Consider the following 72,089-nt stretch of genomic DNA (forward strand, 5'->3'; position numbering starts at 1 on the left):
CCTGACTTTTCTTTAGTATTTTTGTTAGGATCTAAAAAGTATAAGATAGAAGAAAGCACCTAAAAAGGAAAAGGTGGAAAGAGCCATGTGAAAAGAATACAATCTTCCCATTAAAAAAACTGAGAAACATTGAAGTACCTGAAATTAGTAATGATGTGGTTATTCATTAGGTACTTTCACTAACGCAATTAGAAATAAAAGCAAAGCACTTGATGTACTGCAAGCAGAGCAAAGCTATCAGAGCATGAAAGTTGCCTGAACTGCTTGAAATACGCAAACAGGTAACTGTGGGTCAGCTTTCTGACGTCTGATGCGTGTGAGAAAGATTCTCTATCAGGGTAAGTACTATCTGGGGTACATTATTTGAAGTTTATTGTGAGAAAGAGGACTAAGTGTACAGCAGAATTTATTTTTTTAATTACTTTATATTATCTTTTCTCAAAAAGACAATATTTAGAGATAATAATTGTTGCTGTTATTTTAATAAGAGGTTTTCTTTCATAAGGTAAAAAGGTAGTGGGTTATGTTAATCTAGCTGCTCTTAGTTTCACATTAGAAGATGACCACGGAGTGGGCACACAAGACCCAAATGTTCACCTAAGCCAAAAATCCTTGTCATTACCATGGATCTAAGCAGACAGAGGGGTCAATTTTGCTCAGGAGGTTAATGAGTGCTGTGGAGGAGAGCAAGGGCGTGAGTATGGGCTCATTAGATTGAGCCAGGTATAGAAGAAGAAAAAGGAACCAGCTACACCCTGCCAGCAATAAGTCAGTGAATACCAGCTATGTGAAGAATGGTTTGCCATCAGCTTCTAGACTAAGTCATGCCGAGAACAAGGGATGACTTGGAATCCATAGCTCATATGGAAAACTTTCTGCTCATCTATTGCTTCAGGAGACCTTCTCTCTAGGATCTCAGTAACTTGGTTGGACTTGCAGTTCAATTCCTTCTGCCATTTGAGAGAGAGTGGAGGGGGAGAATGATGGAAATAGCCAACGTATACCAGTTATCTATTGCTGTGTAACAGATCACCCCAAAACTTGATGACTTAAAACAACAATCCCTTGTTTGGCTCATAATTTTGTGGGTCGCCTGAGTGGTTCACTGGGCTAGGATTAGAGGGAGGCAAGTGAAATGCCTAGGGCACAACATTTAAGGAGGCACCCACTCCATAGGGTTGTGCAATTGTCAACTCTGTACTTGCATGATCCTAAGAGTGAGTGCCTCCTTAAAATTTGTGCTCTAGGCACTTCACTTGCCTCACCCTAGTGCCTGCCCTTGATGATTCTTCTGATCTGAGCGAGCTGGGGTGATCTCTGCTGGGTTCTTTCATGCTGTGGTATAGTGGTCAATTTGTGAGTCGGCTAACAGCTAGGTGATCTAAAATAGCTTCACTCACATGCCTGGCATTTGGTAGCCTATTGACAGGGGCAATAGGGGTGACTGGGCCCCATATTTCTCTTCATTTGGCAGGCTAGCACAAGCTTTTTCACCTGCTGTCCTTTTACAGATTCCTATAAGAAGTGAAGGAGAGCAAGTCCCAATGTGTGAGCGATTTTCAAGTCTCTGCTTGCATTACATCTGCTACTTGTTCCAATGGCCAAAACAAGTCACACAACCAACCCCAGAGTGCGTGTGGAAGGAGATTATACAAGGGCATGGAACAGGGAGATATGAACAAATTGAGACCATTACTATACCACAATGTCCAACAGTAAATTACAGAAATGAAAAAGAATGGCTGTGGTGAATGCATCAACTGAATAAATAACCAATTTGTAATCAGGAGAGCACCAGGGAAGGATTCTCTCCAGACTGCATCTCCAGACTGCCAGTCAGGAAGGAACTTCCTCATTGAAGAAGTGAGATTGCATTGATGCAGCCTATGCATTCCTCAGAGTTTCAAACATAGGCTTTCCAAGAACCTGTCCCATGTGTGACTTGTTCCCTAAATGTCTATGTGGTGAGAACCCAGAGCAGGACGTCTCCAACACTCCCACAGGGCACACACCACAAGAGAAATTGGGGATTCTATCCACAGAAATTCCTCCTCTGGGAGAGGTTGAGAATCCTTGTTTTAGAGGAAAAGCAACCTTAATTCCTACCCCTAAATACATAAACACCATTTTGCCATTGGATGTAAGCACTACTTCTGTTTGAAACTCAACTGCTCTCCAAATCTGCCTCTAGTTACATAAAAAAAAAGTTACCATTTTCCTAATTGGTTATGGATAGAATTTGGCAAATAAACCAATAAAAATATCTGGACATTTACTACTCCTTTTAACCTAATCTCCTATTTAGCTAACCCACTCCAGTTCTATCTGGAATTGGGAGCCTGACATAGCCAACCACATTGCCCCAAATTTGTCTTGTAGCAACTCTATGGCCATTTTGACAATGAGAAAAGATCCTTTGCTCTTGTCTTGGGAACTCTGAAGAGTTCTGAAGAGCATGTTCCTTGCCTGCTAGGAGCTTCCAAACACCAACAACACTGATGTGTGTAAACAGGAGGACAAGGGAACAATGGTTGGATGATTGTGGAATCAGTCACTTTACATGGTATACAAGCCTATCCCAAAACAAGCCAGTTGGAGCAACTGTCAAAGACAGTTCTTCTCCAAAGTGCCAGCAGTCTCAGTCACTCATTCTTTCCCTGGAAATCATTCCAGACAAAAAGGATCTGAGATGCTCATTTTCACTTGGTGGAACCAGAGAGCACATTATTCACTGGTGAGATGAGCTGACTGTATTTTAACAATTTACAGTTATTCCCCAGGCAGATCATCAAAATGCAGCTGTTTGGGGGTAATTATGGGAAATGTATTCAAATACACGTGAGATGGGTCATCTTCAGATGAAAGACCAGGGAACTGAGTTGGGGCTTATTTGTGAATATGCACAGGAGCGTTGTTTGAAGAAAACTCCCAAACTGTTGGCTTAACGAGGAATCTCAAGCAGTAATGGGAGCACTGGGGAAAAGAATGTCTCAGACCTTACATCACACACAGCTTGCCCAGGAGGTAGATCAATTCCATCAAGAGCCAGCTCATTCTCTAAAACATTAGGTATTTTCCTGCTGTTATTTAGGAGCAACTTTTCCCTTTCACCATATCTTGACTGTAAATGAGAAAGATAAATAAGCTCTTTTGAAACTGAAGGCAATTCATTCTAGCATCCAACATTTCCAAAAGCGTTTCCATGACCTTCCCTATGATCCCTAACAACATTGCTCACCCTAGGACAAAACATTCATTTAAGGAGCAAGGTTCTACATCTGCTTTTTGTATGCTCACACTGATTTAATGGGCTTTGATGGAGTTACCTCTAAATTTTTGAAATGCAATTGGTTTTGGTCTCAATTGGGTGTGGAGGAAGGTGACACCACTAAGACGTTAGATTTTATCAGGATAATGATCCTCTAGCCTGCTCTTTGGGAAGAAGAAAAGTCATTGGATTGTAGCACGATTACACAAGGGCAGTTAATGTTGGGTTTGAACACTAAGCAGAGGAGTTTGGGCCGAGCTTACCCTCCCACAGACACTCTCTACTCCATTTATACTGATTATCTCATTGTCATCCTAACGTCTAGGTTTCTCATTACTATATTTCCTATGCTGTTTCTCTACCTGGAAATACTTTCCTCTGTTTCCTTTGCCTATCAAAATCTTAATAGGTTTTTGAAGCCTAGATCAAATCCAATATCTTCTGAAAAGTCTTCCTTGTCTGCCCCCAGACTAAGGACATCTCTCCCTTTTCATAATCAATAACACCTACACTAGCACTTGGTTGTGTACCTCTTGTATTGTTCTGTGCCCATTTCATAAGTATTAGCCCTTTCTCCCTAAATGGATTCTAAGATCCTCAAAGGCAGGAACTACATATGTTATGTTGCTCATGAAATACTATCTTTCAATACACACACAGTGTCTATAAGATCATCTCGTACGAAGCAAACAATAAATGTTTGTTAATTATCTATGTGTCAGTGGGAAGTCAATAAAGTGTCTTGAGTATGTCTTTTAATGAAAGCAAAGTCCTCAGAATTGTTCTGAGGCAAACTTAAAGAAACAAAACATATCAGATTGTTTCCATGGCTGATAAATAATATTCCAAAACAATTAGCTAAATTAATTCACCCTACATGGAGAATTTGTGGAGAGGTGGCTACTCTGAGGGAGAGTGACGACTTCTGTTTTTACCTGTACGTGTAGTATTTTGGTTGAATAATTAGTTAAGTGACTGGGGTTTATGAACTATTATTTTCTACTTTCAGTCAGTGGTTAAAATGTCAGATATAACCTCAGTGGTGAGACAGCCATAGAGCCAAGCTAGCCCAGTGAGAATGAGCAGTGTCACCACAGCAAGGACGGCAGCATGGGGAGATCAAAAGAACCCTGAACCGGGGAATCAGGAAAGCCAAGTTTGAGTTTAGTCTCAAATCGAGCTGGGTGATTGATGGATTGGGCCCTTTACCTCTTTGAGTCTGAGTTTCCTCATCTATAAAAAGATGACAAATATCCCAAAAAGACTGTAAGAAGATAAGAGTCACCACATCTTAAAACTGGCTGAGACAAGGTCTGAGCAGACAAACAAACAAACAGCAGGACATTTTCTTTGCCAATTCTGGGCTGCACCACAGTTACAGCACACTAGGTGTAGCTGATAAGCATCGAGAACTGTCTGCTGCTGTAGAGTTCATCCATCTGACAAGGCCAGGCGTACTGTGCCTTACGAACCCAAGCTGTGTTGAAAGCCAAGCCCGTGTTTATCACTATCTCAGTTCACCCGCATGTCATCCAAGTCTCTCATGGAAGAGGATGTTCTTTTCAAGCAAGAAATTTTACTGAATGCCATAAATATAAGCTGTCACCCCACTTCAAAGTTTTCAGGTTTGGTGTTGCTTACAACACTTCTCTTTTAGGGAGAAATTCAAATGCTCTCCAATTGCATAGGCTGTGTTTTCTCACTGTGTTGGGGGAACAGAGAGATGAAGGTTAATTACTTTGGTCAGACAAAGAGTATTGAGGCCAAATGAAGACACTACCGACAACCTACAGAAAATGTTAATGGAATGAACGGGTTAAGTCAGCATTTTAAAAATTCATACTGTTATTCATTTAACAAATGTTTTCATGAGTAGATACTCTGTCAGGAGTTGTGCTACGTGCTGCTTCAGGAGAGGACAAAGTAAGGTTCTCCTTCTCCATCCAGAATCCTGTCTCCCATTCTGACGGCCTCTCCTGGATGCCATGGTTAAGATGCTGGAGAGATTAGGGCTGTAGTTTGACCTCCTTGGAACTTTAAGTCAAAACCTCACAACTCATACCAGGGTAACCCATCCTAGAGGGGAAACCCTCACACTGCAGTCTTCATCAGATTTCTCAGTCATCAGAGACAAGGTGCACAAATAGTAAAAAGAGACACATTAAAAAGGACGTGAGAAAAGCAAGCAAAAATGATACTAAGAACGTAAATAGGGGGAACAAAAAATAGCCATGAAAATCACATTAGTCAGCCTCAAAAATGTCAGATGAGTCAAATTTTCCATGAACTTTCATAGACTATATGATACTTCTTTCCGCAGCCAAAGCTGGTGTCCTTGGACCTCCAAGGCTCTAATTCATTGTGGGAAGGCCCAGGGGTAACCATTAGGGAGCTGGAAACCCCTTAATTGAGTCAATGTTAGTCTCTAAGAACAGGAGAAGGAATCTTCTGCAGAGACTCAGTAATCATTTGTTTAATGGTCCCGTTGTAGGCACTGGGGGATCTAAAATGAGATCATGGGTGCCCCACAGCTGGAAAGAATATTAAAAACTGGTTATCCAGAGGTGAGTGACACTTGGAAATCCAGGTAGAAAACCAATATCCAGGATATATGTTGGCAGATAGCTGGGCCCCAACCACTGTGTTAGGGGTTTATGACAGGATTCCTGTCCCAAGAGCACATAGACAGAGTAGAACTAGAGGTACTAGATAGTTAAACAAGACAAAATGAGTAATCAGGAAATAAGGCTGCAGGGCAGTTACAGCTGGAACACAAAGTCGGGTCTCGCCTAAAACAAGGTTAACCTAATGCCCTTTCCCAGAGTATCAGACTAGGAGGCTGTTAATCCTTCCTGACCAAGGCTGGGATTGGTCCTTGAGAACAGATGGAGCCGAAGCCTACAGGAGGAAAGCAAGTAGCCTCAGCTCTGGGAAGAGGAGAATATAGAGTCTCCGAAGCAGAGAGCATTTGATACTCAGAGTCCTGCCATCTGAGAGGAAGCTAATAAAAATAATCCAACCAAGGTTTTATTGGCTAACTGTGTCATCCTTTTCCAGAGCACATTTATATTTTAATCCAAGATAAGAAGTAAGTAGAGTGCCTATGTAAATATATTTCTGGATGGAGTTGGTGGTAGGGAGTGCAGAGTGCAGGAAGAAACCTAGTGGACCTAAATGTCACGTGGTCTAGGTGTCCCAGAGGTACAAACTGCCTATTTTATATAAAGGAGGCATCTGAAGTTTTTGCCTGGATTGCATCTTGAGACTATATGCTGGGAAGATGGACCTTTTTAGAGTTGAATTCACTTGCCCACCCCTACATCCGAGAGAAAAAGAAGGCATGGAGCAGAGGGTAAGGTCCACCCACAGAATTGAAAGCAACCACCTGAAGTCCATCTGGACTTGGGTTTTCCATTTGAGGAGTCAGAAACAGTTGACCAGAAACTATTACATAAGAAGTTGTAAATTTTACAACTTGGCTCCACGTTTGCTATTTGTGCTTGTTCTCTTGTAGTGATTAGCCTTCAAACCTGTCGAGCAAACTTTTTCTATAAATTATCAGATAGTAAATATCTCAAGCCTTAAAGGCCATCTGTAGTCTCTTGTCACAACTACTCACCTCTGCCATTATAGTGCAAAAGTTGTCACAGCCAATACGTAAACCAGTGGGCGTGGCCGTGTTCCAATAAAACTTTATTTACAGAATGCCCGGATTTGGACAGGGGACTATAGTTTGCCAGCCACAGCTCTAGACCCTCAAATGGCGGAGGGTGAGGGGCCAGAAGAATCAGCAGAGGTGAGGGGCCAGTGCGATTGCCATCAACTCTGCAACCAGGTTTAGGGGGAAGAAGTCCAAGCTGGGCAGCTATGGAAGAAAGGGAAATAAGCAGAGACTTCAGGTCCTGCTGCTACAAGGGAAGAAAGGATTTCAGAAAGTAGGTCTGGCTCTTAGAAGAGACACTGAGTTTGAGCAGTGGAAATCCTTGCGTGGTGCTCTCTGGTGGTGCCTCTGAAATCACGGCACACAACTACTTCCTCTATTTGTCCACATGGCCAATTCTGGAATGGACAAAATGTAGGTGAAAGAAAAGTGAAGGAGGAAAGTAAACTCAAGGGAGCTTGGGAATAAAGAAGGCTGACTTTTTCTTATTCAAACAGCTTAGGCAAGAAAAGACTGAGAGTGCCTAGGACCCTGGCATAGGGCCGTGAGGGCTATGGGAAGATTTGAAAATGCAGGTCATAGTTATAGCAGTTAAAGGAGTAACTAGCAGTCATTAAAAGAACTCTTCTTGAGGTCTGAATTGGACCGTTGAATTTTTCTTGAACTGCTTTGAGTGTACACACGTTACACTTTGTCCTCCAGGGCTCTCCGGGACTAATAAGTGTGCAAACCAACTCTGAACTACATGTATAATGCAAAATAGATTTATTCGGGTGAAGTAACTTGTATATATGCTTCGAGGTAGTCTATTGGGACATTTTTCTCAACTGTGCCCTGCAAATAACAACTGGATCCTAGACACATATAGCCAAATTTTGTAGAATCCAACAATAGTCCCCATGGGAATAAAAACTATTTCTCGCTGTGTCTTGTGACATCTTAGCAGACACTCAAAGGTGAAAGGCACTTAAAAGACAAAAGATTTGTTATCCCAACCCCAAACTTAGTCTGCTCCAGGTCAAAACGATCTGATCTTGCTTCTTCTGAACTCTCTCCAGAAAGAGAAAGGCACACCCAGGAGGACTGTTCCAACTTAGTCACAACCATGGGGTAAGCCAACTAAGTAACTTAGGAGGAGGGGGAAGGGAGGTTTACAAAAACACACCCTCGAGCATGTGTGTTCACTCTGGAGCCAAAATGAATCCGAAGAAGAATGAACTCTTCATTTTCCAGTTAGCTCTCATTAGGTTTTCTCTCTTTTGCTGTGTGAGCAGAAGACAGTCTCCCTGGTGAATAAGAAAGGCTTTAAACAGAATCTAGACAGAGCTCATGAATCAGACATGATGGAAAATCGGTGACTCCAATTCATTAACCCAGGACCGTGACCCCTCAATGGCAGAGAACTAGAAATTCTACTCTGTTGGTTTATGGGGCCATCTGAATAAGCTGCGACGATTTAGAAACACTGAGCCTTTTCAAATACACTCAGCTCAATCATGTGTCTGTAGATTTGGCCTAAGTCTAAAGAGACTCCATCTATATTGCAAATTTGTTTGCACAATTAGAGACATGCTTGTATATGTTATGAACCATATTTCAAATATGGCTCTCCTTATACCAAGACCATATCTACAAAAATAGTCAACTGTTTTGATTGAATTGACCAGGAACAATTTAGATGTGTTCTACCTGCTAGCTGAGATTCAATTAATAGTACTGTTTCCACATTTAAATGACCTAAATAAAAAAGTATTCAATGATAATAGCAACAATTTACCATAGGGTCCTGCATCTTAGACCAAAACACAAGTCCGTCCTTTCTTCTCCTTCTTCCTCTTTTTCTCCCTGCCAAGAAACTAACAAACTTGAGTGGCTAGGCAGTTTTCAAGCATTAGTGCTGATAATTAACAACTTTGATATCAATTACAAACCAGTGTTTTTAATCAAAAAGTGGTCTAGTTTATTAGTGGAAATTATGTTAATAGTTGTGTCGGATTGGCTTAGAGTCAGAATTGGGCATGGTCCATAACACGTAGGTAGAAAAAACAGGCAAATGTCAATGTCTTGGTTGATACATGTCTTGACTCCTCATATCATGTCTGGTGTCCTGGTTTCCCCGAGGAGGAGCTTCAACCCTTTATTGACCTGTATCTATCTTCTGGATTGACTGGTCAGGAATAATTTGCTCATCATTATCTATTTGATAACCATTCTCAGGGCTGTTCTGGTGACTGAGTCTATGGCAGTCTCCACTTGGCTTTGACCCTTTTACTGACTTTGGGGTCTCAGCCTAAGTTTTCGATCGCGGCTTAGTAACTCTGACCCCTGACTGGGCGGGACCCTGGACTGATTTCTCCTGGAAACTTCATTGGGTGTCCTATTTTCTAACCTTGTTCCTGCTATCTTCATTTGGGGAAAAGATTGATCTTCTGATGTTTAGCATGAGAAAAATGTTTGATTCTATGGTCTTGACAAGAAAAATTCCTTCTGCTATGGTCTGGAGTTCTCAGCTATAAATTGGGGATAGTAATGCCTATTTTGCTTGGCTGTGATGAAGATTAATGAGACCATTGCATAGACTGAGGCTGAATGCATGTTTCAATTCAAACAATGTTTACTGACAGCCTGCCACGTGCCAGACACTGAGAGTTACAAAGATGTAGAGAAGGACTCTTGGGTTAATGGGTGAAGCATCCACGTATACCATGTGATAAGCAGAGTGCTGTGAGAGCCCAGAGAAGAAAGGACAGCTAACTGCCTGGGAAAGTTTGAGGTGGGCTATGAGGAATATAATTTTGGCAGGTAGAGAGGAAGGAAGTCGGGTGGGGTTAACTGGGGAGTATATTCCAAACACAAGAAACAATTCAAAGCAAGACAGGGCTGGATTCAAAGCTTTAATGGCACTAAGCACTTGAAAGACATATAGTGCCTCCTTCCATATGCCATTCAAAATAAACATTCTTTATAAGGAAGTATAACTAAGTTCTGAATTTTCCTAAGAAATAATAAACACTTCTATAGTTCTTACTGTGTCCCAGGCACTGTTGTAAGCATTTTACATTTGTTAATGCATTTAATCTTCATAATAATCCTATGAGACAGATATCATTATTATCCTTCATTTTACAGGTGAAAAAACTGGGGCTCATAGAGGTTAAGCAACTTGCCCAAGGTGACACCGCTGGTAAGTAACAGAGTCAGGATTTTGACCCCAGTTTATGTTCTTAATTGCTATGCTATACAGATTCTTCAAGATGATATGTCTCTCTCTGTCTCTGTCTCTGTCTCTCTTCCTTCCTCCCTCCTTCCTTCCTTATTTTCTTTCTTCTGAGAAATGAAATATCAGCAAATTGGCCCTTGTATCCCCTTTGCTTTTCCTAAACATTACTTTAGACTTTATGTAAGTGTATGAGTGCTTCTCAAACTGGGATATGTGCCATTATATACAGAGGGTACATGAAGTTAGAGGATAAGCAAGGCTCATCTTCTTGGAGCACCAATTTTATTCAGACACATATGGTTATATGGAGCTAAAATTTACTGAGCACTTAATACGAGTCAGGCATTTAGTCCTCAAAATAACCACATGAGGTGGATGATATTATTATCCTCACTTTAGTGATGAGGAAACTGAGGCTTATAGAGACTAAGTAACTTGTCCAAGGTAATAGTTAATAATCAGTGGAGACAGCCCAACTTGAAGGTTAACTTAAAGCCTGGTCTCACCGATGCCAAGTACTCATAACCACTATGCTCCACTTGTTTAAAACACAGAGATTTAGGGGTTGAGAGTGCACCTGCCGATGCAGAGGACACGGGTTCGTGCCCCGGTCCGGGAAGATCCCACGTGCCGTGGAGCAGCTGGGCCCGTGAGCCATGGCCGCTGAGCCTGCGCGTCCGGAGCCTGTGCTCCGCAACGGGAGTGGCCACGACAGTGAGAGGCCCGCGTACTGCAAAAAACAAACAAACACAGAGATTTAGTAGAAAATAAAATTCAAATGCATAACACTTTGAAGAAATATCAAACTTGTAGCCAGCTACTTTAGGCTACAAACCCAGATCCCACTGATAGGGTAAAAATTCACTGTCTTTAGCCACTATGGCTACTGCTGTAGGGGAAAATGAGAAGCCCTCCTAAAAGTGAACATACCCAGAATTGGAAGAGACTGGTGGATTCAACGGGCCCCATTCATATTGACTAACGGAGATTGTCTTGTGAACATCTAATTCTGCTTCCCTGTACCATTGGGGGTCTCAACATAAACAGATGACACACTCAAAAACAGGAGAATTCGAGAAATGTTGAATAAGGCGCTATTTTTCCCCCAGCTTCACTGAGATATAGTTGACACATAAAAGGGGCTATTTATATAAAAGTGGACGGGTTATAGGGGTCACATCATGGATAGTGCAGTAACTCAGAGCTAGTAGCAGCGAAGCTATTACCAGCCCTAAACCTGAAGGCACAAGGTAAAGGATGGCTGCTGGAAGGCAGAGGAGAAGGTGGTGTGGAGAAGGCTGCCTTGAGAGGAGCAGTGACCTTGGTTGAGGGACACAACCATCCCTAGGAAACCTCACAGTGAGAGAGCCAAGGGAATCAATACTCTGATCTCCCTCTCCTCCTTCCCTCTGACCTCCTGTGGGAGTTTCCTATTAGCCAAACTCAGCCAGATGCCAGAGGGCAAGAGAAATCCTTGATGTAATCATACAGTTCAGATTTCAGAGGGCAGAGAGCAAGGAAGAAAAGGGCGAAGAGGGGATTTAGAAAGGGCAAATAGAAGACATCCCACACAGTTCCCCTGTGACAGCGCTGTGGCAATGGCGACCTACAAGAATGTCCTGGGCTTCCCTGGTGGCGCAGTGGTTGAGAGTCCGCCTGCCGATGCAGGGGACATGGATTCGTGCCCTGGTCCGGGAGGATGCAACATGCCGCAGAGCGGCTGGGCCCGTGAGCCATGGCTGCTGAGCCTGCGCGTCCGGAGCCTGTGCTCCGCAATGGGAGAGGCCACGACAGTGAGAGGCCCGCGTACCGCAAAAAAAGAGAATGTCCTGTTACCTCTTTCTGCTGATACCATGCAGTCTCAGTAGAAGTTACCTCCAAGAGATCATTGTAGAGCTTAGATACTAAAATTCACAGTGTATTAATTAAGAAATTGCTAGCTATTCTAATACATAAACTCCAAATTCTCAATGCCATAACACAGTAAAAGTAGTTCCCAGTCCAGTGTGAGTGTTCCTAATTGTGGAGGGCTCGCGTGGACATTGAAGACCCAGATCCTTCCATCTCATCCTTCTGCCCTCCCCAGGGCCCTGCGAGTTCTCTCCATTCAGCTGGTAGATAGGGAGATGGACTAAAGTCACTGCTTTTTAACTACTTTGGCTTAAAAATGACACAAAGCAATTCCTCCAAAATTCAATTAAATGTGAGATGTCCTCCTCTAGCTGTGAGATGGGGCTGGGAAATGCAGTCCCCAGTCACATGGTCCCTCTAGATGTGACAGAGGCTGGAAATGCAGTTCTTGGCTGGATAGCCACTATCCAACAGCAACTCTACAGCATGGAATGGGAGCAGGAAGCTTTGGGAATCATTTAGACATCTTTGCCACAGATAGCTCCACAGACTGATATAAACTTAAGTTCTTCATATAGACTCACAGATATCCTATCAACCATTTGATCAAGCAGTTATTTCAGGCTGTTCTGTGGTAGATGCTATGTGGGAGGAAAAGGGAGTATCAGGCATGGTAACTACCCTTAAACGACTTAAAGTATTTGCAGAAGCATCCAGGTAAAAAAGCTAAAATTGAATAAATTATTCAACTGTTTGCCCATTCCATGTGCTTGATACTGTGGAAGCATAAAACATATGAATGATTGATTCAAGTTATTCCTGTTTTTCATCTAGATATTTGCAGTCTCTCCACACAGACTCAAATAATTGTATCACTCTGATTAAAACTGGTCCATCAGTTTTGTTAAACTACCAGTAAACTGTTTGGTTATTCAGAAAATACAGTCACACATTTTGTCTGTAGCTGGAGCAATAGACTTGCGTCCCCTAGTCACTATAGACGAGCCCCCTCATCCCGCCTCAGTATCCTCAGGCCATTCATTTAATCCCAAGGAATAGTTATTAAGGTGCCTAATTTTATTATCTCATGGAAAGAAAAGCATTCCAATTAGTTACATGTAATTTTACCCCAAGGTTCCAACCTCTTATTCAGTTTCTATTGATTGAGGCTTTTTTCTTATTTCCTTCCACACATCCTTTAAGGGTACCTTCTTTATTTTATTCTTTGAGATTGAATTCTGTTAAAAAGGGCAGTGACACACAGGTCAGGTTTGCTTTGTAAAAGCCAAAAGCCGCCTGGCAAAACAATTAGCAAGGGGACTGTGAGAAAGGCTGGAATCCGCAGATATAGACAAACATCTGCATTCCTGACATGCCAATCTCATGTTTTGCTGGGGGAAAAAAGTTACACTTCTAATGATGTGAATATGTGAAAATATTCTTTCTCCTTTAGATCAAGAAAAAGCTGTAATAGGTTTTAAAATAAATAAAGCAGCAGCTACTGCCTGGCCTGCCAATGAAGACATGGAGAAGTCTACATAAAGAGCCTGGATAATTGAAATCCACAGTTATTTTAAAACCTTAAAAAATTAGCCTGCCAAATTTTCAACCTCCTCCTCTAGCCAGCCAAGAGCTGCTCACCAGAAGCAAGACCAGCTCCTTTAAATTGCACCTCCTTTTCCTGGCCTTTCAGGCTATGGATTTATGCTAGAAGGAGAGCTTGGAGCTGACTACAAGTCCTAGATCATGGGGAGACTACCATTGCTACAGCCATATAGTACTGATCAGATAGAATCAAAATAAAACATCTTAGAGAATTCACTGGACATGGCTTTGTGACGGGCCACACTCCCTCTAGTACAGCCTTAAGCTACTGTGTGGTAGGGAAGAAGGGATTCACACCAGTCCAGCAGCCAATCTTGTGCTTATGTAGAACAGGTGGCCACTTAGGGAATGTTCTTTCAGTGTTCCAGGAAGGTCCTTATGCCCAAACTAACTAGTCTTCCCTATTTCTGTGCTGAAATTCTCTTAACAAAGCCAAGATCTCCCTTTCACAGGTAGAAGTAAAATGAAAATACTAACCCCATGAGAGAGCCGGGAGCACCGACGTCCACCAGATCTCTGAATGACGAGATTAAGAGAAAAAGAAGACCTGGGAGCTCAGAGACCATGCTTTTCAGATTTCCCCTTCAAACTCATCAATTTGTCTGAGGAAGGAAGTGTAAAAAGAAGATTCAATTCAGGTAGTGAGAAAGGCAACCTAGACAAGCAAGGCCCTAAGATCCTGAAGGGTTGCCAGAGCCAACTCCGATGCTTTCAAGTTTCAATTCTGGAAAATTCTCAACCATTAAAATCATGCCTCCTTGTTTGGGATTAACAGATACTACTGTATATAAAATAGATAAATAACAAGGACCTATTGTATAGCACAGGGAACTATATTCAACATCTTGTAATAACCTATAATGGAAAAAAATCTGGAAAAGTATATATATATATATATATATATATGAATCACTTTGCTGTACACCTGAAATTAACACAATTGTCAGTCGACTACACTTCAATTAAAAAATAATAAAATAAAATTATGCCTCTTCATTATCCCTATTTTCTCTTCCTGGAACTCCTATTTGATAAATGTTGTAACTTCTCATTCTATCCTTCATATCTCTTTCATATTTTCTCTCTCTTTAGCTCTCTATCCTGCATTCTAGGTAATTTCCTCATTGAGAGATCTCATTGAATGAAATCTCTCATTCAATTCAGTAATTCCCCCTTCAGTGATATCTAGTCTATTGCTGTATGTATCTACTGAGGTTTGGTGCTCAATAATATATTTTACAAATTAACTTTATTGAGGTATAAAGTACATGCAATAAAATGCACCCATTTAAATGTGTGGTTTGATGACGGATGTATATATTCATGTTAACAGTCACTCCAAACAAGATATAGAACATTTCCATCACACCAGAAAGTTCCCTCATGTTCCTTTGCAGTCCACTTCCCTCAAGTCTAAAGCAACCACTTGGGACTTCCCTGGTGGCACAGTGGTTAAGAATCCGTCTGCCAATTCAGGGGACACGGGTTCAATCCCTGGTCCGGGAAGAGCCCACATGCCACGGAGCACCTAAGCCCATGAGCCACAACTACTGAGCCTACAAGCCACAACTACTGAGCTCACGTGCCCCAACTACTGAGCCCACATGCCTCGAGCCCATGCTCCACAACAAGAGAGGCCACCGCAATGAGGAGCCCGCGCACCACAACGAACAGCAGCCCCTGCTCACCACAACTAGAGAAAGCCTGCGCACAGCAACGAAGACTCAACGCAGCCACAAAATTAATTAATTAATTTTTAAAAAGATAATTGGAGAATATTAAAAAAAATAAAGCAACTACTAACGTTATTTATATATCATAGGTTACTTTTGGCTGATCTAAAATATGATATATATGGAAGCATACAATCTGTATTCTTTTGTGTCTGGTTTCTTTTGTTCAGTTTACTGCTTTTGAAATTCACACGTTACTGGAAGTATCAGAAATGTATTCCTTTTTATTACCAAGTAGTATTCCATTTATGGCTATGCCACAGTTTATCTATTCACTAGTTTATGGACACTTAGATTGCTTCCAACTTTTAGCTATTACAGACAAAGCTTCTATGAGCATTTGTATGCAGGTCTTTGTGTGGACATATGTTTTCATTTCTGTTGTGTAAATACCTCCAAATGGAATTGCTGAATCACGACTAGGTGTATGCTTAACTTCATAAAAAACCGCCAAACTATTTTTAAAAGTGGCTGTGCTGCTTTAATATGCACCTGTAATGTAAGAGAGTTCTGGTTGCTCTAAAACCTCACCTACGTGTGTTTTTGTCGACTGACAAAATTTTTTTTTTAATTTTAATTTTATCCATTCTAGTGGCTGGGATTTGGTATCTCACTGTTATTTTAATTAGCATTTCCCTAGTAACTAATTATTTTAGATACCTTTTCATGTACTTATTGGCCAATTAGCCATTCATATGTATTCTTTGATGAAGTATCTGTTCAAGTCATTTGCCCATTTTCTTGTTGTTGTTCCAGGCTTATGTTTATTAAAATCTAAACAAAGGATCCCTCTGCAAGGTATTCTCCCATGTGAGACAGCTGCCCCACTGCCCTCCTACATTCGCTCTAACTTCCAGTGACAAAAAAGGCGGAGGGTGATACATGTCACTGATTATAAAAATCTCTGCTCTGTAATTTAAACAAATTCCTTTCCAATGTGTTTAGTTATTTCTGAAGAACTCCATGGCTCGTCAGTCGGCTAGCAGGCCAATAGACAATCATTGCTAACTACAAAGTACTTCGAGTCTATAAATTCATCTCTCAAGTTTCGACATTTAAAGAAAAAGCACTGCGCAAAGAATAATAAACAAAGACGGGATGGCTGAATCAGTCCACACCAGAGTTCTTCATGGCCCATCACCAGAGCTAAATTTCTTCAAAAATCAGACTCCAAATGTCCCACAATCTCTTTCAAATGTGTGTTTTTACAAATTAAGGAATCAACATTTCTTTATAGGAGCACGTAAACGGTTTTTACCTTTGAAGGAGGAGTCTGAGAAGCTGTATAACTGAGAATCTCTTCAGAATGACATATTTAAGCTGAGAGAAGGGACAGTGGTAATGTTCTCTCATGGTTCACAGGCTTTTGTTGATGTTGCTGGTGTTTTTAATCAAAGAAAAGATGGAGTATCTTTTCTAGGTCTTGCAGACCACTTTCTCTTTTTATCGTCTATATGATTGTTCAAGTAGAACAATTATTAGAAATCTTTAAGCTATTATTTCTGGGCTTTCCTTGAAAAAAAAAACGACACTGGAAACATGCAATACCTGATTATTCAATTAGATGAAGCAGCACAAGAAGAGATCCAAGGACGCCCCTGCTCACATCAGACAGACAACTTGGATCTGAAAGATCAGCACATTAAATGACCGCCAAATAATCAGATTCCAAACATCACAGGCAATTACATATCAAAGAGCCATTCATGGTGGTATGTTTTAAAAGATTGTGCCCACAGTGAGCAAATGACATAGCGATGGAACATCAAAACAAAGCTGATGAATAAAAAGGCACACTCTAAAAATTCAGGAGTAGAAAGAACAGTTCTTTTTGGTTTGTTTTGTGTCTAATGTAGGCGGAAAGGAAAACAGGTGTATTCAATTCATTTTCAGGTGAAGGGTTCTGTCAGCTGAAGCAGTTAACAGTGGCTTCTTTCTCCCAGGACCAAAGCAGTCTTTTCTTCCATTGGCTTCTGAGAACGTGTTTAGTGTTCTGATGTGTAGAAGTGATACATCAGGGCTACAACCAGTGCTGAGATGGCTGGGATCACCCAGCTGGTCCACCAGCTGGAATTAGAATCAATAGTAGTAATAAGAGTTTCCGAAGGCTTGGTTATCTTTGACCTGTCATCCGGATGCAGCTCCCCAATGATAAACGTTTTGGACAATTCTCGAGCATCTGTAGAGTGTCGGACATCCTCAAAGTTTTCAGTAGCATCACCTCCAGCTTGTTCCCTTAAGACTTCTACCCCACCAGGGTGCTCCTCCAAAAATTTGGTCAAATTGTACACCTTGTAATGCAGGATCAGCCAGGTGCTCTTGCTGTGGTTGTGCTTCTGGATGTCTTCCACTAGTACTTCACGGCTTTGTCGGACTCCCCGGCCATTTCGGAACACGGCGAGCCTCAGTCCCTAAAGGGAGCAGTGGAGCCGGGCGGGGTACAGTGGGCGTCTCCGTGGACTTGTCCCGGGACATTCCCTGCGGCCCAGCTCTGCGCCTGGGCAGGAAGGCAGGCCCATTTGCCCATTTTTTAAAAACTGAGTTGTTTATGGCTTCTTAGTGTAAAATTAGAAATGAAAAAGGAGAAGTTACGACACCACAGAAATACAAAGCATCCTAAGAGACTACTACAAGCAACTCTAGGCCAATAAATGGACAACGTGGAAGAAATGGACAAATTCTTAGAAAGGTATAACCTCCCAAGACTGAACAGGAAAGAAATAGAAAATATGAACAGACCAATCACAAGTAATGAAATTGAAACTGTGATTAAAAATCTTCCAACAAACAAAAGTCCAGGACCAGATGGCTTCACAGGTGAATTCTATCAAACATTTAGAGAGGAGCTAACACCCATCCTTCTCAAACTCTTCCAAAAAATTGTGGAGGAAGGAACACTCCCAAACTCATTCTATGAGGCCACCATTACCCTGATACCAAAACCAGACAAAGATACTACAAAAAAAGAAAATTACAGACCAGTATCACTGATGAATATAGATGCAAAAATCCTCAACAAAACACTAGCAAACAGAATCCAACAACACGTTAAAAGGATCATACACAATGATCAAGTGGGATTTATCCCAGATATGCAAGGATTCTTCAATATACGTAAATCAATCAATGTGATACACCATATTAACAAATTGAAGAATAAAAACCATATGATCATCTCAATAGATGCAGAAAAAGTTTTTGACAAAATTCAACACCCATTTATGATAAAAAAAAAAAACTCTCCAGAAAGTGGGCATAGAGGGAACCTACCTCAACATAATAAAGGCCATATATGACAAACCCACAGCAAACATCATTCTCAATGGTGAAAAACTGAAAGCATTTCCTCCAAGATCAAGAACAAGACAAGGATGTCCACTCTCACAACTATTATTCAACATAGTTTTGGAAGTCCTAGTCATGGCAATCAGAGAAGAAAAATAAATAAAAGGAATCCAAATTGGAAAAGAAGAAGTAAAACTGTCACTGTTTGCAGATGACATGATACTATACATGAGAATCCTAAAGATGCCACCAGAAAACTACTAGAGCTAAACAATGAATTTGGTAAAGTTGCAGGATACAAAATTAATGCACAGAAATCTCTTGCATTCCTATACACTAATGTTGAAAAATCTGAAAGAGAAATTAAGGAAACACTCCCATTTACCATGGCAACAAAAAGAATAAAAGACCTAGGAATAAACCTACCTAGGGAGACAAAAGACCTGTATGCAGAAAACTATAAGACACTGATGAAAGAAATTAAAGATGATACCAACAGACAGAGAGATATACCATGTTCTCGGATTGGAAGAATCAATATTGTGAAAATGACTCTACTACCCAAAGCAATCTACAGATTCAATGCAATACCTATCAAATTACCAATGGCATTTTGTACAGAACTAGAACAAAAACTCTTAAAATTTGTATGGAGACACAAAAGACCCCAAATAGCCAAAGCAGTCTTGAGGGAGAAAAACGGAGCTGGAGGAATCAGACTCCCTGACTTCAGACTATACTACAAAGCTACAGTCATCAAGACAATATGGTACTGGCACAAAAACAGAAACATAGATCAATGGAACAAGATAGAAAACCCAGAGGCAAACCCATGCACCTATGGTCAACTAATCTATGACAAAGGAGGCAAGGATATACAAGGGAGAAAAGACAGTCTCTTCCATAAGTGGTGCTGGGAAAACTGGACAGCTACATGTAAAAGAATAAAATTAGAACACTCCCTAACACCATACACAAAAATAAACTCAAAATGGATTGGAGACCTAAATGTAAGACTGGGCACTATAAAACTCTTAGAGGAAAACATAGGAAGAACACTCTTTGACATAAATCACAGAAAGATCTTTTTTGACCCACCTCCTAGAGTAATGGAATTAAAAACAAAAAAAAAAAAAAACAAATGGGACCTAATGAAACTTCAAAGCTTTTGCACAGCAAAGGAAAGCATAAGCAAGACGAAAAGACAACCCACAGAATGGGAGAAAATATTTGCAAATGAATCAATGGACAAAGGATTAATCTCCAAAATATATAAACAGCTCATGCAGCTCAATATTGAAAAAACAAACAACCCAATCCAAAAATGGGCAGAAGACCTAAATAGACATTTCTCCAAAGAAGACATACAGATGGCCAAGAAGCACACGGAAAGCTGCTCAACATCACTAATTATTATAGAAATGCAAATCAAAACTACAATGAGGTATCACCTCAGACCAGTTAGAATGGGCATCATCAGAAAATCTACAAACAACAAATGCTGGAGAGGGTGTGGTGAAAAGGGAACCCTCTTGCACTGTTGGTGGGAATATAAATTGATACAGCCACTATGGAGAACAGTATGGAATTCCTTAAAAAACTACAAATAGAATTAGCATATGATCCAGCAATCCCACTACGGGGCATATACCCAGAGAAAACCATGATTCAAAAAGACACATGCAACCCAACGTTCATTGCAGCACTATTTACAATAGCCAGGTCATGAAAGCCACCTAAATGCCCATCGACAGACGAATGGGTAAAGAAGATGTGGTACATATATACAGTGGAATATTACTCAGCCATAAAAAAGAACGAAATTGGGTCATTTGTAGAGACGTGGATGGACCTAGAGACTGTTATACAGAGTGAAGTAAGCCAGAAAGAGAAAAACAAATATTGTATATTAACACATATATGTGGAACCTAGAAAAATGGTACAGATGAACCAGTTTGCAGGGCAGAAATTGAGACACAGATGTAGAGAACAAACATATGGACACCAAGTGGGGAAAGCGGTGGGGTGGGGGGTGGGGGTGTGATGAATTGGGCGTTTGGGATTGACATGTATACACTGATGTGTATAAAATTGATGACTATACCTGCTGTATAAAATAAATAAATGAATAAAATTTAATAAAGTAAAAATTGAGTTGTTTATGGCTTCTTAGTATTTAATTATGAGTTCTTTATAATACTGAATAAAGATTTTTTTGCATTTCATTTTATTTTATTTTTTCACACACACTGTATTTTGTTTTTACAAGAGATAAATAAACTGACACCAAGCATTGTAAATGGATGACCACAACAAAAGCAACAATGATTGCGGTTACCAAACACGAAACACACCCATACTATGTCATAATATTGACATTCAGTCCAGTAATCCTGCACTGTAACAGGTCCTTTACTTTGCAGTGAAAATTGATTTGTATATTTTTTTGCTTCTGAGTTCTTGTGGGATTCTTTTTTTTTTATTCAAACAGAAAGTCACAAAAATTATAATCGTCCTCATCAGTTCACTCAGTTCCATGTAATTAATTTTTTTTCATCTTGATCTTTTTTTAGCACTTTTATGAATTCATCAGTTTTCCATTAGAGTTCTGAAAATGCTTATTCATTCAGTTCAGCAGTATAGTCAGTTACCAGAAACATGTACTTGTCAGAGTCTTTTCCATGAATTCCTTGAAGATGAAACATTTTTATAGGAACGTTTTTGCAAAAGCATCAGAGTACGCCCAGAACTGTCTGTAAATGACAAAAGACTGTTAAGAATGTTTTCTCCCAAAGTGTTTTATGCTTTTTTCTTAGCTGTGTCATTTGAGAACCAGATTTTTAAGATTTTTGTTTAAAAGTGCTGTATGGTTAATTTTATGTGTGAACTTGACTGAGCCATAGGTGCCCAGACATTTAGTCAAACATTATTCTGGGTGTGTCTATGAGAGTATTTCTGAAACAGATTAATATTTGAATCAGGAGACTGAGTAAATCATATCGCTATCCCTACTGTGGGTAAGCCTCATCCAATCAGTTCAAGGTCTAAATAAAACAAAAAGATTACCCTCCCTTGAGTAAGAGGTAACCCTCCTGCTTGACTGCCTTGAGTTAGGACATAGGGTTAAGGTTAGGGTTACAAAACCCAGAACCCCTTGAGGAAGAACCCCAGTGCACTACTGAAAATATATACTATTAATCTTTCTCCCAGACTTCCCAAAAGGAACCTTCGGCCTTTTACCAGGGCAATTATACATTGAGGAAAGGAAATAATCAGACTTTTCAGGGATTACTGGATACTGGTTCTGAACTGACACTAATTCCAGGAGACCCAAAACATTACTGTGGTTCACCAGTCAGAGTACAGGCTAGTGGAAGTCAGGTGGTCAATAGAGTTTTAGCTCCAGTCCATCTCACAGTGAGTCCAGTGGGTCTCTGAACCCATCCTGTGGTTATTTCCCTAGCTTCAGAATGCATAATTGGAATAGACATACTGAGCAGCTGGCAGAATCTCCACATTGGTTCCCTGACCGGTGGAGTGAGGGCTATTATGGTGGGAAAGGCCAAGCAGAAGCCACTAGAACTGCCTATAGACAGTTTTAGAAAAATAGTAAATCAAAATCAATATCACATTCCTGGAGGAATTGCAGAGGTTAGTGTCACCATCAAGGACTTGAAAGATGCAGGGGTGATGACTCCCACCACCTCCCCATTCAACTCTCCTAGTTGGCTTACGCAGATGACAGATGGATCTTTGAGAATGGCGGTGGATTATTGTAGGCTTAACCAGGTGGTGACTCCAATTGCATCTGCTGTACCAGATATGGTTTCTTTGCTCGAGAAAACCAACACATCTCCTGGTGCCTGGTATGCAGCTATTGACTGACAAATGCCGTTTTCTCCACCCCTGTCCATAAGAACCACCTGAAGCAGTTTGTTTTCTGCTGGCAAGGCCAGAAGTACACCCTCATTGTCCTACCTCAGGGGTATATCAACTCTTCAGTTCTATTTTATCAGTTAGTACATAGGGATCTTGATCAATTTTCACGAGATATCACATTGGTCTGTTACATTGATGACATTATGCTGGTTGTACCTTGTAAGCAAAAAGTAGCAACTAGCCTTATTGGTAAGACACTTGCGTATCAGAGGGTGGGAAATTTATCTGACAAAAATTCACGACCTTCTACTTCAATGAAATTTCTAGGGGTCCAGTGGTGGGAGGTATATCAAATATCCCTTCCAAGGTGAAGGATAAGCTGATCTGGACCCTAGATCCTCCTACAACCAAAGAAAGAGTCACACTATGTTGTGGGACTTTTTGGATTCCGGAGGCACCATATTCCCCATTTGGATATGTTACACCAGCCCATTACTGGGTGACCCAAAAAGCTACTAGTTTTGAGTGGGGCCCAGGACAAGAGAAGGCTCTGCAACAGGTCCAGGATGCTGTGCACACTGCCCTGCCACTTGGGCCATATGGTCCAGCAGATCCAGTGGTGCTTGAAGGGGTAAGGATGCTGTTTGGTGCCTTTGACAGGTCCCTACACACCACGACCTTGTCTGGACCCTACCTCAGCCCTCCATAACTACAACATCCCTCCTCCAAGCCTAATCATAGCAACTTTAAATAATTTCTAACAAATACGGGGCACTTATTATGTGCCAAGCATTGAGATCGACATAGTATTTTTAGTTCATTTAATCATCACAACTACCTTTTGGTTAAGTTATAATGCTATATATATATTTTTTCTACACTTGAGGAATTTAAACATCAGAGAGATTAATTGACAGTAAGTCATACAAGTAATGAGTGGTAGAACCAGATCTGAACTCAGGCATGTCTAATGCGTACTGTGTGTTTGTAAATACTATGCTATATATTGCCTCTCTTAGTGAATGTTGAAGATTAAACTTTAATTCACTCAGTGAGTGCTCAAGATTAGTGATGAGTTTTAGAGTGTCCCAGTTTGCCCAGGACTGTCCCGGTTTTAGGACTGAAAGTCCCATATCCTGGGAAACCCCTCAGTCCCAAGCAAATCCAGACACCTGGCAATAATTTGCTAGTCACAACCTTTATGGTTATTGCCTTCCAAGAAATAAGTGATAACAATAAATTAGCATTCGCTTGATCCGTGATGATCCTGAGATCATCCCCACTATCTTTCAGTAAAACCATCCACTCTGGCTCATCTAAAAGGTGGCATAATCACCAGATCCTGGCGGGATTAGTTATTGTGCTTCACCGAGATGTTTGAGAAAACCTTTCTGCCATTGTAAGACACAGGCCCAAGCTTCTCCATCACCCTGTTATTCCTGAAGATCACAACAAAATAGCCGGCTGCTATGTTCCCTTGAGACTCCACTAATTGGAACCTACTAACTAGATCTCACTTTGTGAAATGGCCCCTCCAATTGAGGGATCATAAAAAAGGAACTGGCAGTCCTCTAGTCTATTTGATCAGTGTAGGCAATCAACCCAGATAGACCGATACATCCAAGGGGATTTTAAGAGGCCAAAGTTATTGGCTTTGCTTGTCTTTGCATTAGACACTCAAAAACTCAGCAGGCTAACTGCAAATCATCCCTTGGTGTTGGGTAGGCCCAAGTCTAATGACCTTTCTCATAACTCTGTCAGACCCTCAGCTTCTAAAACCCAAAAAAGAGTATTTGAGTTTGGGGAATAGGAGCAAAAGTGGCACTTGAACAGTTTGAAAATTTCTCAACCAAACTGGCATAAGACATATACCTGAAAGGGGTCTTGTGTGAATTAGATGAGCTGTATTTCTCTCCAGCTGTGCAATAAATTGTCCCCAGTAGCCAGACTGCAGGTTTTTGTTTTGTATCAAACTTTCAATGAAAAAGGCACTTAGGAAAATCAAAGCCCAGCATCTCTTAAGCCTTCTCAAGCTAAGAAGTCTTATATAAAGATGCTGAATGTGGTGGTATTTTTTAAAAGCCATGTAAATAATTTAACTTATTTTAAATTGTATCCAAAAAAGCAAAGATAGGCTTCTTTTTAAACTTTCATTTTAAAATTGATTCCACCTATTAGAGAGAATTTTTACTAAATTAGTGTTTAATGCTAAATTGTAAGCTGTTGCCCAAGTTATCACATAAGGAAAATCTTGCCCATTTCCTTCTCACAGTATAGACCCTTCAAATCTGCTCTTGTCCTCTCCTCAACTCGATCCATGGCGACACCACAACTATCTTTCTTTGGTTGCCCTTTCGCAATGTCTCTTCTGGGTCCTAAAGAAACATTCTTGTTATCTAGACTATATAACCAAAATATGTGAAAGAGAAGAGTGGGAAAAAAAACTAAACACAAGATATGTAATGGTGGGACATGGGTATAATTGAAGGAGCAGGAATTGGGAGCACTGAGGTGGGGGCAGGGCTGGGAGCTAGTGTGAAAGATTAGCTGGTGTCAGGAGGCAGGTGTGCAAATACATACCACAGGTCAGTGTATAGAAGCTGTCTTAGTCCATTCAGGCAGCTATAACAAAATATCAGAGACTGAGTAGCTTATAAAAAACAGAAATTTGTTTCTCATAGTTCTAGAGGCTGAAAGTCCAAGACCTGGGTGCCAGCATGGTTGGATGAGGACCCTCTTCTAGGTCACAGACTTCTCATTGTACCTTCACATGTTGAAAGGGGATATGGAGCTCTTGTGGGGTATTTTTATAAGGGCCCTAATCTCATTCATGAGGGCCTCACCCTCATGACCTAAGCACCTCCTAAAGGTCCCAATTCCTAATAATATCACATTGGGCATTAGGATTTCAACATATGAAATTTGAGGGGACACAAGCATTCAGACCATAGTAGAAGCTGCACAAAGTTTAGACATCATTCACAAACTATTTATTGAGCACCTATTATGTGCCAGAGACTATTCTAGGTGCCTAGGATTCAGCAGTAAACAAGACAGACAAAAAGCTCCTGCTGTCTTGGAGCTTGTATTCTAGTGCCAATCAGACGCCATTTGATCATTTAAATCCTTTCACTTTGTCCTTTCATCTCTACCCCCACTGCCACACCCCTGTTTAGTCCCAAATTCCCAAGTGTCTAGATAGTAGCAATTGTCTCTTAACTAGTTTCCCTGTCTCCAGTTTAACATCCTTGAAACTCATCCTCCTTATTACCAACAAATTAATCTTTCTAAGGCATATCTCTAAGCACATTCTTCTCCACTCTAAAGTTTCAGTAGTTTCCCATTGTTTTTAATTAATTCTAAAACTCTTTAGCTTGGGGTTTAAGACCATTCATGCCTTTCCAGCCTTGTCCCATACTATCCACCTCCACTACCCCTACATTTCAGCCACTCTTTGCTTTCTCAGCTCCATTCCTTTGCTTACCTTAGTCCCTTTGACTTGAATTCCTTTCTCCCCACAAACAATTCCACATGTCCAAATCATACCTTCAAGGTCTAACTGGCACTAAATTGGGTAATCACAGATTTCCCATATACTCTCCTCTTCCATAGAGTGATCTTCCCAGCCACTCTTGTTTTTGTTCAGCTTTCTCCCCAGGATCAAATCCCAGTCCAGGGGCTGGGGCCTCCATTCCTACTGCATGTGCACTGTACTCCATGGTGACCTAGCTGATTTTCAAATACCAACTGCCTTGGGTACCTGCACTCCCCTAGTGAACAGACTCTGTCCTGGGTTCCAACTGCCATATGTGGTCACGAAGAAACTTCGTATCTTGTGTCCAAGACTCAAAATGACAATGATGGCCTTGATTTCATATGCCAATTCAACCATTTTCCTCCCCTCTGTCTTGCTTGATTGATCATTTGCTAAAACAGTTAAGTATGGGGAATTACACTCAGGCATTTGTCTATATAGAAAGGTAGCAGCAATGTATGTGCAGAGCTGACCCTCGGTGCCATAACTTTAAAATGTCAGATAGCCTGTCCTCCCCTACCCAATTCTGGTCACTGTCCCAGGCTGTCCAGAATCTAGGAAGCTCTCCGGAATCCACCACATCCTGTATTTGCTGGTGTCATGCTTGCTGCCCTGTGGATGGACTAACTTTCATACCAGTTCCCCCTCCTCTCAATATTTTCAACCATAGCTCTTGGTTTGGTGGCCCCCTAAAAGCCACAATAGTTTTGACTTGTAAATGTAAAATACTCATAATAAAAAACCATACGAGAAGACTCATAATATAAAATGATGATGATGACGATGATGACGATGATGATGATAGGTAACATTCACTGAGTGTTTATTATATAGCAGACGTTGGGCCAAGCACTTTGTCTGTGTTATCTCAATTCTTACAACAGCCCTTTGAGGCAGGAACTGCACTATTTTTCTTCCCATTTTACAGATGAGAAAACTGAAGCACATAGAAACATAGCAATTTGGAAAAGATCACACAGCCCATAGATAGCAGAAAACTTGACATCTGTGGACTGTGTTCCTACAGTTATCTCTCCCTAACGCATTAACTCCAAATGTCTTTATCTGGCTTTCAGGGCCCTCGGCTAACTATGCTCTTCATCTATTCTAATTTGTGATAACTGTTGAACAAGGACTTTCCCCTTTAATGATTTCCTAATCATTCTCATCTGGAGAATAGTATTTCTTCAATTTGGAGGTCTTTCTTTTATTCTCCACTATTCTCTTTAAAAAACACGCTTCCAAACTCGCCTTTCTAAGAAGGCTTACCTGAACTACTCCAGCTCCATTACTTAGCCCAGGAAATCTATAAAGAAATTTAGAAGTATCAAAACATCAGTAACCTGTACACAACGCTATTCAAAGAGCTGCCCTTCTAGAGGCCAAGGAGCATTAAAAAAATTTTTTTTCACTCAACAAATATTTACTAGGAGCTTACTAGGTATGAGACACACTTTTAGGCTTTGGGGATACCGTAGTGAGCAATCCTTGCCCTTGGCAGGCTAGCATCCTGGTTGGGGAGACAATGAACAAAATAAGCAGGTTGATGTTATAGTATGTTAGATGGCAGTGAGTGCTAAGGAGAAGAATAAAGCAAGGAATAGGGAGTATTCAGGGTGGGAGAGCGTTGCAGTTATTAATAGAGCGGGCAAGGTAGAGTTCACTGAAAAGATGATGCTTGACACGATTCTGATTAAGACCTGAAATGACTCACCTGACATTTACCTCTAGATACTTGTTAATTGAGTAGCAAAGGGGGTTAAATAAAAGCTTTCAAACCAGTTTGACTCTTTTAATGTCAATCACAATTGGAGAAAATATTTAAGATGTCTTCACCACAGCTTCCACCATATTTTCTCCTTTTCAAAACTGTCTGGGCTGTCTATAGCCCAGCTCACTTTGAGAGGTAATAGAGCAGCATGGACCTTGCAGTTTGACCAACTTGTGTTCCTGTCTCAGCTCTGCCACTTACTTGCTGTGTGACTTTGACGCAAATCATTCAAATCAGCATCTTCTGCAAAATGGGACTATATTAGTAGTTATCTCAGAGGACTGTTGGGGGGATTCAACAGGACAAGGCATGTGATGCATTTCACATGGTGCTCACAGAAGTTGGGTAGCTGGGTAGTTGTTGCTATTGGGCTTTGTCAGCAAGGTGTAAATGAATTGGTGGCCACAACACCCTAAAACAGACATTGGTTCCTGGTTTCTCGGCCTCCACCAGGAAAATTAATTCAGACGTTGTTCCATGTTGCGAGCAGGTTTTATAATGGTTGTTATGTTCAACTGTACATGGCAGGGGCAAACAATTGTAGAGCAACAAATCAACCAAATAGCTGAGGGAAAAACAATAACACTACTACAACTGAAAAAAGGTTACTTCAACCGCTATCTAGTGATGTGGACAGAGATTCTCTTTAGAAGGAAGGCCTTCAACAGCTGGAAGTGAGAGTTATTTTCGTATGTGACTCAATGCCAGAAATATTTTGAATTAATAAAGATGCATTGCTTGCTTAACTTGAGTGTGTATTTTTCTATTTTGATGACAATTATTTGTGGGTGGAAAATACACCAAAAATGTGTTTTATCTAGGGGAAATGAATCTTAATTTCAAACATATAAACAAACTTGTTTTGAATCTCAGTGAAAACAAATTTGTTTTGGAGTCAACACTCCAAAACACTGTGTAGAGGAGGTCTACACAGTGAGTTTTAATCTGGAACAAGAAATCCCTCTTACTTTCTCTCAGAAGTAAATCTCTTTGAACTTTTTCTTTGCATCTGTAAACAAGACATGAGGGTAGGCAGGGAGTGGGGTATGGCCCCCTGTTTTAACATAGTTGCCCCAAACTCCTCAAAGTGAACTAAAGAATAATTATACATTAATTTGGTTTTCTAAAAGGTCAAAGCAGAGCTGGATTACCCAATAAGTAGTCAAAACATACACACAAACACAGAGACCCCTAAAATTAGAATTAGAATAAAAAGCTTCTGGAAAAAAATTAATATTGAATTTTTTAAAAAATGACTCAAAGTAGTCATCACAGAGGAAAAACCAAAACTTTGTTGAACTTTGTTCTACTTATTTTATAGTTTAGGGATGTTTTATTAGTTTAAATTACATATGGGGGTGAGTACTATCTTTTTGACATTCTACTTAAAGCCTATAGGGTCTTCATCTGGCCTAGGGACAGATTTTTTTTTTATATAAAACCAATTTGTGTTAACAAAGTTTAATCATTTTATTCTAATAAATATTTTCATATGATTAAATTATTGTAACAAACTCACAGACTCTTTAAAGCTAGACTATATTTCCCAGCCTCCCTTACATTTAAGTGTGGCCCTATGACTGAGTTTTGGCCAATGAAATGTGTATGAATTCTTGGACTGACCCATTAAAAACCTCCCACACAATCTTCCATTTTCTCTTTTCCATCCTCCAGCTAAATGGAAAGACTGCCAATGTGTTTACTTGGTTGCTGTAGACCTTTGACTATTTTCAGGGTTTCTGTAACATTACTTTAGCCACCCTCTGGTTGTTTTTTCAAATGCTTCTGTGGGAAAATGTGGAACCATAGCTACCTAGTCTGTCATCTTATGGGTGTCACTCCTGAACATGACTTCTTGTGTTCACCTTTGTCCTTCTTTATGTGCTATCACTCCACCCACAGTGTCCTTGCTTCTGTACCCTCCACCACATTCAAAACAGTAGGAAATTTTAGGGAATTTTTATTTGCCTTCACCCCAGTCCATCCCCAGTGCAGATGGCACAGTCTGAAGGAAGTCATAGCCCAGTTCCAAATTCCCTCCCTCAAACTAGAAGGAACAGAGTAGACTTTATTTGCAACATTCTGACTTATCTAAAGGATGCTTGTGGGATAGCTCTGTTTCACCTGACTCAGGTCTCAGACTAGGAAAAGCCATGGAAACCCACAGTGGCCAGGGCACATGAAAGCTGCAGGAGGCCTACAGATCTCCCAATGCCTGAGGCAAGAGAATATGGGTAGAAGAATACAGTAGAACATCTAAGACCCTGAGAAGAAGTTGGGGTGAGACTCTTTGAAAAATTAAGACATTTCAAAGCAGCCATATATATGGTGAATTTTAAAAACACACACTCAGGGCCAGCCAATATGCATGCTCAGAAAAGACCAAAGACCTTAAGTGTTAACCCTGGGTTAATTCGAAGATTTACAACATGCCCTACTAATTAGTGAAGGTCTTCCTTAGTGTAAAATCAATTCACAAAGACTGGGAGGAGTGACTGTTTTTTTTTTTCAAATGCTCAATTTTCAACAGAAAAACCACGAGTCATGTAAAGAAACAAGAAAACATGCCCCAATCAAAGGAAGAAAATAAAATGTCAGAAACCATCCCCAAAGAAGGACAGGCATTGGATGCACCAAATAAAGACTTTAAAACAACTGTCTTAAATATGCCCAAAGAGTTAAAGGAAAATACTAAGAAACAAAGGAAGTCAGCAAAACAATATATTAACAAAATTAGAATGACAACAAAGAGATAGAAATTGTTAAAAGGAACCAAACAGAAATCTGGAACTGAAAAACACAATAACTGAGTTGAAAAATTCACTAGAGGAATTCAACACCAGTCTCAAACAGGAAGAAGAAAAAATCAGTGGACTTGAAGACTGAATATTTAAAGTTATCAAGTCTGAAAGACAAAAATAAAAAAGAATGAGGGAAAATGATTAGAGCCTAAAAGTCTTACAGGACATGATCAAGGAGACCACTATATTCATTTTTGGAGTCCAAGGAGGAGAAGACAGAAAGAAAGGGGCATGAGATTATTTGAAAAAAATAATGGCCAAGACCTTCCTAAATTTGAGCAAAGACATGAATATACAAATACAAGAAAGTCAATGAACTCCAAGTAGACTAAACCCAAAGAGACCCAGAACACATATAATCAAATCTTGAAAGCAGCAAGAGACAAAGTGACTCATTACATACAAGAGACCCTCAAAAAGATTATCAGTAGATTTTTGAGCAGAAACTGTGGAGGCAGAAGGCAGCAGCATGACATATTTAAAGTGTTGAAAGGAAAAAACTGTCACCTGAGCATTCTATACCCAGCAAAACTCTTCTTCAAAAATGAAGAAGAAATTAAGACATTCCCAGATAAAGAAAAGCTGAGGTAATTCATTGCCACTAAACATGTCCTGCAAGAAATGCTAAATGGAGTCCTTCAAATTGAAATGAAAGAATACCAAATGATAATTTGAAATCATATGAAAATATAAAGATCTTTGATAAAGATAAACACATGGACAAATATAAAAACCAGTATTTTTGTAATTTTGGTTTGTAACTCCACTTTTTATTTTCTGTAAGATTTAAAGGATAAATGTATTTAAAATAATAAATCTATGTTAATTGGTATATATAAAGATGTAATTTTTGACACCAATAATATAAAGTAGAGAGGGGCAGAGCTGTAATGGAGTACAGTTTTTGTATGTGATTGAAGTTAAGTTGGTAACAACTTAAAATAGATTACTGTAACTTTAGGGCATTATATGTAATCCCTATGGTAATCACAAAGAATATATCTATTGAAAGGGGACCCTCACGCACCGTTGGTGGGAATGTAAATTGATACAGCCACTATGGAGAACAGTATGGAGGTTCCTTAAAAAATTAAAAATAGAACTACCATATGACCCAGCAATCCCACGACTGGGCATATACCCTGAGAAAACCATAATTCAAAAGGACACATGCACCCCAATGTTCATTGCAGCACTATTTACAAAGCCAGGACATGGAAGCAACCTAAATGTCCATCAACAGAGGAATGGATAAAGAAGATGTGGTACATATATGCAATGGAATGTTACTCAGCCATAAAAAGGAACAAAATTGGGTCATTTGTAGAGATGTAGGTGGACCTAGAGAGTGTCATACAGAGTGAAGTAAGTCAGAAAGAGAAAAACAAATATTGTATGTTAACGCATATATGTGGAATCTAGAAAAATGGCATAGATGATCTTATTTGCAAAACAGAAATAGAGACACAGACATAGAGAACAAAAGTATGGACACCAAGGGAGGTGGGAGGAATTGGGAGACTGGGATTGACATATGTACACTATTGATACTATGTATAAAATAGATAATTAATGAGAACATACTGTATAGCACAGGGAACTCTATTTAATGCACTGTGGTGACCTAAATGGGAAGGAAATCCAAAAGAGAGGGGATATATGTATATGTATAGCTGATTCATTTTGCTGTACAGTAGATACTAACACAACATTGTAAAGCAATTATACCCCAATAAAAATTAATTAAAAAGTAATGCTTAGATTATCACCCAGTATGATGAAGTATTTTAATATATGTTTATTGAATGGAAAAATAAATGAGCAGATAAACTATATGTCATGTGAGGCTGTTACACTGAAAAAAAAAGAATTTATCTGTTGAATATAAACAAAAGAAAATGAGAAGGGAATCAAAATGTTCCATTACAAAGAAATAATAAAACACAAAAGAAGGCAGTAATGAAAGAAATGAGGACCAAAAAAAAAAAGGCATAAGACTGACAACAACAAAATGGCAAAAGTAAGTTTGGGAACAGAGCAAGTTTAAATACCGTAAAGCTCATGGTTCTTACTGAGATTCAGCCTTTTCTTGAATAAACAGTTCTCGGATTGTTGAAAGATTTTGGTTAATTTCCAGAGTTCTGAAAAAGTTGATTTTGAATATTTTTCTCATGTTCTTGTTACCTGTAAGGAGGAACAGATCTGTGGAAGTTCTTACTCTACCAATCCAAAAGTGCTCTCTTATAGCTGTTTTAATCCTAAGTTATTTCTTGTACCAAACAGGGCCCATATATCACCAAACCCTTTATACATATATACCAGTCACAGACACATATATCACATTAACAGCTAGCTACACACACACACACACACACACACACACACACACGCACAGTTTTCACTTCATTCTATCAACAGCCAAGTGGATTGGGGTAAAAAAAAGTACTTGAAAAGTCAACTGCCTTCCTACCCGGGAATACCTTGAACATCTCATGCAGGTCGATAAATATGCAAACCATGAAAACCAGTACTGGCTCATGTGCCTCAGGGCTTAAAGATCATGATTGGCTTAATGAAAATAGACTGCAGGCTAAAGAGAATCATGAGGAGCTGCTAAAAAAAAAGACATTCAGTATGCTAAAATTCCTCTCTGTTTTCTTCATGTTTATTTTTTCATAGCTGCTATGTTTGACATGGTTTTGTAGAACATAGTTTCAAGCAATGTAAACATGTAACTACACTTCTCACTGTAGTATAGTTGTTTCCAATGCCTGCTTGATTTAATGTGAAGATGTTTTTTCCTGGCTTGAGTAGAATGCTTATTTTAATTCACTTTGGGGACACCCTTTTGGGTAGCATTTGAGCCTTCAGAGGAACTTGGCAAAAAATATATACACATATATATCTATGTATGTATATATCTTTCAGGCTTTCTTCTAAGATACAATTAGGCAGCTGGTCAGAGAAAAGACCCTCTTTAACAATGTCGATCTGTAGTAGAGAAAAGAGGCCTTGAAAACCCTCATGCTCTGTTTGCGTTCCTATAAGTTACTGCCTTGAGGAAGAATGAATTCAGCCAATTAGGAAGGAGATGGTATGAATGGGGTGAGAAGTATTCTTCGAGCTCCTACAAACTATTTCCCTTCATACTGGTTTTGAACTCTTAGCAATGCAAGACCTCTCTAAATTCTTCAAAATCTATCAATCACTCTTCCATAAAATCAAAAATAACTCGAGTTGGAAGAGACATTAGAGATCACATAGTCTTGTCCAATTTACTATTTAATACTTGAAATTCCTCTATAATACGTCTGCCACTGGATTTTAAGCCTCTTTTCTCATTTCCAGTGATGGGGAAGCTTACTATCTCCTGAGACAAATTTTTCTCCCTTTGAATGGTACTGTACATTCATAAATTATTTTTTTATATTGAGTTGAATCTAGTTTTCATGGAACCTACACACACACACACACACACACACACACACACGTGCACAATGATTCTGATTTACTCTTTAGAGAAATAAAGAAGGTATCTGAGTCCTCTTCCCATAGACAGCAGTTTTGTTCACCCAAGTCTTACCTTCTTCAAACAAAACATTACTTATTCTTTAACCACACCTCTCAGGCCCAAGCTGTTTCACTGTATTTAAGTCCAAGTGTTTGGTAAGTGTTTAACCAGCTCTCTGAAGGAGGGAATTTGGGGTGGGAGAGTTCTTTGTAGCATGTAGCATTTGCCAATTATTTGTAGCATTTGCCAATTTCCCATCATGGCCTACCATCATGATGATTTTGGATGCAGAAATGTACATAATCACTGCTCATGAACTGGTGCAAGTCACCTCCAGCACACCACTGGTCTTGGCCCCCTTCTTTCCTGTTCAGGCCTTTGGAGTCAACTCTACAGAAAACATTTGATTTGCCTTGGACCAAACCTTAATCCAAGGAACATGGGATCATGGCAGCCATATTACATGTCCCACCTTCCGGTATAAAAGCAGGCTTTCTGAATTCTCCATCCTTCCCTCTCTGTAAATGAGTAGAAATCCAACAGCTCCTCGCCAGATCAGGAAACAGTCAATTGGAAAGTTACAATGTCTTCATCATAAGATTGGCAATGAAATAGTGTGTTCTCTAGTGACCAGAAAGACTCAACGTGGCTCTCTGGACCCACATTACCTATATGTCATGGCCAATCTGCCACAGGAAATTCTGCGTGAGTCTATAAGAGGAATCAGGTTTAGGGTATATATAATTCATTTCTGCTAAAGACATAGTTAATTTCATATACATCCTATTCTTTAGTCCTCGTTTTTCAGAAAGCAACTCTAAGTTTTCCATTATCTAGTCTGAGAACTCCAAACTCCAGCTTGCTGGGGCCAGTAACACAGACATGGCCCACACTGCTGTCTGGGAAATAACAGGTCTCTTTGGTCAGGTGTGCAATTGACTTTACTCTCTTACATGAAGGTCTTGATAGATCACCATTTAAGACTCGCTTGACAACACGTTTCCATCTTCCAGTGACTTTTAGGTGCCTCACTAAAAATGAAAAAAAATGGCATTTTGTAAATAAATACACATCCAGGCGTTCAGAGGAGAACGGATCTGCTAAAACAGAGGCTAGAGGCAAGGTTCTGCCTATGGTGTACCTTTCATTCCAGCCGCTTGGGAGATTGTTTTAAGCTCTCCTCATCTGGTCTCATGGCCCAGGGATCCTTGAGATTCAGTCTCTTTTGACTTTTCCTTGTCCTGCTGAAAGACAAACTGGGAGAAATAGGTAAAAAGAGATGGTTCTCAGCCAAGTAAGATTTTTCAGAGTTAAAACATAGCAATACACAAAATTTATTTACATCTGTGGTTCTCAGTCTTGCTCTACATTGAAATCGTCTGCAGAGCTTTAAAAAATATTGATGCTTGACTCTCACCCCCAGGGTTTCTGATTGATCTGGGGTGTGACCTGAGCATTAGGACTTTTAAAGCTCTACAAGTGATTGTGTTACACAATCAAGCTTGAGAACTACTGATTTAGACAATTCCTTAATGTATTAGTTTTCCTGTTGCTGCTGTAACAAATTACCACCAACTTGGTGATTTAAAATAATACAGATTTATTATCTTGCAGTTCTGGAACTCAGACATCCAACATGGGTTTCGCTGGGCTAAAATCAAGGGCCAGACAGAGCTGCATTCCTTCTGAAGGCTCTAGGGGTAATCTGCTTCCTCGCCAATCCAGCTTCTCGAGGTTGCCTGTATTCTTGGGCTCGTGGCCCCTGTCCTCCATCTTCGAGGCCAGCAACATCGGACCAAGTCCTTCTCATGCTACATCACTCTGGTTCTCTCTCTTCTGCCTCCCTCCTCCTCCTCTTCTAAGTACCTTTGTGGTTACATTGTCACACCTGGATGATCCACAATACTCCTTGCAAGGTCAGCTAATTACCAAACTTAATTCCACCTGCAATCTTAATTCTCCTTTGCCATCTAACCTAACTTCTTCAGTTTCCAGGGATATAGACAGCTTTGGGGAGCCGTTTATGTGCCTACCAGAATTGGGTCTCTCCCGGATCATCTATAATAATTCTGCATGGAAGGTGGAGGGGTTAGGTGGAGGAAGAGGAATATATACCAAAAGGAAAATACCCAAATCCATTTTTGTCTGTCTTTGGAGCGTCTGAAGAGAGACACTGTCACACATTTATGCTCAGGTGTTCATTTAGTTATATATATATATATATATATATATAGTCAATAAACACTTTGGACAGAGCCTCACACACACTAGTCACTAAATAAATGTTCAATGAATGCATGGATGGCTGAATGGCTGATATTGTTTTTGAATGTGCATTTCCTCAAGTTTTCCATACTTCTCTGTCTTGAGTAAAAAAGGCGATCTTTGTCCTATCAAGCTCAAACTTTTTCTAGGACACAGTTTGAGTAAAGAGAGAAATTTAGAGGTTGGGTATCCAGACGAGGGGTAGAATCCTCAGTAGCAAGGCCAAGTGAGAACAATAGCTACAGCAAAAAAAAAAAAAAAAAAAAAAAGAGTGGCTAATGCCTTCTGGGCCTCATCAGAGGACAACTGCATTCAGGGATACACCTGATACCTCCTTCTACTGGTGTCAGAAGTGAAGATAGTACTGGATGGTCTATAGTGTCTTGAAGGTTTAATAGGTCAGTAAGTCAAATGCTATACAACAAAATTCCGGAAAGTTAATAACATGAAGCAGTTTTTGTTTGTTTGTGGATTAAACCATCGCCATTTGGCTCCACTCGAGAACTGCAGCTCCAAGTCCTTGCAGACCCATTTCTACCTGGGTCAATTTTCATCTCACATCTGTCTTTCTAGCTCGAAGAATTTGACTTTCCCACGTGGTTCAAATGTTCATGCTCTTTAGATCATGAGAATGTGGCCATTTTAATGGGGGTCTAGAGACCCTAATGCTAATTCAAATGCCAGTGAATAACCTCTGCTTCTGTCAGGGCTCCTAACTGTGTGCTCATTTCAGAACCTGGGGTTGGGGCAATGTATGCAAAAGCTTACTGCAGTGCTAAAGGAGGGGAAATGGCAGACACCGAAAGCTTTCTGACTGTAATTCTTTGTGCATGCCTGTGACCTCTCCTCCAGAACTCTCAGGGAAAAACTTTGCAGGGATTAGGGACCACAGTCAGCAAAATGGGGGTTATTCCTTTGTGACACTGACAACTCACTTTGCCAGTCTGAGATTCGACTCTGTTGCTTCCATAACACGCTTTTGATGGGTACCACTGTATCTGCTGCCACCGTTGCCTCTGCCAGGCACTGTTCTGCTTCCACTAGGACTGCCACTTGGAGTCCTCAAAGCACCAAAGCTGCATGGAATTCTATGGTGAAGTGAAGAGGATGATCCTCCCATTTTATTTACACTCTGTTGAAGAGATGTTGAGTTAGGGACACAGCCGAATGACAGATGCCACAGTGTTCTCCATATCAGCTCTCCTCTCCCACACTAAGGATAGACAATTGAACCAAGCTTGCAAGCCTAGCTTTCTCTCCAGGTGGGATGAATTCTCCCAGGAAATTTCCCGGTCCCTCACGCAAGTAAACTTATGTGCAAGGATACATCTGAAACCTAGTCATGGTCATAGTTTAAACTCAGAATGGGACCTTTTGCTGTATAAGGTTGATCTTTAGGCCCTTCCCAAGTATCACTAATCAGTGAACAGTCTCTCCAGAAGGAAAATAAAAGCTTAAAAGGAGGCCAACAGGGGCATTGAGATCTTGGCCTTGCTAACACTTGGGTCCCATCCCCAGGTAAAGCCTACACCTTTTCTTCAACTATCACCAGTAGATTCAAGGGTTTTTAGCAAAGATCACATATCTCAATTATGTTCAGGCAGCCAGGGGAGTTTTTAAATCAGAGATTCTGGGAAAGAAGTCTTGCACTGTGATAAGTAAAGTAAGGAAGGAGAATTACATCAGAGAACGTGGATACATAGAAATACAAATACTTCTTTTGAGTCCATCTACAGGTGGATCTAGAGTCTCAAAGTACTTCTGAGGAGAGAAGAAGTTGGTGACAGGTCAAATAACTGGTTTTAGAGTTTAAAACAGTTAATTGTTTTGCAATTAACGAGTTAGCACGGAGTTACTTGCTTTTAAAATACCTAGCTACTTGAAGAAAATAAACTGTCATTTGTGCCCTTTCTTCCCCCAACTTGTTGGAATATATGTGAAAACAGAGAGTAAATTATTTTCCTAAAAAGTAAGAAAAATTAGCGGATTCAGAGTAATTGACTGTAATACGGAAATATCGGGACAGGATCGTTCAGAAGGAGGGGATGGGAATCAAAATCCATCATTTTAGAATGTGTGAATATGAACCACATATACAAAAGTGAACTCTGAAACACGGGCATTACCACCAGCTTTCTGGGTACTTCTATCTTACAATGCCTGATTGAAGGTCATAAGTTTGATGAGCTGAGTTTTTAATTTTTTAAAGAAGAAAATAACTTTCTCATAAAAAGACAGAAGGTATAGTAATTTAGAGGTCAGATTGGATTTAGATAGACCTGGCTTCAAATCCCTTTTCCACCATTTACTAGCTGTATGACTTTGCAACATTTCTGAGCATGTGTGACAGGGAAGGATATGGCCCACCAAAATTTGTATTCCCCCTTCCTTAGAGTACAATTGTTACAGGGAAGTAGCCACCTAGCCATCTTTTCCTGCCCTTCTTGCATCTAGATGAGGCCATGTGACTAGTTTTCACCAAGGGAATGGAATCTGAGGCCCTAGAGTATAGCCAAGGCACAACATGGAAGGATCCAATGTTCTTGAAACATCTCATGGAGGAAAGCTACCCACTAACCAAGAATACCCACCCGGGGCTGTTACATGAGTGAGAAATAAACTTCTATTGTGTTAAGCTACTGAAATTTTCAGGTTCATGTGTTGCAGTGGTTATAGTTCCCCTATGCATGGCTGATGCCCCATCTCTAAAATGACACTACCTGTACGTGCATGCTACTGGATTTGATATCTAAGGTCATCCGAGAGAGCTATGTGGAGCGAGAGATGTATATAGAGGATTTTGGTATGTTGGCAAGGGCTAGTAGACACACAGGGGTTAGAAAGGAATGGGATGAGCTGCTTAGGGAAAAAACCAAATCAGCAAGCAGACTGAAATAACAGTTTCTGCATCCAAATCTAAGCTTTAATACTACCAGCTGTGACTTTGGACAAATCGCTTCACTTCTCTGTGCCTCAGTTTTTTCATTATTATTATTACCATTGTTACAATGTACACGTATAGAAATGGAGATGCCAAGAAGACAGAAAAGAAGATAAGGCTCAGAACCAAATGGTCTAATCACAGCCAGACTCTGCCCCTGGTCGGTTTCGTCATCAAAACTAGGTCATTGGGCTTCCCTGGTGGCGCAGTGGTTGAGAGTCCGCCTGCCGATGCCGGGGACACGGGTTCGTGCCCCGGTCCGGGAAGATCCCACATGCTGCGGAGCGGCTGGGCCTGTGAGCCATGGCCGCTGAGCCTGCGCGTCCGGAGCCTGTGCTCCGCAACGGGAGAGGCCACAACAGTGAGAGGCCCGCGTACCGCAAAAAAAAAAAAAAAAAAAAAAAAACTAGGTCATTTAGTATCTCTGGGTCTCAGTTTCCCCACCTCTAAACTGGGAATAGGATCTACCCCATCTACAGGGTTCTTGGCTATACTCAAGAGAAGTAACTTCTGTGAGAAAGGGTTCTTTAAAATATAAAATGTTATTTTAGAGTTTGGAACACCCAGTAATCAGACTGCGTTTTTTGGTTTTTTTGGGTTTTTTTGCAGTGTGTGGGCCTCTCACTGTTGTGGCCTCTCCCGTTGCGGAGCACAGGCTCCGGACGCGCAGGCTCAGCGGCCATGGCTCACGGGCCCAGCCGCTCCGCGGCATGTGGGATCTTCCCGGACCGGGGCACGAACACGTGTCCCCTGCATCGGCAGGCGGACTCTCAACCACTGCGCCACCAGGGAAGCCCCAGACTGTTTTTAATGTACATCCAAAAGCAACACTTGAGTGCCTCCACATGCCAATGAACATGGTACATGGGATCAGTCAGTGCTGGAGACTACCCACTTAGCCTAACATTGGATGCTACTGCAATAAACACTTCTGGAACCTCTCTTAGGGATATAATAAAACTAGCATCATTGCTTTACATCAACGCCTCTTTTCAAAACAAACTTAGTATTACCCAGCTTAAGCACACATCTCACTCACTAGACTTGACCCTCGGTGATTTCTGACTATTTCCAGAATCAAATCTACCTTCACAGAAAGAAGAGTTGTTGCTGGATGTGTCCCTGCAACTAAGCAGTTCTAAAGGAGGCGCTGCCCCACTGTTTTTTGGCAGTTTAGTCCAATCTCTAAAATTATACTTTGCATACTAAAGGACTCTCACAATGGCTTTTTCCCTGAGTATCACCAATGATCATGGTAAGTAGGTTTCATACTGAACCAGATTCAGAGATGTGCACACTGAGTCCCAGAGAAGCTCAGTGGCTTAGGCCTGGTCACATGTATGATGAGCAGAAGCTGGATGTCATTGAAATAGTTTTGCTTGGATATAAGTGTATATCATCTTCCCAAATGCCTATCTTGAGGGAAGAATATGATGCTCATTTACAGGTCATTTGCCAGTGACAGCCTTGCCCCAGCTGAGATGACAGTGACTGAACTAAGAGAATGATACCTTAAGGATGGAGAAAAGTGGATGAAGATAGAATCAATAGAACTTGCTACAAAATTGGCTGTGGGAACTAGAGGGTTTTTATAAAAAAGGCATTTAAGAAGATCCCAGATTGGAGGATATCTACTGCTTTATTGATCCAGTAGCTCCCTCCATGCTTCTGGGAACTGTCTCTCAGGCTACCCCAACTTTGTGTCCCATCTGCTTTGTTCTCACATGACTCTCCTCCACAGGCCACATAGGAATGCTCTAGGGGTGAGTCTCTGGTCCAGCTTCACCAATAAGGTCCCTTTATCTCATTTTTTGTGCTTCTTCTTCTTTTTTTTTTTTTTTTTTTTTTTGCGGTATGCAGGCCTCTCACTGTTGTGGCCTCTCCCGTTGCGGAGCACAGGCTCCAGATGCGCAGGCTCAGCGGCCATGGCTCACGGGCCCAGCCGCTCCGCGGCATGTGGGATCTTCCCGGACCGAGGCACGAACCCGTGTCCCCTGCATCGGCAGGCGGACTCTCAACCACTGCGCCACCAGGGAAGCCCTGTGCTTCTTTTGAAGAGAATTCAATCACTCCCCGAGTAGCTATATAAGTTGTAATGCTATAAAGCAGAGCTGTCCAATAAAAATATAGTGCGAGCCAAGCATGCAATGTTAAATGTTCTAATTGCCACATTAAGAAAGGAAACAGGTGGGATTAATTTTAATAATATATTTTATTTAACACAATACATCCAATATGTTATCATTTAAACATGAAATAAATGTTTTTTAAACTAAGAGGATATCTTACATTCTTTATTTTTTTCTAGTACTCAGTCTTCAAAATCCAGTGTGTGTTTCGCACTTAACAGCCAGCACATCTCAGTAGCCAAATGTGATGGGTAGCTGCCATATTGGACAGAGTAGCTCTAGAGGCCTGGATCACCCACTAGGGGGAGAAAGCCAGCCTACAGAGAAGAAAGAAGTAAGTCAATATACAGAGAGATGCAGACATGAAAAGCAAAGATAAAAAGCAAGAATACTGGTGGCAATCAGTTCTCTCATTCTAAGAGTTCTTGAGGATCAGCTATACCCTCCCAACCAGGACAAGCCATAGCCTGGATGTATTTTGAGATATCCCAGTTCCCTTTCGATAATATCCTACTTTGCTATTAAAAATATTATTTCCTTATTATTATCATTATTAATAATAAAGTAAAGCCATTTGCATGAATTATCTTAAGGATGGCAATTTTCCAGATTTGTATACCCACACCCCTGTTCTTAGCAGACATTACTAATGAATTGTTCATTTACCCTCTTTCTTATGGATTCCAAATATGACAAGAATCCTTCTCAACAATGCTCTAAGCAGCTACTACCAAATAATTGGAGTAAACATGTAAGTGGAAATGTATCTACCACCACTGCTATAAGAGCTGCAATGCATCCATTTTATTCTTTCCCTTAATGAATTATGAGAGAGCTATATCCACACATCACAATGAGACAATCCCTAATGATCTTAGACAAAATGTGTGTGCATATTGATGTTGGGGGAGGAGCATGACCTCATAGAGAACTGAAGAAGAACCTGCAATAGCTGAAGGAGACACAGCTACAAATAGATGGTCTGAACAGTTATTGCAGCCTTATACAATTTTTGCCCTAGACAGGTGGCTTGGGATGTCACCTAGACATTCAGAAACTTAGCCACTGTGAAATATAGCAAGTACTCAAAAGACTTAGTGGCAAACTTATGGATGATTCTTTATAACAAATCCAGTTCTGAAGTATTCCATTTTGGGGTTGCAATGAATATCAACCAAGGAAGTAAGAAATTCTGTCACTGAATCCGTGAATCAAAGCTTTGGAAGATGTTCCAAATAAATTTGAACACTTCCTTCGTGGTGCTGGTGGAATCTTCAAAGAGGAAAAGATATTTGTGCAACTGTATCCAAATGAGACCAAAAGTAAACAGGTTTAATTAAAAATTAAAATGCACAATCTTTCTTTTCGATCTTATTTTGTTAATAGACAATGAAACTTGCAGAAAGTCAGACATACTCTTCTCTCTCTGATCTCTATGTGGATTTCCATAAAATAGCTTCCTTTTGTAAGAATGCCATTTCTGGGAAAGGAAAAGACTACATTTTGGGATGAAAGAATTCTAAGGCAACCACACCTCAGCCAGTGTCGTTAGAATAATTGCTGGTACAATGCTGCCCTCTAGCAATGGCTCAGACTGGGCTTCCGCCCCAGCAGTCCTCTCGTCAGGCCACTTAGACACCTTCCTACTTCCGGAGCATGTCCAAACTGGAAAGGAGTTATCCTCTTGTCTGGTTCCCTAATGAGAACTGAACAACCATAAAGATGAGGTTACTGAGGCCCAGAATGATCAAGTGACTTTCCCAAGGTCACACAGGTTGTCCTTGACTGGCACCGCTGGAATTGCAATGCAGATTTTCATTTTGTTTTGTTTTTCTTTACATTTTTTAAAATAAATTTATTTATTTATTTCTGGCTGCATTGGGTCTTCGTTGCTGTGCGTGGGCTTACTCTGGTTGCGGTGAGCGGGAGCTACTCTTCGTTGCGGCGTGCGGGCTTCTCATTGCGGTGGCTTCTTTTGTTGCAGAGCACAGGCTCTAGGCGCACGGACTTCAGTAGTTGTGGCTCGCAGGCTCTAGAGTGCAGGCTCTGTAGCTATGCCGCACAGGCTTAGTTGCTCCGCGACATGTGGGATCTTCCCAGACGAGGGCTCGAACCCGTGTCCCCAGCATTGGCAGGCAGAATCTTAACCACTGCGCCACCAAGGAACCCCTTCATTTTATTTTATTCTCTCTTTCTCTCCCTCCCTGTCCCTCTCCCTCTTCCTCTCTCCCTTTCTCTCAGGGTAGAGGATGGTAACTTTTGGTGAGCTGGGTTATGGAGAAAATCTGAGCGGTGTCAGAATAAGAGGGTCTTAGCCCAGTGAATGACCACAACAATGAATTATTTGTTTGGGTTATTTTAGTTTGGGGTTGAAGGAGGAAGAATCCACAGGAAAGAGGCCACATTTCTCTGGGAATTTTCTTTTAAGCCAGGGTTTCTGGTCCTCCAACAAACCCCAAAATACAAGCCCATACTCACCTTTGTTCTGAGGCAATCTTTGTTACAGAAGGCAGCAGTCGAAAGAAAGTAGTTAATGGATCTGGGAAGGACCATGAGAATTTGCCTTTCTAATTACCCCTCAAATCCTGGTTTGGGGCAATAGCATTGTTAGGGTGGACTGGAGGGCAAGGGGAGAAGTAGCTTCTCCCAGAATGCTCTTAAAAAGTGAAGCCTCAGGCTTCCCTGGTGGCGCAGTGGTTGAGAGTCCGCCTGCCGATGCAGGGGACACGGGTTCGTGCCCCAGTCCGGGAAGATCCCACATGCCGTGGAGCGGCTGGGCCCGTGAGCCATGGCTGCTGAGCCTGCGCGTCCGGAGCCTGTGCTCTGCAACGGGAGAGGCCACAACAGTGAGAGGCCTGCGTACCAAAAAAAAAAAAAAAAAAAAAAAAAGTGAAGCCTCTAACAGTACTTATGGTAATATGTTGCAAGACAGTTGAGTTTGTAATAAAAATATATTGGAGGGAAGCTCAATATCGTTAGCCATCAGGGAGATGCAATTCAAAACCACAGTGAGATACCCACTAGAATGGCTATAATCAAAATAGATAATAACAAGTGTTGGTGAGGCTGTGGAGAACTTGGACCTTTCATATCCTGCTGACGGCGATGTAAAAATGGTGCAATCACTTTGGAAGACAGTTTGGCATTCCTCAGATGGTTAAACATAGAATTATCACATGCTCCAGCAATTTTAATACTATGTATGTACCCAACAGAAATGAAAATGTATGTTCACAAAAAACTTGTACAAGACTGTTCATAGCAGCAGTATTCATAATAGCCAAAAGGTGGAAACAACCAAATTGTCCATCAACTGATGAACGTATAAACAAAATGTTGTATATTCATACAATGGAATATTATTCAGCTAGAAAAAGAAATGAGTACTGACACATGCTACAACATGGATGGACCTTGAAAACATGCTAAATGAAAGGAGCCAGACACACATGGGCACATCTAATATGTGGTCCCACTTGTAGAAAAAGTCCAGAATAGGTAAAACTATAGACACAGAAAATAGATTAGTGGTTTCCAGGAGCTGGGGGGCAGGGGGAATGAGAAGTGACTGCTTAATGGGTACAGGGTTTCTTTTTGAGGTGATGAGAATGTTCTAAAATTAGATTGTGGTAAAATATAAAATAAAATAAAATTAGATTGTGGTTATGGTTGCACAACTATGTGAATATACTAGAAAAAAATTGAATTGTACACTTTAAATGGGCGAATTATCGGTATGTGAATTACAGCTCAATAAAGCTCTGACCAAAAAATTAATAAATTAAAAAAAAAGATACTAGAGGATATTGTGGGAAAGCCAGGGTCAGTCTGTCCAGTACCCATTTATACATCAGTGCTTAGACCAGTAAAATTCTCAGCAAAGGTTGTCAAAGTGTAAGAGTTTGTTTTTTTTTCCTTTTAAGTCTTGCCAGCTTCCCCAAGCCCAGCCCAGCTCTAAGGACAGCACGTTTCATATGAATGGTGAATTGACTCAGTCTTTCTTGGAAAATGTCTGCATTTCATACTGACCCTCGAGTGATAGTTGAGCAGTGTATAGAATTAGAAGTTCACAGTTTTGCTGCTCAAGTGCTATGTAAATACTCTATTGTCAGCTAGCCTGTATCTCTTCTGGCTCCACCACATTCACCCTGGAGGGCTCCAGAGCTTATTGGTCTGCCATTAAGATCCCTCTTTGTCTTTTTGCCCCTGGAGATTTTCCTTTCTTTATTTCAGGCCCAGCTGTGAATTTCCCCCCACACTTTATCCAGCATTTCTTTGAGTTTATAATGGGAGCAGCTACTCCAATTTCTCTCTATCAAGTTGCTTAAACCGGAAGTGTCTGGTGCCTTTTTTTTAATGTGAATACATTAAACACCAGGGTTAGATCTAGGATCCCTTTCCAAGGCAGGGGTAGGGGAAGGCAGAAGAGGATGGCAGGAAGGCAGGGACATGGAGTATCTAAATGATTGATCGTCTTCCTTCCTTACCCACTTCCCCCCTTTCTTGAGAGAAGAGTGACAAAGAGGGGGAAATAGTACTGAGAAAGAAAAGCCAGCTCTTGGTGTAACCACAAAAATCCCTTCCACTTTCAGAGATGCTGGGGCCCAAGATGCATTCTTTTTCTCTGTGGGAAGATGCCCAAGGGAGAATCTCACCTTCCTTCTCTGGCTAGAGCCTAGAACAGAGGTTGTTCTACCTTGGGGCTGCAGCTAGCCCCTGGGCAGAACCTCCTGAGTTCAGTAGTATCCCACAATGATTGATTCTTTTCCTTGAATATTAAAGACTTTTTCTAAATACTCGCAGGAGGATTCACATCTGGATCTAAGATAGGGAAGGGGGAAAGCAGGGCCATTCTTGCTCAGGCCTCAGACTTTATGAGCTTCCAATGTTGGCTGCTATCGGGTGGCAAATTTGTTCAGGGTACCAGGGTAAGTCTTCACAGTGGCCATCTGGCTCTGAGTAATGAAACCATGCCTATATAGTGGAGCGGTTGCATGTGGGGGCTCTGGGGTCAGACTGCATGTGTTCAAATCCCAGCTGTGCTCATTTTTAGCCTTTAGAAGTTACTTAACTTCTCTGTGCCGGAGCTTCTTGGTAAAAAGAATAAAATAAAATAGGATCGATGAGAGCACCCATTGCACATGGTCATTTTGAAGATTACATAGGATAGTCCAGATGAAGCAGTTAGTCCGGAGCTTGGACTCCTGATAAACGCTCCACGGATGGCAATATTCAACTGTGGCTTATGCCAGCCTTCAGCCAAGGATCTACTTTTAGATCTCCCCCCACAGTTTAAATAGCACCCCTGAAGAGACTGGATGCTGAATATGTCCCAACTAGCCCTATCCCACCCACTTCCCAAACTCCTCAGGGCCGAGCTTAGGTTTAAGGATAATAAGATCTCAGGTGATCCCAATGTGAGACTCAGAAATGTTTGGAAACTGTCTGAGGCATCAGTCATTCAATGACAGCCCGAGCCTATACTTTCATGGAGGAAGTGACCTTCAGGAGAAGGGTCTATACACTCTTGGTCCCTGAGGGGCAGAGACAGAGACCAGGTGATGGGGGAGAGAACGGCAGAAGGAGGGAGGACCAGGACAGGGTGACATTTGCTCTCCACCTGGGCCCTACAGCTGGGCGTTTGGAGAGAGTCCCTGGCATCTATCACCTGGAGGATAATGGTTTTGACTAGATCTGATGGCTTTTGTTCTCCAGACACAGGAACTGAGTCTGAAAGTCTGAGCCAGGGCAATGGGGGCAGGGGCAGCAGGGGAGAGTTTGCTGCAGGAAGAAACTGAAGCCCCTCTTCTCACGTGGGCCTCACTGAGGTACAGGGCAGAAGCAATGTGGTTTCGGTGTCCAGGTGACAGAGTGTGGCACGGTACGAGGAGGGGAATTATCACCCCAACCCCCAACTCCAGTGAACCCATCAGGGGTTTCCGCCAAAGTTGAAGGGAAGGCAGCGACGTTTAGGCCCTTTGTGGATTTGCAGAATCCACATCCCACCCCTTCAGGGGCCTCCGTGTTCCCACAGCCAGAGGCACCCACCAGCAGCTGGGGCGGGACGGAGCGGCTGCCCTTGCGTAGCCATGTGGGCAGTCAACCTCCACCGAGGCAGGGTAGGAATAGAGGAACAGGAGAGGACTGCCGGGGTCTTCCACAAATAAGAGGGGGAAAACTTCAAGGGACTGAGGTCCTGTAACACAGATGGGCACGGGGTCAATGACATCCGAGTTTTTACTGCTTATGGTACCTTATGTTTACCCATGGGCCAGTGGGGCCTGGAGAAACTTGAAACACCATTTTACAGCAGATGAAATTGTCTTAAGTACTTGGGCATATGATAGCCAGCTCCGTGTAGATGCTGAGTGGTCACTTCTAATTATAACTTTGAGGTGGGTAGAGGAGCAGGGACAGGGCACTGGCAGGGTGTGATTGGGCTTCATTTATTCCATTTATCTCTAGTGACGTTCGCTTCAAAGAGAGGAAAGGCAAAAGCAAAGGGAAGCAAAATGACTGGGGAGAGAAATAAAGCAAAGAATTGCGATGGTTCTCCATTATTGTGGTTACCAGAAAATTAGCTTCATTTTTAAGACAAAGACATTTTCCTTCCCGTATATATTTTCTAGACTCAGATTGTGATTCTGTATCATCAGTTTCTTTTTCAGGAGAGAGTAAAGTCAACAGCACCTTCCTGAGCTAAGAGCAACTCTGGCTGAACAGGGAGGTCAGAAGTCCGCTCGGACCTGGACTGGACCAGGTGTGAGCCAACAGGGTCAGAGAAGAGGGGGAAAATGGGTCCCCAGAGGCCCTACCACCTAGAATTTGGTTTTCCCAACCAATGGCACCCTCTTTTTCCCCCGAGGCAACAGCACTGGTGATAGATGCCTCCTCAGGCAGCCCGCAGAGCCAGATTCTTATCTATATCACCGTGGGACTGCCGATTTATCTGCTAATCTTTGTTTTTTCTGAGAATCATTTTCCTCTTCCTGGAATCAGACCCAGTGTTTAGGGTAATGGAGCAGCGGGACTTGAATCCTCAGAAAGAATTTCATCTCTGTCCTTCTCTTTCCATCCCCACTGCCCTGGCCCTAGATTGAGTCATCTGATGATTTAGTCACCTGTACTATTGCAGTAGGGGGCTCGTAACTGCTCCCTGACCCTTTCCCTATCCTGCATCCAAACTGTTGCCAAGTTCGCTTTCTAAAATATGTTTCTAATCATGTCACTCCTACTGTTTTTAAAAGATCTTTGAGTAAACCAATTACATGGACTATTTTGAATAAATAAAATGGCTCTGTTAGTATCAAATTCCCCATTATTCTTATTTCTTGTCTTTATAGCCTTCACCAGGATTTCAACCCATCTTACATATGCGTTTTCTTGCTTATTGTCTGTCCCCCTCTTCCATTGGAATGAAGTTTTCATTTGATCAAGGTTCTCATCCGTCTGTCCCCAAAACAGTGGCTGGCACACGTTAGATAATAAATATTGATTGAATGAAGGACTCAATAAATCAAATTCTGTTAGCCACAGTTAATTCTTTTTTTTTTTTCATAAACGGACTTTATTTACTTTTACGATTACAAATGTAACACATGCTTACTGTAGAGAATCTGGAAAGTACAGAGAAGTAGAAAGAAGAAAATTAAAACACCCATAATCCCACCACCTGAAGGCAAACACTGCTCATATTACGCTCTAACTATCTATGCCTGTTTACAGACCAAGATCTTTATCAAGAGGGCTGGCCACAAAACACAATAGCCAAGGGGGAGTGAGGGCAATTAACAACTGAGGGGTCACCCAAAAGTCAGAGCTAGAGATTCGACACTGAGGGACAAGACAACAGTCACTGACAATAGCTCAAGACGTACGAAGTTGACAACACAAGAACAAGTCGGGTTATGGTAAGAATGTAGTGAGATGATGCTTGTCGAGAGTTTCGCCCAGTAACTGTCACACAACACATAATCAATAAATGTTAGCCATTACTAAGATTACTACTATGGGTCAAAACGAATGGTTCAGGATGGAGACTATAAACAGGGCAAGGGCCCTGGAGACCCATTTTAGGTGCTATGAGTTGGGGTATACAGGGACAAGTGTACTGGATAAAAAGGATGGTATTGGAGTGGGCGTCACTCTCCTTATAGGCTCCCCTGCCAGGTGAAATGGGACCAGGGCTTCCTCAAGTTTGCCTGATGACACGTGGCAAGACATTCTAAGGTGTTTTTGAGGTAGGACACGGTTTCTCCTGCCTAGACATCTCCCTGGACCAGGAACTAGGACTGGCCTCGGCGGTAATGGGAGTTCAGAACCTCATACACCAAACGCTCTTGAAGTCCACGCTCTGATCGCTGGGGCAGGTCAAAGGCATGTGGGGGTGAAAGAGAAGGTCAAGTCAGCCAAGTGGGAGATAGGGTGGGATGCGCCTGGAGGGGGGTGCTGAAGGGGGAAGGCCACAAGGTTTAATGATGTAACTGAATGGAATGGGTCCAGGAACCAGTCCTCAAGTTAGCAGCCAAGCTGGATATCACAGGAGAAGTGTCCCGGTAGCATTACTTGTTAGTGGCGGCCTTCTGATGGCCTGTGCTCTGTCGAAGGTGGTCGTGCAGACCCTCTTGAGGGTCTCCATGCTCTTTCAGGTAGTAACAGCGTTTGGGGACATGCTGATGCTGGGAGTGAGAGAAAACAAAAACAGCAGAGGTGAGAGCCATGCTTACTATGCCAAGTGGGGCTCTGCCTGGATAACTTCAGTAACTCAGCAAGTCAAGCAACTCGGCTAACGTACCTTATTTGTATAAAGTGTGATCAAGGACTAGACTGGCCAAATTCCCTAGTGACCTGGGCCTATAACACCTGTGGCTGTAGGTGGGACCCAGTCCCCCAAACGTGACCCCTCTTTGAGAACTGGACCTGGAATAGGTGCAGAGTTGGGACTGAGCCCAGCCATTTCCCTCAGAATCACAAGACTTGGACCTTTAACCATCCCAGGCCCTCAATGTGGTTAATACACCCAAAATAAGTACATAGCCAGGCCCGCTGAGGAAACTCTAGGGGTTTAGGGTCTAGGAGCTCAATGCCTCTCCCAGCCTCTTCCTTAGGCTACTCAAGGAGCAGGGTGACTTTGCCATCATTACCTCATTTTTCTATTCAGAAACCTTGAGTGTGTTTCCCCATCCTTACCTCCTCGGTCTGCTGCTGAGAGTTCAGTTCATTCTCCATTGCGTCCTCGTTATTCCGCTTACAGGCTGACGGCAGAACCTGGCTTGAGCAGCCCGGGAAATCCTTCTCTCCAGCCAGCTGGCACTCGGTATACAGAGACCTGTCTATTAGCTCCTTTAGGCTGCCGGCCACCTTCAGGAAGATCCGGCCCATTTTAGTGGCAACAGCTTCCGAGAGTCCTTCCAGAAACCTGGTCCGCAGAATGGCATCAGACCAAGACAAGTGTCGGGCCAGCAGGAGGAAATCAGTGGCATACTGCCTGACTGACCTCTGGCCCTGCTTGGGATGGCAAAGGACGGCACTGAGGATGTCTATTTCAGATAGGGAGTCATATAAGCCCTGGGATCTGCTCAGGAAAGATTTATCTTCATTGGAGAGGGGGTTTCCTACCTCCATCTGCAAGATGGACCACCTCTCTGCTGCCCCCAGATGAAGAGACACCAGAAAGGCCATTTTCTCTGAATCGTTCAAAAATCCCTTCATTTGCTTCTCCTCATCAACCTCCATCTCCTCCTCCACAGAGCATGAACCCCGGGCTGCTTCCTGTTCTTCTAAGAGGTAACAGAGTGCTGGGGTCAGCATGCCAAAAGATGGGACTTCCTCTGGTGGTTGGTTCATTGTTTCAGGGGTCGTGGCAGTCACGTGTGGTGTGAACTTTGATCCAGAGGCTGTGACGTTGATGTGAGAGGCAGATGTTTCCCCAGAGTCTTTGGCTTTGATTTCCAGAGTGGACATCATTCCAGAGGCTGTGGCCGCCATTTGTGGCATGGACATACCCCCAGAGGCTGTGGCTCTCAGAAGCGGCATGGACATCATTCCAGAAGCCGAGGCTCTCATGAGCGATGCGGACGTTGCTCTAGAAGCTGAGGCTCTCATAGGTGATGCAGGCATCCCTCCAGAGGCTGCGTACGTCATCTGTGGCAAGGAAGTAGATCCAGAACCCACAACTCTTTTTTGCAGTGTGGACGTTGCCCCAGAGGCCATGTTTTTCATCAGCGGCATAGACATCTCTCCAGAAGCCATGGCTGACATCAATGGCATGGGCATTGTTCCAGAGGCCGTGGCTCTAATGAATGGCTTGGACATCCCTCCAGAGGCCACAGCTGTTGTTTGTGTGGTGGACATCTTTCCAGAGGCTGGAGCTCTCATTAACTCTGTGGACACAGCTTCAGAGGCTGAGGGTCTCCTTAGTGGTGTGGATATAATTCCAGACACTGGAGCCCTTAATAATGGCGGGGACATCACTCCCGAGGCAGGGGCTCGCATTGATAGCATGCACATCTCTCCAGAAGCTGTGGGCATCGTTTGCGTCGTGGATGTTGCCCTGGAGGCTGGGGCTCTCATCAGTGGCATGGACACCCCTCCAGAGGCCGCGGCTGTCATTTGAGGCACGGACATCACTCCAGAGGCTGTGGATCTCATTAGCGATGTAGATATCTCTCCAGAGACTGGAGCCCTCATCTGTGGCTTGGACATCATTCCAGAGGCTGTGGCTGTCTTTTGCGGAGTAGACATTGCTCCATAAGCTGGGGCTCTCAGAGGCGTGGCTATCTCTCCAGAAGCTGGGGGTCTCGTTAGTGCTGGCGACATCTCTCCAGAGGATGAAGCTCTTGTGAGCAGTGTGGACATCTCTCCAGGGTCTGAGGCTCTCATCAGTGGTGTGGACACCGCCCCAAAGGCCGGGGCTCTCATTTTTGGTGTGGACATCAGTTCAGAGGCTGGGGCTTGCGTCTGCAGTAGGGACATCCCTCCAGAGGTCATGGATCTCCTGAGCGACATGGACATCCCCCCAAAGTCTTGGGCGCTCATTGGCTGACTGGGCATCTTTCCAGAGGCTGTGGATCTCATTAGCGCCATGGGCATGGCTCCAGGGCCTGGGGCTCTCATTAGAGGCATGGACATAGTTCCAGAGGCTGCGGCTGTCATTTGTGGTGTGGACGTGTCGCCAGAGGCTGGGGCTCTCATTAGCGGTGTGGACAGCGCTGCAGAGGCAGTGTCTGTCATCTGTGACATGGACACGGCTCCAGAAGCGGTGTCTCTCATTAGCATTGTGGAGATCTCTCCAGAAGCTGCAGTTGTCATTTGCTGCGTGAGCATTGCTTCTGCGGCTTTGGATGCTGTTAGTGGCTTGGACAATGCTCCCGAGGCCATAGCTCTCATCTGTGGCACGGACATCACTGCCGAGGCTGTGTCTCTCATTAACAGTGTGGACACGGATCCAGAGGCTTTGGCTGTCATCCGTGGGGTGGACAGGGCTCCAGAGGCTCTCATTTGTGGTACAGCTGTCACTCCCGAGGCTGTGGCTCTCCTCTGTGACACAGACATTGCTCCAGAGACGGGCGCCCTCATTTGCGGTGTGGACACTGACCCAGAGGCTGAGGCTGTCATCTGTAGCGTAGACATTGTTTCAGAGACTGGGGCTGTACTTGGCAGTGTGGACACTGTTCCAGAGGCTGGGGCTCTCGTTCGCAGTGTGGACATCGCCCCATTGGCTGGGACTTTCATAAAGCCCATGGATGTGGCTCCAGAAGTTCTAGCCGTTGCTAACTGTGTGGACATCGCTCTAGAGGCTGTGGTTGACATTTGCTCTGTGCACTTTGCTCCAGAGGTTGCCACCGTCATCAGTGGGGTGGACAGTGCTGCAGAGTCTGGGACCGTCTTTAGCAACGTGGACACATTTCCAGAGGCTGGGGCTCTCATTCTCGGTGTCGACCTTGCTCCAGGGTCTGAGGCTCTCACTGGCGATGTGGACATCCCCCCGGAGGCTGTTGCTCTCATTGGCGGACTAGACACAATTTGAGAGTCTAGATTTTGTGTTAACCGTGAGGACATCACTCCAGAGCCTTGGGCTGGCATCGGCTGGGTGGGCATCCCTCCAGAGGTTAGGGCCATCATGACCAGTGGGGACATCGCTTCAGCGTCTGGGGCTGGCTTTGGCAATGTGGGCATTTCTCCAGCATCAGGGACTGACGGGAACAGTGAGGACATTGCTCCGGAGCCTGGAGCTGTCATAAGTGGTGAAGACACTACCCCAGAGTCTGGGCCTGACATTAGCTGGGTGGACATTTCCCCAGAGTCTTGGGTGCTCGTTGGCTGGGTGGACGTTGCTCCAGAAGTTAGGGCTGACATTATCAGTGAGGAGATCGCTTCAGAGTCTGTGCCTGACATGAGCAGTGAAGAGATCTCTCCAGAGGCCAGGGCAGTCATTAGCACTTTAGACATGGCTTCAGTGTCTTCGTCTGTAATTTGCAATGGTGACATTCCTTCAGAGCCTGGAGCTGGCATTGGCTGTGGGGACATCACTCCGGGGTTCACGTCTGGCATTAGGAGTGGGGAGATCTCTCCAGGATTTGGGGCTAGCATCAATGGTGTGGACATCGCTTCAGAGGATGGAGCTGGCATTGCCAGTGGTGATATCTCTGCAGAATCTGGTGTTGCCATTAGTGCTGTGGACATTGTTCCAAAGTCAGGAATTGTCATCAGCCCTGGGGACATTAATCCATATTCTGAAGTGGACAGCAATGGGGACAGTGTCCCAGAATCTGAGGCTGGCATTAGCAATGGGGACAGCACCCCAGAGTCTGAGGTTGGTATCAACAATGGGGACAATGCCTCTGAATCTGAAGCTGGCATTAACAATGGGGACAGTGTCCCAGAGTCTGAGGCTGGCATTAGCGGTGGGGACAGTGCTCCAGAGTTTGCTGCTCCCATTAGAGGTACGGCCATGGTGTCAAAGGCTGGGGATGTCATCGGCTGTGTGGACATCCCTCCAGGGTCTGACGCTGAACTTGAGACCATAGGCTGGACACTAGAATGCAGAATTTGGACCTCTGCTCTGTTCTCTACCATTGGTCCAGAGCAGGTCGTCTCCCTGTTTTGGGGGTCGACACCTTCCTCCGTCAGCACATTGCTGAATCTCACTGAATGTAAGGGTATTGACATATCTGCCATGGCCAAAGGATAGTGTGGAGGGAACCTCTAAAGCAATTATATCAGGGGTCCTGCTGAAGCCCACGTGGCAAGAAAATCTGTAAACAGAAAACAAGTTTAGCAGTTGAAAGCAAATATCAAGAAGATTGGGAAATAGACAAATGATCCACGATGGAGACTTTTTTTATGTGTTGCCAGCTATGTGGCATCGGAGATGGGTCTATCAAGTTAAAGAAGCTGTGCGACATTAAACAAATTTGAAGCTGGAGCAAATATCCTCTCCACCCCTATCCTTTTCAAAGCAACCCACCCGTCACACAGCACACCCTCTCAGTTTATAAAAGCTATAAACGCTGCAACTTCAGCAGCCAGGAGCCCGTGAGGTCCTGGTTCAAATGAAACAGCAGCACCACCTGCTGGAAAACTGTGAAAAGTGCAGGTTCCAGAGCTCTGCTCTCTCCCACCACAGCACTAGCAAGCCAGCCAAGGAACTGGCAGGCCCGGATGAGAATGCCCTTTGCCCCAGGATAGTCGTTAGTTCCTTGGGCTCCCTGAGTCCTGCCAGTGGTTTAGTCCCCATTTTACTACCCTGATGGCCCTGAATGCCTTTCTCAGGAAAAGGAAGGCATTTAACTGATCAATGGTTGAGAACATCATTCCATGAATTGACAATCCTGTTTATTATGATTTTTATTATTAATAACAAAAATCACCACTATTACTACCACTTACTGCCCACCTAGTGTGTTCCAGGCACTATACTTTAGGCAACTGTACACAACTTTAAACTGTCTATAGTGCACAGAGATGTGCAAGCATTACCCGTTTGAATCTTACAAGAGATAGTAGTATTATTCCCATTTTACCGGGTTTCTCAGATTAACTGGGGCTGGGGCTAGACTAAGAGCACTGTGACAGTAAAAACTGTCTTTGACTATCGCTTCCTCCTCGGGGTTGCCTAGCCTTTGACATCCCTAAGGCCGCATTCAATTATCTCTCTGATGTCCTAGATCATGGCTCACTGAAGCCCAGTCTCTAGCAAATACAGATTTCAAGTTTCTCTGACGACATGTGGGTGGGCAGTCCCAAAGCCTCAACCTTCCGGCACACTCCCAGAATCAGCCCCCAAAGGGGCTTCTTGGCACAGAGCTTGGAAACCAACACGCACGCTACACGGTGTTGATACATCCCCACAGCCTGCCCATACGCCCAGTGGAACACTTGCTCATTTGGGACAATGTCACAGAAGTCATCAATCTTGTGCAGTATGCCTCCATAATAATATTGAGAATACTAGCAACAGAAGTGACGACAGTCAACACTTCTTGAGCGCGCGCTGACCGGCAAGCACTCTGCTGGGCACTTTACGTGCATCGTTTGGTCCTCACAGCAACACTAAGAGATTTTGGTAGTACCCTATCCTCATCTTACAAAGGAGAAAACTCAGGCCCAGAGAGGCTTAATAATTTGCCTGCAGTCACTTGGATTCACGGGTCCACCCAACTCCAGAGCCCCCTACTCTTCTCCACTGTGCTATAGTGATCCACCCTGTGTTCCCTCTCTCTCTCTTAGTCACATTACCAAGACAGCACCCCGCCTCATCTCCAGCCTGGACAACCTCGAGATGGGGTTTAGTAAAAGAAATACTGGCCTTCCTGCTGGCCCCTTGGTTACTCTAATAAGTGGTGCAATGGGAAAGATGAGTCAAAAGGGCGGTGATAGATGACCACCCCCGCCCCCATCTTTAGAAAAATCCCTGAACACGCCACAGTTTCCCACTAGGCAAAAGCTAGAAAGATCTTACCTTGCCAGTTAGGGAGAAGAGAGGGAGTGTGTCCTTTGTGCCCCTAGCTCTTTTGGTCTGGCCAACTTACTTATGCCCCATGCCCAGACAGTTCATTAAAGTAAGACCCAATACCAGCAGCTGTTCTCTGCAATCTCCCTTAGCTATCCCCTGCCACGCCCCCCTCCTGCCCGCCAGCCAGCCAGCCTGCCCGCCCACCCGCCCCACTGCTCCTGACTTGCTAGTGCTTGCTCTGTCTCTCTGGTCCCAGATTCCTGCCTCTATATAGGCTCTGACATTTGCCTCTGGCCGCCTTTCACTTGACAGCCCTCCAGAAGCTCCAGAAGTGCATAGCACTTGGCCTATGCAACTCCACCCTGCTTCCCCTCGCCCCCAATTGCTGCACCAGCTCGCTCTGCCCGCCTCTGGCCGTCCCAAAGAAAAGAGGAGAGTCACACAAAGAAAGAGATGAGACCGAAAGTGTTCTAGCTCAGGAAGTGAGATGTTCCCGCTGCGGCTGCGCAGACACTGGCGTCCTGGAAGCCAGGCACTGCCACCGGTGGGCCGTGGAAGAGCGGGCAGGGCTTAGAGGGAAGGGAACCGGGGCTGGAGGCTGAGTGGAGCAGTGGCAGAAGAGCTCAAAGACGTTTGGGTGCAGGGAAACCACCGTTGGGAAGGATCGGCCGTGGGGCTTCAGAGCCCAGCAATGGCGACAATTAAAAAGCCAACTGGCTCCGGTGTCAGAGACTCGGAGGGAAATCTGGCAACCAGTGACTCTACCACAGGGCTAGAATTCAACAGCGAGGCTCCAGGGTGTCCAGACAGCTGGCAAGAAAAGCACGCCAATCTTAAGCATACCAGGTGAGGGCTTGCTCATAGAAGCAGGGCTTCAGCCTGCTTTCTAGAACTGGGGCACAAGGTCAGAGTAGAACTAACAGGAAGGTTTGCCAGAGCTCTCTAACCTTCTGAATCAGGAGCCCTCAAACCCCTATACTAAGGGCAGAAGTGGTCCCTGAGCCGTGGATAGGGCAAAGCCTTTAGGTGAAGTTCAAGTACCCCAGGGACTCAGAGTCTAGGGCCTGGCGGGGAGGCATTCAGGTCATTATAAACCTCCCCATGCTCCAACAGCCAACAATAATTAGCAACCAACAATACCTGGGCACTCGGGCTAAGCACGACACTTGCTTCATATCCTTTGTGCCTCGTGGCAACACCTGCAAGGTAGGCGCTGGCCATTCCCTTTTATTTTTTGCTTTAGAAATTTTTTTCCTTCATTTTCTTTTTTCCAATTTTCTTCTTTTATTGAAGTATAATTGATTTACAATGTTGTGTTAGTTTCAGGTGCACAGCAAAGTGAATCAGTTTTATATATATATATATATATTCTTTTACAAATGGAGAGAGGGGCTTGGAGAATTTGTGACCAAGGTCACAGAACTAGTACATGGCAAAGCCCAGATCTGAACCCGGGTCAGTCTGATTCAAGAATCATTTCCTCTCTTTGTAAACAGACAAGTGGTTAGAAACATTCCAATTGCCACCTTCCTCTTCCCACCCCAACTAATGGCTCAATCATCGTAGTGATAATAATAATAGTAATAATAATAATAATAATACCAACTGACTTGGAACTCTTCCCATACGCCAAGAACTACACTGAGGGTTTTACAAGCATTCTCTCATTTGATCCTAACAGCTGTTTTTAACTCTCAGTTTACCGATAAGAAAACTGAGTCTCGGTGAAGTGAATTGACATGACCAAAAGCATACAGCTCTGTTTGACTCCAGAACTCACTATAGTATACTACTCAAAAAGAAAAATTCCAGTCACTCTCCCCCTCCCCTAAAGCAAAAACTACTCACGGGGAACCCAACAACAACAATGACAATTATTATTATTATACTTAATAATAAAAGCTAACATTTACTGTGCCAGGCACTGTGCTAAGCACTTTATGCACAAGATCTCATTTGTTACTCACAACAACCCTATGAGGTAGGTACTATCATCACCCTCATTCCCAGAGGAGGCACCAGAGGCACAGAGAGGTTAGCTAGCTTTCCCAAGGTCACACAGCTAGGAAGCACTGCTGTTTATGATCATAAAAACTTGGAACTTACCTAAATGCCAATGTTAGAACCCAATCCACTTAATGATTAAACAAATCATGGTGCATCTGCAGTGGCCAGTGAAAACGATTATCTGATTTTTATGAAATAAATATGTATATTTTTGCATAGAAAAAAAATACGGTTTGGAAAGATATATACCAAAATGTTAACAGTGACCATACCGGAGTGATGGGATTAAAGGGGATTTTTACTTTTGTTTTTCTTAGCTGCATTTTCTCATTTGTCCATAATGGACCCATATTGCTTGTGTTAGAAGAAAAAATATATTTTTCTTTCTTTTAAAAGGTGTGTTCCTCTAGGGTTCTATCTCTAGCCCTCTCCCCTCCTCTCTCTGAGTGTCCCCAACATCTCCCCGCCCAAGCAATCTTTCTCCCCCAATAGGCTTAATTCTTGCACCACTCAGGTCCTTGGTCAGTAGTGACCTCAGAAAAGTGTCTCTAATGGCTTGCTTTTATTTTTTCTTATTATCAAAAAAACAATTTCTTGTTTTCCTACTTTTATTTATGCCTAACAATTACACAAGTAATCTAGGAATATATACTCAGGATAAAAACTTGAAATCCTACCTACAGATAAAGCTAGTCCTGCACCTTCCCCACCCCCCATCCCCTCAAGTCTGTTCACAGTTGGGTGTGTCTCCTTCCAAACTTTTTCTAGCTGCAATGGCATTTGGAGTTCATATCATGCAATTGCTTGCAAAACCCAGGGTACGCAAAGAGCTACAGTTAGAAAACCATTCTGACACTGGGCTCTCCAGGAGTTCAGGTTCTGGTCCACTGTGACCATTTGTCATCAGCCGGCTTCTAAGGCAGCTACTGAGAGAGGGTTCTTGCAGGCTCAGCCCATTTGGGTCACAGACTTCCGTTGTATTCGTGCCAGTGTCTTTACAGCCACAGAGAGGGGAGGCCTACTAAGGAAGGAAAAGCCCAGAAACTGCTGCTTGGCATCTCAGATCCCTCACGTCTGGCCCAGTCTGCAGTGATCAATACGGCTATGAGGTGTCATGCTCCCGCCGCCTCACAAAAGGTAATTGAGTTTGGGGGATTGCATGGCTAGCTGCTCGGGGGAAATAAGAATAAACAAGAGACGGTTCAATATGTCAACAAATAGCTTCCCAGTTCTTGAAAATAAACCTTTCCTGAGATTCTGCACGATATCCTCTCCCCCAGCCCTAGCAAACAGGCACCCAGATAACAGAAAAGAGACAACCTCAGGCTAAAGAAATACCTGATCTGCTTGAGGATCCTCTGCCTCCCCTGATCAATCAGGGAGGGAGAGACCCTCCTCACCCCCCTGCTCGCCCCCTCCCCCAACAGCCCTGATGCTTAAAATGCCCACCCGGCTCTTTATAAATCGAGGGGGCAAATGGCTAGTATTTCCTGAGTCCTTACCCTGCCAGGCACTGTGGTAAGCTCTCTACATACATCACATCATTTATTGCACAATAAACCAATGAAGTGCGTTTTTTACCCTCATTTTATAAATCAGCTGAAGAACCAAAGTAGAGAGAAAATAAAATCAAGTAACTTACCTTGGCTCCCACAGTTGAAAGGGAGTGAAGCTGGGCTTGTCACTAGGGTCTGTCTGACTCAGCTGATGCTCTTAACTCACAGGAGAGTCACACACTGTCTTCGAGTCTCTGAAGGGCTGTCATATGGAAGAGAGGGTAGGTGTGTTCTGGGTAGCTCCAAAGAGAAGGATTTGACTGTTAGTTGGGAATTACACTTTCATTGGATGTGCTGCAAATTCCCCAAACAACATGTATATGCATGTCCAACTCTATAGGGAAAAGAACATTATAAGAAGAGCAAATGGAACTGCCTTGCATTAGGTGCTGTCCTGAAGGATCTTTGGAATTGGAGACAACAGGAGGGATATCGAAGGACTGCAAATGGGCAGCGTCCCAATTTTCTTAAATAAGGAAACTACAGACCAGTATACTGTTAACTCCAGAGCTGTAAGCTTGATGTCAATCCTCGGAGAGATTCTGCCACAGATCATGAAGCAGGTAATTTATAAGCACTTAGGACGTAAGTGGTGGTAGGAGGTACCCAAAGGTTCTAGCAGAACTGAACAAATTAAACCAGGTTCCCAAGACTGGCAGCTATCGCAAACCAAAAAACTGGGGGACTGACAGTGGGTTGCCAGATTTTTATTTTTCCAGGTAAAGGAACAAACAAAGCAAAACAAACCCAAATTATCATTTCCTAAAAAGGGTTTTCTTTAAACCCCCAAAGAGAAGGAAACAATCTCAGAATAAAGGACAGTCCTCTAAATGAAATAGTTTTCGCTGTACAAAACACTGGCTACGTAGTCCTCTGATTTTCTCACTGCACCCGTGGACTGCTGTGATTTTCACTCAGAGTGAAAATATCAACACAGATAAGATAAGATACCTGTAAGACAGGAAGTCTTTCTGGTCAGAAGAGGGAAGAACAGAGTCTGACCTTAGCCTAAGTGGGGACATTAACATAGATAAAGGAAGTGTCCACAGGAAGGAGCGTGAGAGAAATAAAACTTGCCAGGTGCAAATGCAAGCCCTGCTGGGGCAGGACTTGGCCGGCGCATTTGACCTCTGCCATCCCTTGGACCACACGACTGTCTTGCAGGAATATGCGCCTGATGCCGTTAAGCATTTGGCTCACAAACCAGTTTCTGACTTGAGACGCTCCAAGCAACCTTCAGACTATTACTCGTCTCTCCAGGGAGAGTTCCTTAAGGCAGATGAATTCACAACTGGCTCAATACCATGGCTAGACTGGGGTTCCACAACAATCTAGAAGGCGGCTGCTAGCCTTGATCCCGTCCTGTTTGACCCTTTTATCGATGGTGTAAATAAGAGCACAGGTGGAATTTTTACACAGTTATTCTGGGGCTGAGAAGAACCTGTACGCTCAGCCTGGGAAGTAGGCGTACATTTTTAAATCCCATTGTTTACAATGTATGTCTCTGCATTTTGTCACTTTCTCTCCTGTTCTTTGTTGCCAATGCAGTAAGCTCCTACAGTGTGTGCTTGTCATGGAAAATGCTTAGTGAACATATGGCAGCTGTGGGCTCTGCCCGCTGAAGAGCAGGTAGGTTCTTCTCTACAAAGTGCTGAACATTCATCTCAGGCCTGTCATCTTCCCCCAGGTAACTGGTGTCATTGGATACTTTCCCGGATCAGAAAAGAGGACAAACTGATGTCCTCTTATTTGTAGAATTGACCCCATTTCCAAAAGAGTTTCAACGGGACTTTGACCACGTCTGTTGACCTTGACCTTGTTTCTCAAGGTGAAGGTAAAGCAGCTTACGGTACCTGCCATACTCGATCCAACTGCACTTCTCGAAGTGTGGCTGGGAAGCCCTCTGTGTGAGTCGCCCCCTGGGAGGACTGTTAAAATGCAGGCCGACCTGGGGAGGTGGGCTCCACGTTTAAAGAGTCAGACTCAGTAGGTCTGGGGTGAGGCCGAGGAATCCGCCTTTTGACCCTCTAGAGTTTAAGAACTGCTGGCTTAGGGGTTTGTACACCCTGATTTTAACATCAAACAAACCTGGGTTCCAGCTCCCAGCACTTCGAGTTACCTCGCCTCAGTTATCTCGTCTTTAAAACAGGGATAATAACAGTACCTACCTCCCAGGGTATTTGAATGTTTTAAACAAAAAACATGTGTAAAGTGTCTGGCACCTAGCGGAAGCTGTCATCTCTCCTGGACCTGCTTATTCATGGGCCCTGCTGCCTGCCCTCTGCCCCTGTTGCCAACTGCTCACTCTTTCTAGATCTGGTATTCAAACTGCCCAAGCAAGAGACTCTCATTGGTCCAAATTTAGTCACCACTGTGCTTGTTGGGCAAAGTTCTCATCCCAGGTTCCCTCCTAGGCAACTTGCCAGCCTGTAGAGTGACTGCTTTTGAATCAGATGCCCTCTCCTGGCTCAATCGGCTATTGCCAGGGGGATGCAGGGTCCCGTGGGCACCAAACATAGCCACCTATTCATAAGAAACTGCTCCTTCCCTCTGCTAGGGTCTGCGGATGGAAACTCCTTAGAAGGGGCCCGTGGGTGTGGCAGGAATTCTGAGGCTTAGCCCGTCCAGTACACCTAGGCTTCTCATTTATCCAGCCTGCCAAAGGAATGAAGTGTTCAAGTTCACTGAAGTCTCTATTTAATTCCAACTTTTCATCTCCATCGGTCTAGGAACACCAGTTTTCAAAAAACTAGACACAGTGAAGGGAAAAAAAAACCAAAAAACCTTAACCCTAAAAATGAGACCGTCTGTGTCTAGAACACGTTTTTAAGTTTTCAAAGCACTTTCGCATCTATTTCCTCATTGCAGAGCTTGCAAACCGGCGGCCACAGGCTGGATTCCGACTGCAGATGGATTTTATTTGACCCCTGCAATGTTTTTACCATTTTTTAAAGTAGTTGCCAACATTTGAAAGTCAGGAGATTTCACCTATAAAGCTGGATTTCCGGCTTCTCTGGGAAAAACAGAAAGGCTTGGATCCTGGTTCTGAGATAGCAAGAATCAGGTGGAGCTGAGTAAGCTGCTCCCTGTAGATGGGGCACTGGCTCACCGTGTGGGCTCAGTACCTAGAAGCCACTTTTACTTTTGCAAGTAAAAAGTAACTTGCTTGGCCTCTGTGGGCCTTTGAGGCCTCATTTTAACCCCACGGAGTAGGTAGAGAAGGTGGTTAGGTTAAGAGCACAGATTCTGAGGCCCAACTGTCTAGGTTAGAATCCCAGCTCTGCCCCTCACTGGCTTTGGGAGTCTGCACGAGTGAAATAACCTCTCTGAGCCTCAGTTTCTTCATCTGTAAAATGGAGATGATGATGATAATAATAATGCCTACCTCATAGGATTATTGGCCCAACTAAATCAGTTAATGCATATGAACTACTTAGAACCACACCCGGTACACGGCACGCACTAAAGAGACTTTAGCTTTTTTCATTGTCCACAATTCCCTACCTGGCTTTTTGACATGCGAAAGATTCTGAAAACTGAAATTTTGTGGCAAGCTCATTTGGTGGCCAAAGTGGGCCTGAACTGGCACGAGGCTATTCATTTATCCAACTTAGAAATATTAGTGTATTCGATCACAGGATACTTGCCCCAGATCCCACAAGGGGCGTTATATATGTTATATGTACAATATCGCTTTTCTAAAATCGAAAACTTCTGAAATCCAAAACACATCTAGCCCCAGTGGTTTCAGATAAAGGATTGTGGCCCTGTATTACTAATTTGTATACCCACTTGACAGATGGGGAAACTGAACTCCTGGGCACTAAGCAACTGGCCCAAAGTCCTACGGCTTGGAATTGGAAATAATATTGACCATTAGGCGTGAAGCACCTAGCACCTAGTGCTGTGGTATATGTCAGGCTCCCTGTAAACATGTTGATACAGGACTCGAGTGGCTACCGGTCAGGGTCCCTTGAAGAACTGAAGACTGCCACCATTTACTGAGAGTGACAAGCCCTTCCCCTAGTAGCATTCTTGTGACCCTTGGCGTTCATCTCCACTATTCATACCATTGGATTAGGATTAGGGTGGAGATGGTTGTCTTCATTTTACAGAGGAGGAAGCTGAGGTCCAGCGCAGAAAACTGACTTGCCCCAAATCACACGGCAAAAGACAGGCAGAGCCGGAACTAGAAACCAAATGCTGTGCTTTTTCGTCTTAAACCCCAAGGCTGATCCAAGGAAGACATATGCTGAACTTTCTACATAGTGACCCACACTCTCTGCAGACAATCCTAAAATTTTCAACATACCTGATTAAAGGAGAATGTCCCAAGATCTCAGCAAATACAAAAATGAGACAGCGTGCCTGGGTGGACCTCATCCTTCCCAGTGCCATAGGCAGCAATGTACAGACACCATCCAGTCAGAAGCCAGGGAAATCACAGAGACCCTACTGTTTGCTCTTCCCTGTTGATGTTTTAGGAGCTGACATTTACTTATGCCAAAGGCCAAAAGAAATGAAAAATCTACTGGAAAGGGAATTTCATCAGTTATGGAGCGATATCTTAAAGAAACCTTCACACGGTATCAGTTCCCTTGTTTGAAATGCAGAAAATAGAGCACTGCTACTTCACATTGGTAGCGCATCAGAGACCTGGGAACGAAAACAGCATCCCTAGGACCTCTTGCCAGCCCCCTGTCTCAGCACAGCGGAGCTTTCTGACACCACTGCCAACTTAACCAAGTTGGAAAAGAGAAGGCAGACCGTGCCCCGGGTGACCTCGTGTCTCTCCTAAGCTCATGGCTTGAGTTCCTCCTACCAACAAATCCGCACTTTGATCACACACCCACGGCGACCCAGATCTTTGAATTCAGCAATTCTTTCTCAGGTTTCAGCGAGGCATTGGCAGCCTGAGCTATTTTGGGACACTTTCTCTGCTGTGGATGCCACTTTCGGAATACGCCAGAGACATGCTCGGCACCAGGAGCTCTCCGTCCTGGACCCGTTTTCGGGTTTGCTCGCGCTCGCTCTCTCTCTCTCTCTTTCTCTGGGCTGATCGTTTGGAGGACAGTCGCGCTTGCCAACCTAATCCCAGGAGCTTGCCTACCTTGCCGGGCTAGAGGCTCCAAGAGGCAGTGTGGCTGCCAGCACCCTCACGGTAAGGGGCATGGAGGCAGCCAGGAAGGACACATGTCCTGGGGAGGGGCGTGGTGGTCTGGGTTTGGATGTGGACTGAAACAACCAGGGGAGGGGCGACAAGATTTTCCAAAGATCTTATTCTTACAATCATCACTTCCTAATCTGATGCAACCACTCAGCAGGCATTCAGGAGCCTGCGGTCTCCATTTTCCTGTCCGAAAATCCTCTGCACCTGTAAGTACCGGGCTTCGTTGTCACTCGTACTGTCTCGGGGAGGGGGAGAGGAGGGCATGGCCTGGGGAAGGTCATCAATATCTGACCCAGGTGTGGGCAGGCCCATGACTTTGGAAGAATTCCTGACACTCTCCCCCCACCCCCCGAAGTGCTTCTTAGTTCAGAAAATGAAAGTGCCTCTTTGTTCTTTCCCAAGCCCCCAGCATACCAGAAACTCTACCCGGGCCTTCAGGGTCTTCCGTTCGGCGGTGCTGTGCACACCTGATGTCTCATGTTGGACTTAATGGGAGAAGTGCACCCTCGGCATTTGAATTTCTTAAATGCAAACACAGCTACTATTGAGGGCACAGCCACTACTGGCTTCTCCATTTTTTATGCAGCAATTTGCTGAAATGGGGAAAGAGGTACTAAGCAGGAGGGTCGGTCGAAATGAGAATTTAGACACTCCTCCGTGGTGAAAATAGCAGTGTGGCTCGGGCAGATTCTCAGCCCAGTTAGAAACACTGCCACAATGCTCCACGCTCCGAGGGGAGAGGGCCCCTTCCAGTGCCTTCCTATTTTGATGGAAAGAGAGGCCAGAATAGCTACAGGCTCTCCAGGAAAGGAGCATTTCTGATGCTCTTATCTACCACTTTCCTGAGAGACTGGACGCCGTCTCTGGCCAGTTTGTCAGTCCCTGAAGCAGTTCAAATGACTGCTCCAAAGGGGACATTCGGCCCTTTCTTTGGGAGACTAGCGAAGTTCCCTCAAAAGAGCCCCCGATGGGGACTTCCCTGACAGTCCAGTGGTTAGGACTCCGCGCTTCCACAGCAGGGGACTCGGGTTCATTCCCCGGGGTCGGGGGACTAAGATCCCGCATGCGACACAGCACAGCCAAAAAAATTTTTTTTAATTCAAAAAAAAGAGTCCCAGATGACAGAGCCAGGCCCTGTTACCTACCCTTCTCCCCCGACACCAAGACCAAATCATTCTTAGGGGACAGGATATGTTTGGAGGCGAGGGTGAGGAATGCCTTTACAGAAAGTCATCTGGATAAACCTGCCAGGGTCCATACTAAAAACAGTGTCCCTTTGGGCTTTCATAATGACTTCCTGGGCCGTGAATAAGAACAGAACGAGGTTGGAAGGTCTTGCCCTTTTTATCCCACACAGCACCATAGACGGAACATTGTCTTTAGCAGAGAAAAAGAAAGGCTGGCTACCTTCAACTTTTCCGGCTGGCAAAACAGCAGCTCCTTATTTGTATTCTGCTGAGAGTGCGGGGTCTGAGGAGGATATGAAGAGAAGAGTGTTAATATCAGTACTGGAGAAATGAAAAGAGGAAATTCACCTTGTCTCTGTGGGAGACGGGATTGGTTCTCAGACTATAGAAAGTAACTAGTCTCCGGAGGAATTCGGTTTTGCTTTGACTCCTGCCTGTTTGTGTGGTCTTTGGTAACTCACGAAACTTCTCAGCCCTCCTCCTTACAAAAAACTCTGAGAAAATAAACGATGCTTGCGTCATAGAACTTCAGTATCTGGAAGACTTTTTAGTCAAAGCCTTGAGTGGTGGGTGAGAGGAGGGAGATCGTCCTATGTGATGGATTCTGATTATAACAAAATAATCCAGGTTCTGGCTTGGTGGTAGCCTGAATTGGATGTCTACCTTATGGCATTCCGGGATTATTAAGAACATTCCCTTGCCCTTCCAAATCTCTCCCTATCCGCTCCCAAGGGCTTGAAAATTCTTAAGTACGTAATTCCTTTGACTCAGGGCTTTGGCATCAGTTAAAATGCCAACCTCTTGGGAGGGTCAGTCTGTTAAGCCTCACCTCGATGCGTCCCATCCTGGCAGCAAATTCTGATAGAGGGGTGAAGAGAAGGAAGGAACATGAGATCATTGTAGGTACAAAGATAAGCCTCAGAGCAAGAGTCTGGAAGCGGGACCCGGGTCAATGCCGAAATTACCAAGAACGTCCATTGACAGAAAGGGAAAGTTCTTGCTAAAATGAAGTACAAGACAACTTACTAAGGCAGAGACTCAGGATTTGGGTAATAGGACAAAGACCCACTTAAGGAAAGGGGGGACATGGAGGAGAAAGAATCCCATCTACTAGCGTGGGACAGGAGATAGGAGAGTTCCCTGCAAGGGCAGCCTCGGGCTCGGTTTCCTGAGCCGCTGAACTAGGGACTCTCCAAAATGTTGAGGTCTCAGTACAAAGAACCAAACAGATCAAATACTCTGTGACTCCTCAACCCTGGCATTTCTCCAGCCCAGGAGGGCAGTTCAAAGGAGGGGATCACACAGGGACCTAGACGTGGAGACTCCGCCCCACCTTTTCCTTCATCTGGGACCAGAGTTGAACTCATACACAAGGGGATTCATGATAGATACAGTCAGTCACCTGGTTCACCAATAGCTGTAAGATGCAAAGAGGGGCTGCCCATGCAGAACCACAGGCCAAGGGGGAGGCATCCCCACATCCCTACGTCCTTCCAAGGGCCTAGTAAACAGGGTTTCGGAGTAAGACTACCTGGGTTGACATCCTGGCTCTGCCACTCACTAGCTGTGTGGCCTTGGGCAAGTCATATAACCTATCTCAGCCTCATCTGTAAAATGGGCACGGTATTAGTAGGATCCCTCAGAGAGTGTTGTGAAATGAGATGGTGCATGTAAAGCCCAGCATAGTGCCTGGTACAAAGTAGGTACTTAACAAAAATCAGCCACAGTTAAGATTCCCAGCTCTCTGCTATATGAATCATCATCTAAGAATGGGTGCAGATCTAACACCACCAGCGTTTTGGGGGGCTCACCACTTCCTTAAAGTAGCCCTCTTCTCCTTCGCCTCCCAGCCTCACTAGATGAGAGTATTCCCAAGCCTTTCCTCTCACTACTTTTCCATCCACTCCATCCCCAGCTAACTAAATAGACAGATTCACCGCTAGCTAAGGATTCATGAAATCTTTTTCTCGGCTTTCCCCAACCGCTGACTGAGCTTTGCTACCCGTTCCCTAGTGGTGAGATGGAGTCATTTCTGGGCGGGCAGAAATTTTAGAGTCTCTGGTTCCTGTAAAGCTCACTGCCGCTGTAGCATCAATACCTAGCCACGGCCACTCCTGCTGTGGCTCCCTGATCCTGTGGCTGCTGCCCCACGAATGCACTGCACCCCACCCCTCCCCCACCCTCCCTCCCTCCCTCAGGACACTCCTTTGTCTGGGCCTCAGGGTGCTGCAGCCTCAAGAGGCTTTCCCCTCCACTTCCTCACTTCCCCATCCCCACCCTCTCCTGAGGATACAGAATTCACTCTCCTTCAAGGGGTGCGGTGGCAGAAAAGAGTTCTGCTTTCTGTGCAGGCAGGCCCTCAGCGTGCTCTCTGCATTCTAGCCCTCCCTGACTCTCTGCTGGGCAAAGGAGAGGGGGAGGAAGGCCCCCTGGGCATGCTTTGGGTACCTCCAGAATCAGAAGACAGGCCCCCATCCTCTCAAAGACTTAAGTGAGAGCGGTTCTGGAACGATTTCAGCCCGAGAGTTTGCTCCAGTGCACGTTCCAGCTACAATCTCCATAGAGATACACGTGTTGTTCACGTGGAATTAGGAGTTATTTTGTCTAATGTGTTTAGAACCATGCCTGGCCTACATTAAGTTCTCCGGAAACACGACCTGTTATGATTGTTACTATTAATATTATATATATATATAAACGGGATCTATAATATTCATGAGGAATAAATGAGTTCATGTGTGTAAAGTGTTCAGAACCATTACTGGTGTGGTCCAGGGATTTAACACAGGAATCAGTAGCCGTCCTCGGGGTTTCAGAGGAGATCCAGGCCATCCTGGTTAATAGTTCTACGGGAGGAGTTGGTTGGAGGCTCAGAAGGAAGATGGTAGTTTGGGGTCTCTTACATCCAGAGTGTAACTGAAACCCTCGTGGCTAACTTGCTGCTACAGATTTATGGGATTATGGGATTTGGTTATGAGACCCACTAGGTCTAATGAAAGTGTTAGGGCTCCTAGGAGACCCACGCTGGTTCGCACAGACGGATCTTTCAAAATGCCCTCGTGAATGTGCTGCTGGCTCCGCAGCACTGAAGGCTCCGTTGTTTGCACTGAACGCTCCAGCCGTCACTGTGTAGCCCTTGTATGTGTCCTTTCTGTCCCAAATCCCCGGTGGCTGATTTATTGGATTTCATTAGAAGACACTCCCCCACTGAAGAACTCAAAGCTGAAGTGACTGTCCTTTCCGTGGCTCGCGGCCCCTGTGGGACATGAGTTCTGCGCACAGAGCACCTCCCTTCGCTGGCGGGAGCGCAGCCCTGGAAAGGGGATACTGGTCCCGAGGGGAAGGGACGAGGTTTCCGGGAGGGGCTGGGAGAAAGGTGTCTTCCCACCCTGGGCCGGTGTCCTCCCCACATCACGCCCCTTTCATGCTGGGGCTCACCTGGCTCTGTCCCCAGCCCTTGCCCTGCAGGAGTAAACGGGAAAAGAGACACTCCATCTGGTCCCACAGGGTCAGCTAATGCCACTTGAACCCCAGTGGTCTCTCAGCCCCATCTCCCACCCCGCTTCCTGCTGGACATGTGCACTCGCAAGTCTCACCGCCACCCCAAACCCAACGGGTCCCAGCTGAACTTGTCACCTGTCCCCACTCATGCCCCTGTCAGCTAATAGTCTTGTGCTCCCCATCTCATCTCAGTTAACAGCATCACCACGGACCCGAGCTGGAAGCTCAGGGTCACTGTCACCTTTTCTCTCTCCTGGACCCTCCATGACACCCAGCCCTGCGGTTCCTACCGTTGACACGTCCCTGGACTGCTCCCCTGCTCTCTGCTCTCACTGCCACAGTCCTGGGCCAGAACACTTGCCACTTCTTGTCGGGACCCTTGAGAGGGCCGCCCAATCAGTCTACCCGCTTCGAGCCTGTCCAAGAATTGTCTTCCTGGCCCGTCCCTCCTCCGCCTTCACAGAAACCTTTGGCGGCTTCCTATCGCTCACAGAACAAGGTGCAAAACTCTCAGCCTGGCCAACAAAGCCTTGAATAGCTGCTCCCGAGCACCTTTTCTGCCCCCTCTGCTGCTGCCGATCCCGCACCCCACCAACCATCGTCCCGTCCTCCAGAAGGCGCTTTCGCGCAAATCCTGCTCCCTCTGCCCGGAATGTCCTTCCCGTCCCTCCACTGCCCCTCCTGGCAAAAGCCTCCAGCCCTCAAAACCCAGCTCAAAGGTCCTTCATCTGAGAAGCCTGCCTAACTTCTCGGTACCAGGTCACTTACCATCAGTGGCCCCGTGACGCTGCTACGTTCCTTGACCACAGCACCGCTGGACCATGAGTGTTTATGTGCGCCCCAGCCCCTCCTGCTAGATGGGGAAGTCCCCAAAGACTACTTGGGACCATATTGGGTTCTCCTTTGCATTCTCAGTACCCCCCAGACTTGGATATAATAAACGATTGGTTTCCTCATTTGTAAGTTGGGGATGAAAAGAATAGCTGCTACCTCCCAGAGTTAGAAGGATTAAATGAGATAATGCATATAATATGCATGCAGAGAATGATAAAGAAGACGGCGATGATAAGAAGGAAGAATAGTTAGCATCTACTCGGTGCTTTCAAAGTGCCGGACACTGTCCTAAACCCATTATATGGATGAGAGTCAGGTAAATCGATGAGTTAATCCATGGACACTGATTATGTATGCATGTGTTTGTGTGTGTGTATAAAGATATATTATAGACATCATTTAAATGCCATATATATAACATATGTACTCCGCACTGTGCCTGACACCCAGCGGAAACTCTAGTTTTTCGTTTCTTCCCACATATTCCCCATCCTTCACCCTTTGTCCTTGCTACCCATCATTCCACAGGGCTGGGGCAGGAGAAAGGTGAACGCAGAAGGTGTCTCTGCGTCATGGTCCCTGGTAACAGACTGGTTAGCGGAAAAGAGTGAAGCCCTTGAATTGCCTTTGGACTTGGTGTCTCAGCTTAGTCTCTCCATTCAGGTTGTCATGTTTTTGAGGGCAGGGGCTATGCTGGACCCCTGTTCAAGGCCCCCATAAGCACCGGCTCAGCGGTAGGCACACGGCTTAGTCTGGGCTCAGCTCCAGAGGTCCTAGTTTTCAGCAATTGCCGAAGCAGGTCTTGGAGTCAGGGCTCCCGGCTTCTCCGGAGCACAGAGAGCAGCAGCCCAAGCCACCCGGTAGCAGCCCTCTCGGCAGCGCCCTGCTGGGGACGGGGCACCTGCACCCCGGACTCAGCTCTGCCACCAACCGGCCAGATGACCCTGTGCCAGCCTCCCTGATTGCCTGGGCCTCAGGGTTCTCACCTGGGAAATGCTGGCCCTTGGAGCTGTCTGAGGAGGCACGGCCTGACAGCTGTGAAAGCTCTTTGCCAGAAGGCTGTGCAGAAGCGAGGTGTTGTCAATTTCAAGTGCTGGGCTTCACTCAGTAGGAAACATTCAGGAAGCGGGGGTGGAGGGAGAGAGCACGGGCTCTTGTATCCAGGACATATGGGGGCCTATATTTGTTGTCCTTTGCTTAGCAGCATTAGTGATTCAAGCTGGTGCTGCCTGCGTGGAACACTCTGTCCTTCGGGATCCTCAGGGACAGGAGAGATTGCAGAGCGGCAAGGCCGAAGCCAGCGCGCAAGACGGTGAAAAATAGAGCCATAGCAATGAGGAACCACGCACACAGGTTCATCCGCACGCATCCACGCTCCCCACGCCCCCAGCGCTGCCGCACCACAGCAGCTGGAGCTAATTA

General features: G+C 43.8%; 2 protein-coding genes and 1 pseudogene across 3 annotated transcripts in view; 1 reads left to right on the top strand and 2 right to left on the bottom strand.

The window, feature by feature from the left end:
• Nucleotides 1-17,202: 17,202 nt before the first annotated feature.
• On the bottom strand, nt 17,203-17,724 carry LOC115841605 (cytochrome b5 pseudogene; annotated as a pseudogene).
• A 31,322-nt stretch (nt 17,725-49,046) lies between these two features.
• Nucleotides 49,047-60,203, bottom strand: RTL9 (retrotransposon Gag like 9). The gene is made up of 3 exons (XM_030835828.2): nt 60,062-60,203; nt 50,646-54,712; nt 49,047-50,134 (listed from the first exon to the last, which is right to left on the bottom strand). Exons 2-3 carry the CDS (start codon nt 54,633-54,635, stop codon nt 50,018-50,020), a joined length of 4,107 nt encoding a protein of 1,368 aa, XP_030691688.2. The 5' UTR covers nt 54,636-54,712; nt 60,062-60,203; the 3' UTR covers nt 49,047-50,017.
• Nucleotides 60,204-64,928: 4,725 nt separating this feature from the next.
• The window catches only part of AMMECR1 (AMMECR nuclear protein 1), a 224,183-nt gene continuing 217,022 nt past the window's right edge, over nt 64,929-72,089 (top strand). The window contains exon 1 of one of the 2 annotated variants that reach the window (XM_060292863.2): nt 64,929-65,136. The gene's annotated coding sequence lies outside the window, so the exon portion shown is untranslated. Of the gene's footprint in view, nt 65,137-65,285; nt 65,352-72,089 lie in introns of those variants that run through there. The other variant, XM_060292864.2, reaches the window with a different exon arrangement.

Source organism: Globicephala melas, chromosome X (genome assembly GCF_963455315.2).
Source record: "Globicephala melas chromosome X, mGloMel1.2, whole genome shotgun sequence".
In the NCBI taxonomy this organism is placed as follows: domain Eukaryota; kingdom Metazoa; phylum Chordata; class Mammalia; order Artiodactyla; family Delphinidae; genus Globicephala; species Globicephala melas.

Coding starts and splice junctions, on each gene's coding strand:
- RTL9 (XM_030835828.2), bottom strand. CDS start 54,635: ATGGCAGATATGTCAATACCCTTACATTCAGTGAGATTCAGCAATGTG. Junction 50,135..50,645: donor CTCAGCAGCAGACCGAGGAG/GTAAGGATGGGG, acceptor TCTCACTCCCAG/CATCAGCATGTCCCCAAACG.